The sequence below is a fragment of the Enoplosus armatus genome, chromosome 22 (assembly GCF_043641665.1).
Source record: "Enoplosus armatus isolate fEnoArm2 chromosome 22, fEnoArm2.hap1, whole genome shotgun sequence".
Classification (NCBI taxonomy): Eukaryota; Metazoa; Chordata; class Actinopteri; order Centrarchiformes; family Enoplosidae; genus Enoplosus; species Enoplosus armatus.
Genome location: NC_092201.1, coordinates 9,159,161 through 9,221,086, shown reverse-complemented (window position 1 = coordinate 9,221,086; position 61,926 = coordinate 9,159,161). Strand labels below are relative to the sequence as shown.

Genomic DNA, 61,926 nt, shown 5'->3' with positions numbered 1-61,926 from the left:
GGAGGCCAGCAAAAAGATTTCCCAAAACAAGTTTTTTACTGGCAGTGCATAACACACACAGTGTCTCCCTTAATCTGATCATGGATCTGATCAGAGCTGGAAACATAGCTTATCAGCTGCAGTAATGCAAGTACAGAACCTCATAACCACTAACCATACACTATACAATAACCATATTTGTGAATCTACACCACTCAGCTGCTAAACATTAGCTTCATAAAGATAGCATCCATTGCATATCATTTTACATTTTAAAGTTGAATCTTATGCAAATGTATTATGCAGTACAGACAGGGAGGACGTAAATGGACTCAGACTGCATTACAGAGTATATTACTTTTTGTGTAGACAGTAATGTGCCCACAAAGATTGTACACAAACTGTTTCACCAACAATAAATCTTAGGTGATCACAAACGTCAAAGCTCTACTGATCCACAGAAACAGAGCCTTCAAGAGGAAGACAACAAGAACAACCACAGCGCTGAACAACTCGAGGGAGGTGTGGAATGGCATGAGTGCCATCACAGGCTATAAAGTTAATAACAGCATTGAAAGGGGCCTGAAAAAAGCCAACAAGCTAAACTGGTTATTCAGTAGGTTTAACAAGGAGGCTGCTGTCTGCTTTCACAACTCCTTTCTCAAGTTCATCCACCAGTGTCTCCTTCCTACAGCAACTCCACAGCCCTCAACCTCAGACCAACTGACCATCACAGCTGATGGCATCAGCCAGACGGGTCCAGGGGTGTGCTGCTCAGCTGTGACTGGTCTTCACATCCCACTACACCCCACGACTACAGACCGGTGGCGCTGACCACCTGTGTCATTAAATCCCTGGAGGAGGTCATCATCTTCATGCTCCACTGAGCCTACCTGGACATAGAAATACTTTATTGATCCCCAGGGGGAAATTATACAATATATTGTATAAATGTATATGATCTTATGATCTAATCTTATTTTGCTCATGTTAGGCCAATGCATCGGCTTTTAAAGGAATAGTTATCTTTACTCTACCGCTTTTTTTCTTTTATGGTGAAACCACATGAAAGACTGACCAAGCTAACACACAGGATGCAATGTAGCCACGTCAGTGTTGCATCTGTGTTACTACTACTGGAACTACTGGCAAACAGCTTACAATATTACACAAGTAATTCATTAGCTCTCAAAACTAAAATGTTTCAAAAAATATTTGTAACTGTTGAAACTCATGTTTCTCATATAAAGTCTTACTCATTTAAAAATGATTTCTAATACAGTTCAAAAGAAATACTTTTCTGTCATCTGTGTGTTTTGTTAAATTCTGTTCAGAAGTTTTCTTAAGAAAGGGTAATGGGATTTCTTGGATAGTTTTTCCTTCACAGAAGCTGCCGAGGTGCCCTTTAGCAAGACAAATCTCAGGTGCTCTCTGAAGCTGCTTAGTGTTGTACTTTTACAGGTACTTGTAAATGAAATTAAAACATTGTACAATATTTTAAAAGACCTAGCATTAAAGCGGTCCAGTATGCTTGTGATTTTAAGTCATTTTTGATCAGGCATTTCAACGCTCATTGGACGCAATCTTGATGCGACACAGGACCCATTTTAACTCACATGTACGCCCACTGTGTACACGCCTGACGTGTGGCAGTTTGGACAGCTAATACACGTTTGTAGATTTTATTGTATTTGATCGATAAACCACACGGTTTCTCCAGAATGAGTTCCCAGATTACTTGTGTCGGATGGGTGGCCAGAGGCGTTTCCAAGGAAAGCCCGGACAAAGTAAGCAACATGTTGGGCTAAGCTAGCTAACGTTAGCTGGCCGAAGGCTAATCTGTCAACATGGCAGACACATTGTGCTGCTATACTAATTTAAATGACCACATTTCTGAGGATTTTGGCTGTAATTTACATATCTGGGTGGCTTTACAGATAATGCTTAACTTCAGACTGTCTGTAATATAATGTAACGCATAATGTGTAGTAACAATAGTTGTAGCTAATTTGGCTAACTAAATGTGTTTTTGCAGACCTTAACTTTCTGATAATTGTACATTTTAATGAAGTAATTGAAAATATCAGGCAAATGGGAAGTCGGCACAAATGACAAGAGAAATGTTTGTGTTGTAGAAGTGGAACAATTTACAAACCTGTAGTAGATAACATAACAAGTTGTGTTTAAAGTACAAATGATGCTAGTATTGCAGCTACGTTTTGAAAAATGCAATTAAACCTGTGCAAGTAACGACATTTTAATTCTAATTTACCATTTAATAAACTTGGGGGTAACGTGTAACTTTCGTGCATCTGCTCAGAGGTTGAGACCCTTATCAACTTGTCTAAGCCACTTTTTAAATTTCATTTCAGGTTGAGTTGAGCCAAGAGGAGCTACAGCGCATCATTGCTGAAGCAAAACAGGAGCTGGGGTATGTTAAAACAGACATTACTGCCTTCTAGAGTCTGTGCCTCTGTTTTAGCTCTTGGTATTGTCAAAATGTTCAAATGTCAGTCAGTGAGTTTGGAATAAAAATAAAATATTACTGTTCTTCTTTGAATAGCCAAACAGCTGAAGTCATGTTTCTTTGTTTTGTTTTGATCTACTCTGCTGAATTAGGGAACTAGCAGCTGAGGATGAAGAAGAGGAGGATGAAGGCATTGCTTGTGAACAGGATCCTAAGAGTAATACAGAGGATGTTGCTGAAGTTCCAAAGGATGAGAATGAAGAAGGAAAGGAGGAAGATGACGAGCTAGCAGAGTACGGCCTGGATAAATATGATGAAGAGGATATAGGTGTGTTTATGTACAGTATGTGTGTTCTTTGGTGTGAACTCATTCCTGTTGTGTCTTTTTAAACATAGCAAAGAGTCTGACCCACTATCTACTCTTTGTCTTCAATTTAGTGACCACTAGTCTCGGCGACAGTCTGGCTGGGCTTACCGTATTCAGCTCTAATGAAGAGGATCCTTACATCACTCTCAAAGACACAGTGAGTGCCCTCATTAATTACATTCCTACAGATTCAATAAAGTCCCACTTTAAGTAGCACCTGAAGCCTGACATCAACCACAAACGTGTCGCTGTGAAATTTCTGACAAACTCGATGCCATTAAACCTGCGAAAAAGTTAACTTTTAGCTTTGTTCCTCCCTCTAGGACCAGTATGAGCGGGAAGACTTCCAAATCAAGCCCAGTGACAATCTCATCGTGACAGGCCGGGCAGAGAAGGACTGCTGCAATCTGGAGATCCATGGTAAACCTCTTCATATGTGACGTGACGAGATAGCGAATAGTCTGAAGATGTGTTGACTACGACTCCCCTCTCCAAAACATTTATCTCCTCTCCTCAAATATATATTATTTAATGACCTATCTCTTGCTTTACAGTCTATAACTCGGAGGAGGACTCTCTGTATGTTCACCATCATATTCTGCTGCCAGCTTACCCGCTGTGTGTGGAGTGGCTAAACTTTGACCCCAGCCCGGGAGAAGGACACGGTACGAATATTCAAATTCATCAAAAATTGTGCCTTGTCTTGACGAAGCTTTAGAAAAAATCCTGTTCCTTTCCAAACCAGGCCTCGAGGCATTTTAACTTCTATGATGCCACATGTCAGTTAAGCCTGACGTTCACTTAACAGTAATGAACTCCTCACAAAAGTAGTTCTAAAAATTATGCAAGTATCTAATTGTATATTTAACATGCCGCTGTACTTACCTCTGTGTTTCCTCACTACAGCTAACTATGCTGCTGTGGGCAACATGACTCCTCAGATCGATGTGTGGGACCTGGATGTGGTGGACTGTTTAGAGCCAGCCTTCTCCCTGGGGAGCAAAAAGGCCTCCAAGAAGAAAAAGAAGAGCAAGAAGGTACAAGCCTGTTGTTATACTGTCTTATACAAGCATCTGTATGGTGAGAGTGGAGTCTGTAAGTCCGTAACTATGCCAAGGTTTTGTAAGAGTTTGTTGACTTGATAATGGAAATTATTGGAAATGGAATCATTTTCATGGTTTTTAGGAGCTTTTTATGTTTTATTTCCTGCTTTGTTAAATATCATTAACACATTGCTCACATTGTTCTTGTGGATGCCAGGGGGCAGCAGCAGAGCCAGTCAAGGGCCACACGGATGCAGTGCTGGATTTATCCTGGAACAAACGGATCAGGTCGGTATTCTGAGGCCTTGGAGCATTCACTGATATATTTCGATATAGGATTAAGAGTAATCAATAGTTATACAGATTTTGTGACCTTAAAACAAATCCACCTTCTCTTGCTTAGAAATGTGTTGGCCAGTGGATCAGCAGATGACACAGTTATCTTGTGGGATCTTACTCAAGGCAAACCAGCCACAACTCTGAGCAGGCACACTGATAAGGTATTCAGTGAGAAAAAGAATTAAGCTGGATGTAATTGTGTATATTTGGTATTACATCCTCAGCGTTTGCAGGCTTCGGCTTCTGGAAAATAAAATCTTTTGTCTTTCAGGTTCAGACGTTATCATTCCACCCATTTGAGGCACAAACACTGATCTCAGGATCATATGACAAGTAAGTGTAATCTGGTATAGAACGAGATAAAAGGAGTTTCACATTCACAGTGAGTTGGAAGCTGACATTTTCTGTCTTCAGGACAGCTGTCCTGTATGACTGCCGCAGTCCAGACAACAGCTATCGGACCTGGAGGTTTAGTGGTCAAGTGGAGCGTCTAGTCTGGGACCACTTTTCACCGTGCAACTTCCTGGTAGGTGCTCAAATTCTTCTGCTCCATTTTAAAGGAAATAATCAATGGACAACATGTTTATGCAGCAGCGATCAGCAGTTTCATTTCCTTTTAGAACTTGTAGCAAATGATAATTACAACTATAGCTGTTGTGTTGTCATTGTGCGATAAACCTTGTTTTTGCCTCTTCTGCTGATTCTTTCACAAGCTCTGCGGTTAACTGGAGGTTGTGGTTATGTTTCAGGCCAGCACAGACGACGGATTTGTCTACTGTCTGGACGCTCGTGCAGATAAACCTGTTTTTACACTCAGGGCTCACGATGAAGAAGTGTCAGGTAGGCAGAAATGTGTGTGTGTGTGTGTGTGTGTGTGTGTGTGTGTGTGCGCGATCAATGGAGGAAAAAATTCCACCATGAAAAAAAAGATTTGCTTTGACTCCAGTCGTTTCCAGTCGTTGTATCGGTGCAGTGTATTCATAGTTTAAACAGCACGAATGATTTAGCACTTGTTCCTCTGCACTATGTGGTGAGACACGAGGAACATAGGGAGGATGACGGCATGGGTTAACATTGTTGGTACATTCCAGAGAAATGAGGGGAAACTTGAGGCTGCTTTATTTTCAGTCCAACTTTGAAAACATTTTGATGAACCCAGTGAGTAACACCCACTCCAGCCATCAGGGGTCTTTCTTCTTATATGTTTTCCACCATGTAATTTGCATGTAAGCATATGAGAGTTCAACTTTAACTAACTAAGTGTTTTAGGTTTATTTCATGATGGGCCTAATGTGTTTTAAAGGAACATTGACAATAAAAAAAACATATCTGAATTTCTTGAACATTCCTACAGGTTTGGATCTTAGCAGCCAGATTAAAGGATGCCTGGTCACCTCGTCAGCTGATAAACACGTTAAGATTTGGGACATTTTGGGGAACAAACCCAACCTGGTGCACTCCCGGGATATGAAAATGGTAAGAACTCGCATATACGTTCGATTTTTTGATTCTTTGGTGAAAGTTTGTTGTAGAGGTATTAAGCCATGTCAAAGACGTTTGTGGTTGTTGAAGGAGTTATAACAACTTCCTTTCCCACCTGTGAACAGGGTGTGCTGTTCTGTGCTTCATGCTGCCCTGATATGCCCTTCGTCTATGCCTTCGGGGGACAGAGGGATGGCTTGCGAGTTTGGGATATAAGTGATGTTGCAGCAGGTATAGTTTACACTGAACATGTTTGGTTGTTTGTTTCTTTCCTTTGTTCTTTACGTCACACAATTTGGGCTGTTCATTGAAATCATTAAAAAGTTGTTAAATTAATAATTCTCACATGGTATTGTGATTGTTTGTTTGCGTTTAGTGGCTGAGGTGTTTGGCAGTCGAGAGCGTCTGGTGGTGAACATGGGATCAGAGGCATCCAGCACTGCAGCCACAGCAGAGATGGAAGTCTCCTAGTGAAGCTGCTTTGGGTGCATCAACAAACTGTACAAACTGAGCATCCCTGGAAACATATCGAGCTGCTCCGCCTGTTGCTGTGTTCCTCCATAGTGCAGCGCTTAGTTCATGGGGAAAGGATTGGAAAAAATGAAGCTGCATTCATGAAGGATTTGAAAGGTTGGCCGGAATACAAACTGGACAGCACCTGAAAAACGTACACAGATAACAACAGTGGCTTTGCATACTCAAAGACAAGAAAGAAAAGACAACAACATGCTTCTTATATTCGTATTGAATATTTCCAGGAATTTATTTTTGATTTGTAAGGGGGAAGCAGTGATTCAAATATTTGAATTACTCTGTTTGACTTGCTTATATTTCTTTGAGATCTTTTTAATTTTGCATTTCACTGTACATTTACAAATGTAATATGCTACTAAGGCTATTTTCACATGAAAATGTGTAATTTACATTGTGATATTGCATACCTGGCATTCCTGGTAATAATGAAAGGTGAAATTAAATATTAAAAGAAGCCTGTGTACTCAACATCTGGTCAAAGTATTGAAAAAGAATAGTCTCTTTTAAAATGCTGTATATTCAATAAATAAATACAGTTTATAAAATGTATAAACCTTCTTCTGTTCTTTGAAATCTGCAGCCTTGCAGATGGCTGATGATAAAAATTAATAATGGACTAGTGTGTAGTTTAACAGTTATTGAAAAATAATGTAAAATGTTAGGATTTTCTTTTTTTATAACTAGTATGTGTTGGTCGTTTGAATAGCGGAACAGAAGTGAGTGGGACTGAGTGCTCAGACGGAACTATTATGGTGACGCACACCTGAAAATAACAGCATGGCGTCGGGTCATTTGTGCAAGCTACACAGTCTCCTAACTCGACTTTCTAACGGCACCACACTACGACGGGCACAAAGTAAGTTCTGTTTATCCATTTAACGAGGTATTTGTTGGGCGTGTTAGATTATCTTTTATAAACTGTCTAACGCAACGACGGTGAGAGTGAAAGCTAACGGCGCTAACCTTGACAATGTGTTTAGTAGGGAAACACTCGGATGTGGTTAAACCGTATTATCTGTAACATAAAACTAAATAGGAATATCCCTATTTACAGTACAGAAGAGTGCGTTATTTGATGAATGTGTTAAGTAAAGTAAATTAGACACAGCAGCTTTCAGTATCCTCTGGTCAACTAACCATGTTGACTTGTTAGCAGGTGTTATGACTTCTTGGAGAGACGTCAAATCCAGACTTGACGGTTTAAGATCATATTAACAACATTCAAGGCGGTCTGCAGTGGATTTATGCTTTCAAATGGGACGCTTGATTTCTAGCTAAGAAGCTTAAACTTGTCAATTTTTCCTGTTGATTGCTTAATGTCTGTGTGTCTGTTGCAGCATGTTTGGTGCCAGTGCGACAGAAGTCTGGTGTCACTGGTGCTAACTGGTATGTTAAGAGTTTTAATTCAAAATAAAGTTAAGTATTTAGTCTAGCTATGCCGCTAAGATGCATTTATCCCCTGATATGAAAATTTTAATGAGTAAATAGTACTTTTTTAGAAAACACTCAATTATTAACCTTATTGATGAATGAAGGAGAGGTAAACTAAGAGAAATAGAGTAGTTATGGAAGGGAAATATTACCCAGGATACTTCGTAAGTAAATGTTACATGTGCATAATTGTGATCTGAGCAATAACCCTGCAATTTCTTGAATTTAGTGATGTAGAAATCGGCGTGACTTCAGATGGGAAAACCATAGTGTGCTACCATCCCACTGTCGACATTCCCTATGAGTTTACCCAGGTAAGAGAGTGCTTTCTAGTCTCATAAATATCAGTTTGTCAATTGACTGCTCAGATGATCTCCTTGATTAGGACTTTTTCCACCAGAGAGAGAAATCAGAGACATATGACTAATTTTTTCAAGATCTTTGTCCTTTAAACTTCAACTTTGAAGAACGCTTATGAGGCTTTTGGCACAGCGTGAAGCAACACACTATAGTACTGAACACATGACTGCATACTGCTGTCACAGATGTATATCAGTATCAGTACAAAAAGACTGGAAATAAACATGTATTTTTAAAATATGTAAGAGGGAACATTACTCATGACAGTAAACCTTTGCAGCCTATAGAACGGCCAGACCCCCTGACTAACCCGGTTGAGACCCACGACCAGGTTTTAAAGGCCCACCTCAGCAAGGAGGTGCTGAAGGACAAAGAGGGGCCCACTATAGAGGAGCTGAGCAAGATGTTTTTCACCACCAAACACCGCTGGTATCCAGTAGGACAGTAAGTACACAAATAACACGCAGCATTGACAAAGGCTGGCTTTATAATACATTTTCACCCATGGTGTCATGTTTTTGCATTTACAGTAGTAATCTCTCATTGCAAATGAATTGCTGCTACGTCTTTTGAGGTTAGCAAGGTGCCCAGTTGATTCAATGTATCTGCAGTAGAAGATGAGTGCCAAAAAAGACTCGAGAAAAAAGTGGAGCCTGTCTTGCTATATCAGTTGTCAGTCTAGCTGACACCTGATCTTGTCACTGACAAGCTGGAGTTTGGAAACGAGAGGTCTGCGAGCTCCTCTCCTCGGATCAAAAGGTAGCAATAAGAAGAAATGGGTTACTTTTTCTCCTGTCTAAGCATTTATTTGTCTACCTTGGTAACCCACTGGATCTTTGAGTAGTTATTCTCTTTGCAAAATAATAATATATAATATGGTTGTCTGGCCTACATCCGGACTAGATCCAGCACTTTGATAAGGACTCTTTGTGTCTTCTTGTAGTCCTTTTTTTTCTTTTTTCATTCCTCCACTGCACCATGAAGTTGTGTCCCTGAAGTATATAATTGTGAAGCAGAATGTGAGAGCTGAACGACAATATGCCAACCCTTCAAAAATCCTTCTGTTGGTGTTGAAAAAATGAATTCCCTTCTGTTTCACTGTTCACAGGTACCACATGAGACGCAGGAAGAAGGATCCCCCAAAGGACAGATAGTTGAAGGCCAAAGTTACGAAACTGAAAATGATGTCTGTGTTATTGTCCCAATGATGTATAATAAACTGTTGAATATTAAGTCAGTTGTCATGAGTTTTTGAGTCAGTGCTGCTACAATGGAACAATTATATGTCTTTGAAATCATACCTGTATTTTGTTTGGTCTACATCCTTAGGATTTTTGTATTTTTGTGTAGAGTTTGCTGAGCTTTAAGATGCGTTCATATTTTTTAATGATGTTTTGTGACATTTAGTTTACAGACAGTCAGTGGTTTATATAGGATTCAATTGATTAAGATATTTGCTACTAGATTGTTCTTTTAATTCTTAATGTTCATGTTGCAGAAGTGAAACATGTATCCATGAGAGAGTCAGCCATCAGTGCAAGTTAAAAGCCATATTAATAATTGATTAGTCTAATTAAAATAAATGCATCATGAACAACAATTAAGAGGTCTTACTGTGCCAACAAGAAAAATATACTAACCTGAATTTCTCTTTTGATAGTAAACACTTTGGTGCTTCTGCCTACAGCTGCTTCACAGTAAAAACTTTTCAGTAAAGGAGCGTCAATGGTATACAAATACATTGTGCAAAATACACATGTTTGCTTATTCACACTAAATTAAACTATACAACAGATGGACCCCCACACGGAGTGACAATATTAAATATTTCCAAGCTTTTTCCATTTTATGGGCAGCACAGACAGACCTGATCATACTGTACCCATACTTGCATCTTTATATTAAAAAAGATTGTTCTCACTGATAGACCATGGTCTCACCACTGAGTGTGTATATAATATATTTATTTTTATGTCTAACATATTTTAAAGCTTGAGAGAAAACATTTGGAAAAAATCCCTATCATAACAATGGCTTTCATAATATAGAAAGACATATATAGGAAGCCTTAAATTGTGTTTCTAATGTTGGTAATTGCACCTAAAATCTGACCAAAATTTAGAAGTGGCATTACAGTTATTGTTTATATTTTTACATAGATAATCTTGTACACCAGCATATTTTGTACGTCATCTGAAGCCACCGGAAGAGTGAGTTATCTGTCCCCGCCCCGGCCGCTCAGTCAATCCAACCTGAAGAGAAGGCGAGTCCACGGCTAAAAATATAATAGCTAACACAAGATGGCCGGTTTGCCTCGTAGGATTATAAAGGTACACTTTACACTGAACGGTATATATATATGTTAATGAGCTCGTGTGTGAGTATTGTAAAGATTATTTAGGGAGAATATGGACGTACATTTACTGCCATCCAACGTGTAGCCTGACGTTAGCGCGGCTAGCACAATTAGCTCTTATCTAGCTAGTTATCAAGCTAGCTCGCTGGTCCGTGTCTGCAAGTGTTTTGTTTGCCACTTCCGTTTACTCCCGTCTGCTCTGATATGTGGTTGAATTTTTGTACGAGTAGATTTGTTGTCGTACATAAATTGTAGTTTTCCCAGCATTGTGTTGCTAATTTGTAGTGTGAATCAACGAATTATGACAATTTGTCCTAGTCGCCATATGAATGGATTCGCTCCGTAAGCTAAGCTAGCAGCTGTAGCTTTCGGTGATTGGTAACTACACATGTCTGTCGCTGATGTGAAACGCTGCCCTTGTGGTCTCAAAACATTTAAATACTCGCAGTAAAGCAAATATGCTAGTATTTATTCTCTTGCTTAAAACGAAACGAAAACTTATGGAGAAATTTAAGGCCTGTTGCGTTGCGGTCTCCTCCCTCAACCTCACCGCAACTTCACTGGGCCAGGCCCGGCAGTGGGCGCAATCAGGCTTTTCCGCCACATCTAGCAGCTATCTCTCAGGTTTAGCAGGTTTTCACAGCCAGTAACAAAACGTTGACAAAGTGAAAGCACGACCCAGCTTCCATTATGGAAACCTGTTGTTTGTTTTCCAGTCCTGACGAAGGAATGAACAGTATTTACAAGATAAGCCAGTTTCCTTTCTGTTGACTGCAGACGTTTCGATGCACCTGCTTGATCAAATGCAGAAATGTGAAAAATGTTCCACTTCCTCATTTTGATTGTATTCTTGGTGCAGCACAATACTTAGTTGACTAGCAGGAAAACTCTGAAATCTTCAAGTCCACTTTTGAGAATATATTTTTTTCTACACAGCAGATTAACTGTCATCATCTGTTTATTGAATTTTTGTAATGAAATGGATCATAAAATAATTCAGTCGATTGGCAGAAAATTAATCTGCAACTATTTTGATAATTTATTCATAATTTTAGTCAGTTTTATGTAAAAATGACAGCGATTCACTGGTTACAGTCGCTAAATGTGAATATTTGCTGGTTGAGTTATCCTTATGTGATTGTAAACAGAATATCTTTGGATCGGGATGTTAAGGTGGACAAAACAAGAAATTTAAAGACTTACTTTAGGCTGTGACAAATTATGGTGGAACATTTTTCTTTATTTTCTGACATTTTATATACTAAAAGATTAGTTGATTAAATTGAGAAAATAATAAACAGGTTAATCTTTAATAAAAATGTTAGTTGCAGCCCTGAATTCATTATTTTATTTAACAAATTAGCAGTTTACTGCGGTGGGAAGTTCAGTGTGTGTTTTAATCAGAATAAGTCATTGTACAGTGCGTGAGAAGTGCTCCAGCCTTCAGCCACCTTTTTAGTTTCTGTGGTGAACAATAGCTTGTGGAATGTTGTTTTATGTGTATGTGGGGGAGTTTGAAGGTGTGTGTGTGACTAAGCAGGGTGAAGTTGTATGTCCTCATCCATTATATACTTGAAAGTCTGTTGTCTGCTGACTCCTCCACAGTTCTTCCTACAGCTGTTTTTTGTAATACTCAGAAATGTCAACAACAGTGTTATCTGTTCTGACCACACTCAGGAGACACAGCGGTTGATGGCAGAGCCTGTTCCAGGGATCACGGCTACGCCTGATGAAGGGAATGCACGTTACTTCCATGTGGTCATTGCAGGGCCTCAAGACTCTCCTTTTGAAGGAGGCACATTTAAACTTGAACTATTTCTTCCAGAAGAGTATCCCATGGCAGCTCCCAAAGTGCGATTCATGACCAAAATCTACCACCCCAATGTTGACAAACTGGGAAGAATATGTTTAGACATTTTGAAAGGTAAGAAAACATGATGGTGTCAATTAAATTCCTTTTTTTAAATGAGTAAAAGCATCACAAACAGTTAAAGCTGTGATGGCTCTTATACCTGTCTGACAGACATGAGTGATGGAGTTATTATTCCCAATGTGTTAGCAAGCAGCTGCCTACTTGATATCCCAACGACACAGACCATCGTGGGAATGCCATTAGAGCCCTTTTTACAGTAAAATATTTGGCTTTTTAGCTGCTAGATGCACATCTTTTTTCACCAACCACATATTTAGAGATTCACATTAGTACTAATTTCTTACGATGTGACACAATCTAATATAGATTACGCCTTTTGTTCACTGTTGGGTTGGCTGCAGTGGTTTACATTCTCTAAATGTCACATCTCAGGAACTTAGCTGGCACCGTAATACTCAACTATCAAATCGAACAAGTGGAGCAGTACACTTACATCTGACTGACAGGCTTACACATCCGACACCCAGGAAGTGCCAAATTAGCAACTATCCCACATTATTACACACCAGCAGTGTCACAAGCAGAATGTAGTAAAAGATCAAAAATTACCTTTTTATAATATGAGATGGCAGCTGCTTATATTTACAAAAAGCAATCTTGTGGGACGAAGCCTCAGGAAGCAGATGTGATTACAACCATTAATTCTAGTTTTGTGGTAAACAAACTCAAGCTAGTGTTTATTTGGCAAGAGCAGAACAGACAACAGCAGAGGGGTTGCCAGACTTGTTCTAAGGTAATGAAGAAAATAAAGACTGATTTGTAGACACACCGACAGCACTTAATGTTTGTCACTTGATCATATTTTATTGTTTTGAGTCATTAGATTCACTGGAGCCAGACTTGTTTTCCAATATCAAGTAGCCTTAGGAAATAGTGGATCTCAGAACAGTTCCTGACTGTCTTCAAATCTCATACATGATGGTTTGTGCTCGGCTTCTCTGTCACTGGCATGTTGTGGCTGTTCGGCCATCTCTACCCACTAATATCAATGTATCACCGTGAAATTTCCCTCGTTTTGCAAATTTGACATTTAAGCTGTAATTGTTGTCTCTTTTTGCATCTTTTTTCTGAACATCCCTGCTTCCAGATAAATGGTCTCCAGCCCTGCAGATCCGTACAGTGTTGCTATCTATCCAGGCGTTATTAAGTGCTCCCAATCCAGATGATCCCCTGGCAAACGACGTTGCAGAGCAGTGGAAGAAAAACGAAAGCAATGCCATCGAGACAGGTGAGGATAAGATTCATAGTTTTGTTCAACACTCATTTTTAGCACTCAGGATCAGCTTTACTGAACTATATGGCAGCTACCCCAGGTGGTCACAGATTCCCAGTATGAAAAATGTTTTTGTAGATGGCAACATTCATTAGCCTAATTCCAGACCTCTGAATTGCCACCAACATTTCAAATTTGGTCTTGTGATGTGTGGTGAACTGCTATTGGACCATAACAAGCAACTTGGGCTTTGGAAAACTGTTTTCTGAGAATTTAAAGACCAAGTCAGCAGTCCATTAATCTAGCAATCATCAAAATTGTTGATGATTAATTTTCTGTTCACCAACTAATTGATTAACTACTTTTGGTTTCATATTTGGACATTTCAGTGACTTTAGGCCGCCTATTGTTCTGGGAGTTTGTTAGATCAAACATATCTGTGTAAACTTTCCTTATCCACAGTCCTGCACCATATCACCCCTCACACCCTCCACCACCATTTTGTCTCTCTGTCTCTCCCACAGCCCGAGCATGGACCAGGCAATACGCGGGCATCATTACGTGTAGTATTCCATCATAATATTTTTATTTGTTTTTATTTGATATTGTACAGTTGGTGTATACTGACCTGTCCTGACCTTTTTCTTGGGTTTTCTGTTTATGAAGCTTGACTTTGTGCTGCCATTTAACTGTCCAGTGCTACGTCTGTTTCTTAAAGACCATCTGAGATTGGCTTTCTCTCTGTTATATCTCATGCACATGCTCTGTTGTAGTCGGGACTTTGTTGAGTCAATGAACCAAAACATAATCTAAATGTGTTTCCTTGTGGCTGTAATGTTCATCAGCAAAGAAACTGAAACAACGCTGCACTGTTGCTGTGCGTTCGGGAGCAAGCCTAACTGTTTTGAATTTGGTGCTGCATTATGCTTTAACTACTCAAAGCGACTTTCATAAAGACAATGCAGCGCGATCATCTGTTGAGTGTGCATCGCTCTGTGTCTGCGCTGCCACCTGCTGTGAGGAAAAAGCTGAAACTAAGTCAGATAGCTAGATAACAAACTGATATATGATAGACCTGTCAAAAGAGTAGCTAGATACAAAATCTCTCTCTCCTTGCAGCAGACGATAAATACACGCTATGTATACAATATGTAATTCATGCGTTAGCTAGCTCTTATAAAAAACTGAAGAAAACGGGACAAAACTGAGTTGTAAAGGAATTTTGTTTGCGGCTAGTTTTTACATTAACTAGCCTGTGCTCCATTCAGCATGTAGGATACAATAACAATTAAACAATTAAAAAGGCAGCTGGCTATTTTGTTAGCTTACAATCACTAACTAATGTTAGTGTTAGGGTTTGTTTTTAATAATTATTTGAGTGTTCTCCTATGCTGGTCAATATTACATTTGGGGTAATGACACTGATCCTAGATCAGCAAATGAATGCAGCTTTTGCCTCAAGTTTATTGTAAGGCATTCTTGTTAGTTATACTGCAGGGGAGAACAGGGTAAGGTGAACACTAATAATCTAATAATAATGTGTTAATTTATCTGGTCTGTCATTTGCTATCATCCTTAAAACTCAGTTTTGTCCCGTTTTCTTCTGCTTTCTCCTAAAAGTCATCAGAAATTAGCATTTAGTAGCTTATTTTTCAAAATAAATCTCCGGTGGAGCATAAGCCCAGACCCCCTAGCAGGTCTGTGTTTTTCTCTGTTCGTGCATCCTTCTCACCTGTTTCACCCCTAACCAGTTTGCATGTCTAAATTCATTGATCATCAGAATTGTTGATGATTAATTTTCTTTTGACTGACTAATGGATTAACTAATTGTTTTGGTTTTGTATTTGGAAATACTGGGACATTTCAGTGACTTTAGGCCGCCTATTGTTCTGGGAGTTGTTTTGATCAAACATATCTGTGTACACTTTCCTTATCCACAGTCTCCCCCTCACACCCTCCACCACCATTTTGTCTCTGTCTCTCCCACAGCCCGAGCATGGATCAGGCAATACGCGGGCATCACTACATGTAGTATCCCATCATAACATTTATATATTGTACAGTTGGTGTATACTGACCTGTCCTGGCCTTTTTCTTGGGTTTTCTGTTCATGAAGCTTGACTTTGTGCTGCCATTTAACTGTCCAGTGCTACGTCTGTTTCTTAAAGACCATCTGAGATTGGCTTTCTCTCTGTTATATCTCATGCACATGCTCTGTTGTAGTCGGGACTTTGGTGAGAAACTGAAAGAACGCTGCAGTGTTGGTGTGCGTTCAGGAGCGAGCCCAACTGTTTTGCATTTAGGGCTACATTATGCTTTAACCAGTCAATGATTTTTTTCAATGAATCTTTTATTTATTTAGCCTATTAACAGCCCCAACGTCGTGGAAACGTCCATCACAATCTCTGAGCCCACTGTGATAACTTCAGATTGCTTGTTTTGTTTGAATAAACAAAACCCAAAGATATTTAAGTTAGGATGATAAGTTAACCCACAGCAGCTAATTCGATAATTAAGTCATTGTTTTAAGTACTTTTGTGAAAGGAAAAATACTAAACATGTCTTTGTTCTAGCCTCTTATGTGTAAATATTTTCCGGTTTTCTAAGTCTGCTATGATGATTGAAACTGAAACCTTTGGGTTCTGAACTGCTGGTGGAACAGAGCAAGCAATTTGAATATGTCAATTTGGGCTTCAGAAAAATTATTTTCTGGGAATTTAAAGACCAAGTCATTAGTCCATTAATCAAGGAAATAATTGGAAGATTAATCGATAATGAGAGCAATCCTTAGATGCTATCCTAGCTGGAACCAACAAAATGTTGGCATGTTTGCTTGATAAACTTTCTAAACAATTCATTGATCATCAAAATTGTTGATGATTAATGTTTTGTTTTGCTTTTGTATTTGGAACATTATGGGGACATAATGCCGCCTGTTGTTCTGGGAGTTTGTTTCATCAAGTGCATCTGTGTCGACTCTGCAACACTTTCCTTATCCACAGTCCTGCTCACACCCTCAACCACTGTTTTATCTCTCTGTCTCTCCCGCAGCCCGAGCATGGACCAGGCTCTACGCAGGAAACACTGAAGTATAGAAGACGAGAGACGAGGCGTCTGAATGTGATCCACAAAATGTACTCCTATTCTGTCAACATTTGAATTTAACGGACACAAAAAAGAGAAAAAAATAATAAGATTATAAGTCCAAATCTATTTGAAAGAAATGACAAGATGTACTGCTGCAGACCTCTGGGTGACTTACTTTCCTCTCTAAGACGCGTTAAGTGTGTGTTAGCCTTTTTTTTTTCCTCCCCGTGTTGCTATTTAAATGCATGGACCGAGAATGACACCCTCCCCTCTACAGTCTTAAAAATAACATGCAATATGTTGTCCTGACCTAGGCACATACTGGTACGTTTGCAAAATATACGTGCATTAAAGCTGTTCTTCTTTTAACACATGCATTATTTGTCCACACATCTGTATGTCTTTTGTGAGAGATGACATATTGTGTTATTTCAGTGCACAGAGAGCGTACAGCTGTCCCCCCCCCACCCCCCTACTAGTAGTAGGAATGATGAAGTTTCTCTTTACTCTTTTTAGGGGATGCGATGACTTTTTGCCCTCAAAATTTGCCCTCACGTTCAACAAGGAGGTTAGTTGGATTTCCACTCCTGTGTGTCTGCGTACCAACACGTCACAACACTGAATATTAAGTTGGTGTTGCAGCTACTGTAGTTCAGTGTCATCTCAAGAGCACATGGGGCATGTAATACTAAGCACAGAGGGGAAACTTTACAGTATTTTCACAGCAAAGACGATCTTATTGGTAAAAATTGACAATTTAAAGGGTTCCACACAAAGTACTTCATCAAATCCGCTCTTGAATCCCAGACAAACCTTTCTGTAACACTTTCTGTAACTGCAGCGCAAATCATAATTTTTTTTAAGAATTAGACACTGAAAAAGAGAGGAGGAGGTCTCACCATTATCATCCACAGAACTGAGGGAGGTTAATTCCTACATTACTGTAAAACAAACTTGGAAGATGCCCCAGAGCCACAGCTAACATTTAAAAGCATTTAGTCCATGTCATTTTGTCTCTTTTCATTATTTACATCTTAACATTGGTGATAGGTTGACAGAAAAGACTATTGTGTGATTTAGATGCCTGAATCCAATTAGGCAAGGATTGCGCTTTTAATAATCCAAAATCTGCTGATTTAATGTCATGTTTTGTTCTTTCAAAGGTCTGTTTCGGCAGCAGTATGACATTTTTGCCATATCTTAAAAGTTTTCCACACTTGAGTCTCAGAAACTGTCGGTGAAATGTTTGTTTCATCCATGGTTTTCTCACATCTGTACATGTTTCAGGAAAAGGTCGTCAAACTCTGTTGGACCGTTTGGGGAGGGTGAGCAGGTTACTTCCACATGCTTAAAACAAAAAAAGTAATTCCCAACACATTCAGAAAGGTAGAATGATGCACGTTTTTTGTGTTGCAAAGGAGCTGCATGTTACAGCAGACTACTAAAATGTGTTGAAAATGTCCTTTTCTTTTTAAGGGTGTGGACGTGTAGCTGTTTATGTTTTTATTTTTCCTTGTTTTTTTTAACTGTCTGTCCATGCTATCTATGTTGCCTGTTCTCTATTTTATTTTCAGTGTTACTTCATTAAAAGGCATGTACCATAATCAAACTGATATCAGGACAGTTCAAACTAGTTTTCATCAGGATGTTTTGAGAGTTGAGGTGTCGAGTTGTCTTTAAAGGGAAAGTTGAGGCTTTTTTTGTTTGTTTGTTTGTTTGTCGTCAATTACAAGGTTGTTTTTCACCGTGACTTTCCTGAGTTGGTCTTACCTGCTTTTGCTCTTTCTATGATACTGATCTGTGATGATTATGCAAGTGAATTTATCTGATTGGGTCATTGTGGTAGCAGAAAAGTGACAAATAAAACGTGTTCAAGATTAAAGGTCCTTATCATGGTATTATAGATTTTCTATTGGCTCAGAAGTTGCACACATTGAAACCTTGTGTCAAATTCTAGATCAAGATTTGTAAAAGTCTTTAAGCTTTCCTTTTAAAAGATGCTGTGTTGATGGGTTAGAGGGATCAGTGTGACGACATCAGATCGTGGCTTGAAAGGCTCATCGGCCCGAAACGTAGATCCTCCGTGATCATATTGCCTATCTGAGGGAGGACTGTAACATGTTGTAGTAAAACTATTTTTGTCAAGCGTTCCTTTTTTTTGGTTGATCACTTCTGGATTACCGCAGGCTTGGTGTCGCGTAGATTTGTTTGTGTCCTGTCCTTGCCCAAAATTTTTAACTGTTTCGAAAATCCTACATTTACTCAAGTCTGGAAGATGGAGCACGGCTTAAAACCCGGTTAATTTATTGTTTTCCCCGAGGGACTTCACAGTAATCTAAACCAAGAAACAGTCACTCACTGTTTTTGAAAGCATCTAGATCAAACTATCTAGAGATTAAACTCTGATTAATCAGCTCCCCATGTGTAAAAAGAAAAAAAAAAAAAGTTCTGTCGGTAATTTCAGTACATTTGCATACATGGCTCTTCAAATACTCTGTAAATAAACTGAGTTGAGTAAGTAAGTAGAGGCTCTTCTGGTTTATGTCGTGTGGAGTTTGTGTTCCCCCAAAGGAAAGAGAGGCTACAGCTCAGATTAACGTTATGGAGGTTGACTGTAATTTCATACATTTATATTCTCTCGTAGAAGATTTTGCCTGGATGTTATCAAGTTGTGAAGCGTCCCTGAGACAGGCGGGAGCACTTGGCTTACATACATTACATCTGTACTTGCAGGACGAAGGACCGTTCATGTCATTGACACTTTTAACAGTAGTGAGTCACACAAAATGCAGTGCAGGATGTTTATTTTATTTCTATATTTATAGGGACACTATGGCATGGACCAATGCCACATACAATAGGGTTCATTTTGTTTTGATGGGCCTTTTAAAATACACAAAGTCAAAGTGAAAATACATTTTTAAAAGAAATAACAAAAGTCAACAAGAAATATGTACAAAACAACAAAACAAACTAATTCAGGTAGAAATTTCAACTGTCCAGTATGCAAACAACTGTATTCAAGTTGCTCAAATTCATTATTTTCACATCTGAAAAGGTTGCCCATTTTAGATTAATTAAATTCAGACACCAAAATTCAACATTCAGGCAACCAAGGATAAGCAATCGAGGCTCAGTGGAATCAGTCAGACCTCAGTCCAATCAGGTTACGTTGTGTTGGTCATATCAAAGAGAGAAAAGTTAAGGGGAGTTTTTCTTACCTACTGGAAAATTAAAAGAACCACCTAGATAGATTGTTTTTAAAGTAAAATATTTCACTGCTCTCTGTTCATAGGTATCTAAACTTCACAAGTTATTCAGTCATGGTTCAATTTCACAATTAGATATTCAGTTGCTCATAAAAGTCCAATTCAAAGGTTTGAACTGGCTCACCCAACTGAATGTAATCCTTACTAATGTTAGTGATGACACCTGTGCTTTTCCTGATGTAACGTGCTGTGAAAGAGGTCTACTGGAAGCCTCCACGCCTTTTTCTCCTGCAGTTCCATAGAATTTCACAAGATGGCGCTACAAGCAAATTTCACCTGGACCAGACAACTTCACACTTTTTGGTTGCTAGGACTGAGGTACCTCATAAGAATAATTATATGTTTTTCCGTCAGCTTGCAGGCATTGGGATGTAAAATGTACGTCTTCTCAGTAGTGTCTCATGAAGTCACAGGTGTTTGGATACCTGAGCAAAAACAATCTATATGCTCAGTGTGGCAATAGTTTTTGTCCCTCTTCATTATTCACCTGTCCTGGAGACCCATGTTTTTCATGTCTCCTCACCATAAACAAAGGTTTCACAACGTTTTATGATCATGGCTCGGTTTATATGGCAACAGTGAGTCATTCAGGTTGGTATGCAGCCATTCTTGAGGGGAATTGCAGGAAATGATTCCCCCTCACTATCTGAAATATCTGACAAAACATTAACTAGTCTTAGCGGCTGTTGTCTCTGGGGAGCGTTTGTTACGGCACCGTCCATCTGAAGAAAATCTCTGGCTAAAGTTATATTTTGTCTTAGTCAGTCAGTATAATTTGACACATTTAATATGAGTATGAGTATGAGCTCATATGTGAGCCACTACTGGTACAAAACAGTGATTTTGCGGTCTTATCTCTTAACTAACATAGTTAGCCATAGTTAAGTCATCTATTCAGACTACATGTTGGCTCTGCTTTTATCTAGAGTTTTAATGGCTTTTTAACACACACGGTCACTTCAAAGTAACATTTTGAAACCGTCACCAAACAGAGGAATCCCAAATGCTGGGCTGTAGCCCGGATTTTAGAAACTGAGGTAGTTCCCCAAACACAACAACCTCGCTACAATTATGTATTTTCTGAAAATGTTATTTCCCAACATGTGAAAACAAATCTCTCTGTGGCAATGAAATCTATCTAAAGGTCATTGTGAATGCTTCTCCTTCTTCACACTGACAGAAAGAAGACTTTTTATGAATATAAATATCTGCTTGTGAAGAACCACCAGGTGTTTGTTTCTAAATTACACCTTGAGAAATTCCCAGAAGAAATACTGAGGACAGGACCTCTGGGTCCTCAATGGTAGCTACGGCCCTGAACTGGATAATCATCTTTGACTGAGACACGACAACAACAGAACCAGGCTTGTTGTTTCCCCATTTCCTGTCTTTATGCTAAGCTAAGCTAACAAGCTGCTAGCTGTAGCCTTATATTTAATGGACAGATATGAAAGTGGTATTGATCTTCACATCTAACTCTCCGCCAGACAGCGAATAAGCGCTAACACTGTTAACTCTTGACCATAAAGGTCATTGCAAGCAGTCAACATGGAGTTGAAATGGACAAAAGTGCACATTTTAAGGATTTGCTTCATGTATAATTTGCTCCTCTTGTGAGAATAAATTGCACACATCTTAGAGATTTCATGACACTTGTCTAGTATTACAAGAATTGATGTGTCATCCATCATGTAAGCATATGACAATGCAGAGCTACAACTACAGTGGTTATTGCCACAGATGACGTGGAGGCCTAAACATAGCCCTGCTCCTCGTCTGACAGGGCAGATCATCTCTCGCTGTGATTGCTGACTACAGGTGAAAACATTCTTGTCACATGCCGGTGATGTTGAAGCAACAGTTGATGGCAAACTTCCTGTTCCTGGCGCGTGTCGTCGGCATCAGCGCTTATTTAAAAGCTGGCACCTGTTCTGGTCTGTAGTTGTGGAATGTTTTTTTTTGTTCTATTCTTTCTTCTTTTCCCTTTCCCATCTCTCATTCCCTCTCTTTATTGTTTTCAATCTTTACTTTCCCTCTCCCTCTCCCTCCCTTTCTTCTCTCTCCATCTACTCTTTTTCCACCTTCCTCTCCTCTCACTTTCCTCATTCTTCCTTCACCTCTCCTCTCTCCCTTTACCTCCTTTCTCCTCCTCTCCTCTTATTACCATCTTTCCCTCCTCTCCTCTCCTCCTCCTCTCCCCCTTTCTTTTCTTCACCCTCCCTACCCACTTTCACTCTCTCTTCTCCCTCTAACTCCCCAATTTCCCTCCTTCCTTCTCTCTTTCCTTCTTCCTTCACCCCTCCTCTCTCCCTTTCTCTTCTCTCATCTCACTCTTTCTCCTCTCCTGTCTCTTTCTCTCCTCTTCCTTTCATCTGCTGTCCATCTTTCTTCCCTCTTTCTTCCCCCTACCTTTCCCTCCTCCTCTCCTACCAATTTCCCTCCTTCTCCTCTCCTTCATTCTTTCTTCTCTCTCTTCTCTCCCTTTCCCATCTCTCATCTCACTCTTCCTCCTCCTCTCCTTTCCTTTTCTCTGCCCTTCTCTCTTCTCCTTTCCCTGTTCCTTCCGTCTCCTCTCCCTCTTCCTTCCCCCTACGTTTCCCTCCTCGTCTCCTCTCCTCTCCTCCCCCTCCTCCTCTCTGTCCCACTGCAGATGAAGTGGAGGGGGACTGCAGTCAGAACCCTCTCACCTGTTGCCTCCTGATGTTATATAACCATCCTTTCTACTCTCCCATGCGTGAAAACAAAAGTCAGCCAGCCAAAAGGGAATCCCTCCTTTGGCCACAGCAGGTATCTGTAGAGACTTCAGCCTCATTTTGTGACTTCTTCAAGAGATTAGGTGAAGGACACTCTCTATCTCAGATGTTATACAAGACAGCTGCAGTGGAATACTAATGCAGGCCGTGCTGAGTTTGCTGTAAATTAGGAATGAGCCTTTTCAGCCATTTTTAGAGGTGAGGTATTTAGAAGCATGTTATCATGATATATAGGAGGTTAATTCAGTTAAATATCTTGGCATCTACTTGATGGATTGCAACAATTTTTGTACAGGCATTCATGGTTTCCAGGTGATGAATCCTGTTGACTTTGGTGGTCCCCTGATTTTTCCTCTAGCGCCACCATGTGGTTGATATTTCTTTTAGTTTTAATGAAATATCTCAACATCCATTGGATGAAATGTCATGCGTTTGGTGCATACATTCATGGTCCTCTCAGGATGAATTGTCAAGGTCAAAATTGTAGTTTGTTTTTTTGGTTCCTAAGGAAATACCTGCAAAATTAATGACATTCTTGTCAGCCTCATCTATGCTTTAGTGCTAACTGATAGATGTTAGCATGCTAACATGCTAAATTAGTATAGTGAACACTGTAAACATTATACCTGCTAAGCATCAGCATGCTAGCATTGTCACTCTGAGCATGTTAGCATGCTGATATTATCATTTAGCTCAAGTACAGCCTCACAGAGCTGCTAGTGTGGCTATAGATGCTTGACAACACTAGCCACTTGTATAGAAGATTTTTTAATACAATACACGTCCCATACGTTTTACATATATAATTTACATGATTTCCTGTACAATACAGTACATTTGTGATTTATTTGTTCAGTGGATGCAGTAATCGACTGTGTGTGTGTGTGTGTGTGTGTGTGTGATGGCAGGGATTCCTCTTCTGCTCCTGTGAGTTTTTCATCCATAGTGAGAACAGGCTGTCCTGGGCCATCCTTCCACTTCCCTGCTCTCTCTATATATATATATAACAGCCACTGCAGAGAAGCACAGAAGGGTGTGTTTTTATACATATATGTGTGTGTGTGTGTGTGTGTGTGTGTGTGTGTGTGTGTGTGTATGTGTGTGTGTGTGTGTGTCTTTATGAGCTTGCAGAGGCCCCTGAATGTAAGGGAAGGGTGCTTTAAGTGGCCACCCAGTCACTTATATTATGAACACCTGTGCGCTAAAACCACTCTGCCCTTAAGCTCGGGAGTACTAGCAGATTTAACTTGTACAATTTTACAGTTAAATGACAGCGTGTACTGTAAAAGTTATTGTACTAAGGTAAAAACACAGGAAAGGCAAAAAGCAAAAAAAAAAATGACACACGTTTTATAAGGAGCATAACTGAATCATTGTGTGGTTTTGGATAGGAATCTACAAGGAGGACATGAGGGTATATTTTTAAAGTATTTTGAGTGAACATCCTCAAAGATCTTAACCAAAGATATGTGTTTAATTAAAGTTGCCCTCCACTCAGAAATATGTTTTTTTTTCTTGTCCCTACCGTTGAATGTTTGAGCTTCACTGTGCAGACTTTGAGACTAGAAGGCTGTTTTCACATTCATCTGCTGAAAGTGGAAAGTTTCTACTAGCTCGTTGATAATCCCATTTTCAGGAGCGGGCCCACAATCATGATTTGTGACATCACAAATGGTTTGGAAGCCAGTCCTGGTCCAATATTCAACTTTACAGTGAAATACGAGACACCTGTTTCCAGCAGGAAAAGTTATATTTATAGATTCTGGATTTTTTAATGAAGGAGAAGGATGATGATTAGATGTTATTTCAAAGATTTTAACAAAATAATTGAACTTTCTTTGAGTGCTGATCTCGTCCGATGTTGAGAAGTCACGCCTACACATACTGTACACAGTCATTTGGGGAACAGTGGTAGTCTTACCCAGTAGTGTTAAATGTAAATAATTAACAGTCTCCATTCATTGAATTTCCTCATGGGGCCTGAGCAGGGAAACCACCACCCAGACATGAAAATAAACCGACGACTGAGCACTAATAGATCACATGTTACTGTGTGAGAGGGAGTCACAGCAGCGTAGGTCATGCCGGTGCTGACAGTGCTGATCAATATCCTGTCAAACAGTGTGCTGATAGTGAGGTTTTAACACTCAGGGTTTAATACGTCTTGTCGGATTGGCTTGAGTGGGTTTCCATGGAGAGATTAGATTAATAGAGACTGGCCGATTATTGGTACACCAGTTTGCGATAACCGACAGTTATAACACATTTCAACTCCCCAGGATCGGTAACAAGTGTGAAATTCCCTATTGCTAATCTGTGAATCAAATAAGAAGATTCAAAGTTTCAAAACTGTCAATAGAGATGGCATGCTGATGTGTTGCTGAGGTGCTGACCCCGTGACCTTTGATCTCCTTGGAGGGAATAATGAAGGGTGATGTTATTCATAGAAAACTAGGAAAACCAGAAAATCCTTACATTTGAGAAGCTGGAACCAGAGAATTTGGGGCATTTTAAGCCCTGCCAGACTTTGTTCCAGACTAAAATATCTCAATTGGATGGATCGGGCTGCCATAAAGTGTTTATTTGTCCAACACTTTGGTTTATGACCAAATACCTGCAAAACCAGTGACATCTCCATCAGCCTCAGATGTACTAGTTTATTGCTAATTAGCAGATGTTAGTATGCTAACACACTAAACTAAGATGGTTAATACAGTAAACAACTGATACAAATCAGCATCTTGTTTAACTGTTTAAATGGTGAATTATTTATCGAAATAGTTGATAAATCAATCAACTGATCGTTTAATTGTTTAAGCTCCAATACTTATGTTTATTGACCAATATAACTATCATAAAACAAATCTGACTGATTGATCAGTAGCACTGACTGCTTGAGATTTCATGTAGCAAACGTCACATAGAGAGGACACCCAGCCCTGAATTCACATAAACATCAGAGATAAGGCAGGTGGCATGCCTTGTAGATAAGACAGCAGGCATAAAAAGGACTAAACTGAATGTAGGTAGTTCTTAGCTTTTAAATCATTTGCAAAGCCAACACACACTTGTCCTCTCTCAGTCTGATCAGTCTCAGTCTAATCAGAAAAACTTGCCGTTGGCAGAGGTGTAAGCTTAAGTAGATTTACTTTGCAAAGTTCAAGCATTGCTCTGTTAGGCGGTGAGTGATAGATTTTCACCTCCACCTAAACCCGTTTTCCTTGGCACGCTGTCACACTGTCTGGCAGAGACATTGTGATAACCACAGAATCCGTGCTGGTTATTATCAGGTCATTATGATGATTATACCTTGAACATCTTGATAAACACCAGTAAATCTCCAGCTTTAGCGTGATTACACTGGCAAAACGTATTTATAATAGCAACTGATGTGACCTGATCCCCAGCAAACAACCACAACAAAAATGAATCATATGATTTGGGACTTTTTCTTTTACAACACAGTGACGTCACTTGAATTGCAGCCATACAGCACTTTCAATCCTCCCTGTCTCTCCCTCTCTCCCCCCCTGTCTATCTGTATTCAGGTCACCTTTTCTTGCATAACAGCTCATTCATAAAACAGCACCACACCTCAGGAGGGGATGAGGGAAAGACTTGAGACGGCTGCTGAGACATATAGAAAATGTCTGCACAGGATTTTGCTGCAGTGTTAAATAGCTGTGTGAGGTCATGTCATGCCATGGTGCAATGTACTTACTGTAACTGTCAGAGGAGAAACCCTGTATCTCTAGTCAAGTTAGCAGAAGTTTAGCCAGTTATTAAAAGAGCAGACCTGCTATTTCAAATAGAAAATACCATATGTTTAATGAGTGGGGCTCTTGCATGGGTCATCATTTACTCATTACATTGATCACCAGAGAAGATGATTCAGGATCTGGGTAGATTACCACCTCTGCTAAACAATCTCCTGGAGAAAACCATGAAATTAATTTCACAAATTGGAAAAATGAATTTTCCAACATACAAATAATGTGCCTTGTATGCCCAGGGCCTCTGAGGAAACTGGGTGTGACATGAACGAGGAAGAAATTGAACTTATAATGAAAAGAACTCCAAAAAAGAGGCTAACTCATACAATAACACACTTGGGTAGGACAAAAAAGCTAAAAAGAAGTTCACAAACATAAAAACAACTCCAGGAAATGTAGAAACTAAGATAACAAGAGCAAATGAGTCACAGTGGGCTAATCAAACAGTCATCCAGATTGATGAATTTGTTGAAGGACAACAGAAAAGTCAGTCAGTAGTGGTGACCAGCTTCTTACGAATGGCAGGGCAGACTCGCCTTCTGGTGGCAGGTGTTCAATGACGCATGTTCTTACAGGTCTGGTTGTTTTGCCGACATTCTTTAAGGGCGGGAAATAAAATACATGTTTGAACTCCATTAATTCAATGAATGATTTTCGTGTAGTTCATTCAGTGTCACCTACTCTATTTCCTGCCCTTGCAAACGTCAGTGTGAGGACAAAACAAAACAAGGCCTGTCAGGACACACATTATTGAACACCATAATGGCTGACTGTTTGTTGGCCCATGCTCTGTGACTTATAGGTTTTTCCTGCTTTTGCATTTGTGTCAGCAGAACTGATGATGGTCAAAACTTTTTCTTTTTTCTTTTTTCAGAAGTGTGTAAGTAAACTATGTACTGCTTTGTGAAGTTCTTTAGTAGGGAAGTTTTTCTCCTGTTATGAGTTTTTGAGCTTTGTTTGTGGACATTAAAAAAGGCCTCCTCAGCTACACAGATGAAAGTTCAATATCGGATCATGACATTACAAGGTGTATAAGTTCTCCTAATCCTTCAAGCTTTAAAACGTCTCCCTTTATCTCTGTTTTAAACACCTTTTACATATGACAATAGACCTTTCATTTTTGTTTCCCACAGCAGCACTTAAGTCAGCGAACTGTTGTTCCCTCTATTAAAAACCCCAAGCTTAACCTCATCTCTCAAAGTATCTGACTGGAGCAGTGCCGTCTAAATGAGTGTGTGATGAGAAGGACTTGAGAAAGATGTTTTTATTCCATCAAGGCACTTACTCCTCAGGTGTGTCAGGTGACAGTGTTGTACAGGGCAGCTCTCAGGTACGCTTGGAAGTTTGGTTTCCTCTTCCTTGCCTTCAGTCACTCCTACAGGGCTTCACCGCAGTCACGTTTTCGAGTCTTAACCCACTTGTTTAGGTGAATGACATCTTTCTCAGCCTGCGTGTGTCATCATTGCTGTGGAGTTTTGTCTCAGACGACTTTCCCACATTCTGGCAATCACACTGTCACTGTCTGGCTTTGTTTATGCCCCTTAAAACCTAATCTTCACATGATTATAGAGTGTCTGTGTTTTTGTTCTACCTCAAGGAGACAGAGGCAATCATTGTGAGAGGAACATTTGCCCGCAGGTAGCCCCAACAATCAGCAGTGGTTAATGTTGGCATCACATAGTAAAGTCTTTATTCTGTATTTAGAGCATCAAAAAATAAGTTTGCACATATTATTTTATTTATTTACATTGTCTTTTTTTTTTATTAATCTGATGATAAAACATAAGCTATGACCCCACCCTATTTGTCCCTGATTGCGCTGGGTAATTCATCCCTAAGTGATGTTTACCCATGTTGAGTCTATCAGCTATCATAATGACAGGCTTTAATATGCACCAACAAGCACCCATTGTGTCCTTCAGCTCTCACAACCAACTTATTGTTGTTCTTGCATCTGCAGCCTTGAGACCTGTATTTATTCTGTTGTATAAACGGCAAAAAGAGAGATGTTGATGTGAGTTGTTTTCCACAGCGATCTCACAGGGCACAGACTGGAAAAAGGCTAGTGTCGTTCGTTCGAGTGTGACAGAACACGAAAAATGTCTTTGTAAGCGCTGAAAACAAGTATAATATTATAATTGTTATTTTAATTGTGGTGAAAACAGGAACAATTTGGTAGTGAATACTGAAAACAGGGACATGTGTTTTACAGATATTTGACTCAGGACACCCAGCTTGAAACCGAAATGCCTGGCTACTTTACCGTTAGCTAGCAGCGGTTTGCTGACTTGATCCAGGACTGTCATACTGGCGTTCCAACCCTGGATTAGGGCTACCAGTTAGCTAGTAAACTAACATCAACTGCTATCTCTCAGATTATTGGTTAGCAACAATGAAGTTGAAGATATTGACATTTCTTAGAGTACTTGAAGTTCTGACTTGGCTCAGGATAAAGCAGAAAGGCTCAGGAGATCCATTTGCAGAGGCGTCACAGGCTCTATATTCAAGTGTGACAGCAGCTCACTTCCATCTTAGCAGCCTTGGCCGGCTGTCAGGAGCTCACTTCATCATTGGACGAGCTCCATCCCATGAGAACATCCACCTCACCCTGAGTACCTGCAAACAACTGTCCCAAACTTTGTTTGTCATAGTGAATATGTGAGGGAGGGCTGAGTTTAATAAAGTTTAATTTTAAGCTGGTCTCTAATAATGGAGACGTTATGGGAAAACAGATGGCCCAATCTAAAATTAGCCTACTACGTGATTATCCATGCACTAAATTTAGGAGGGACAGTGATGCCTCATTGTCGTTATCTTGATCAGAACATTTACATATTTTGTGTTAGGAGACATTTCAGCGTTGTGGCTCTAATTTTCCCTGTCTGGAAAGAAGCCATTCCCTCACATGTCTCATGTCTGGAGGCTCGGCGCTGAGGTTAAAGAAGAGACTTACGGGTGAGCTAATCAGCTCAGGAGTTTATACGCATGGATCACAGGGAAATGAAGAGGCAGATTAGACTCCATGTGTGTGAGAGTGTCTCTGTATGTGTGTGTATACCTGTATAAATGTAACTACACGTGTACACTGGATCTCTGTGTACATACTGCATTGACTGTGTGTGGCATATGTATTTGTGTGTTTACTAGTTTACTGTACCGTCAGGAAGAAGTTGTCCTCTGACTCTCCTGATAAAGTGAGGATGGCGATAGGCAGACGTACGGCTCTGGCTCCTTTCGTTCCTCCATCTGTCTCGACGAGAGCCAGGAGAAACTGGATCCTTCTATTCCCCTCACACATCGGCTAAAAGAGGACCTCATTATTGCCCTTCTTTGCTATGCAAGAAGATGATGATAAACCACTTCAAGTAGCACGATGACACAGAGATTTATTTGCCTCAAAGGTGACTGATGCCCGTAAAATGATAACATGACTGAGCATCTGTTGTTATATTCGGGCGCAAGATTCTAATTTTAGTCCATAATAAATGACTTAACATATATCATATATCATGTGCAAAGGCCTTACAATTCTATAAATACATTAATTTTCTAACATGTCTGCCCAGCCCCTGATACCATTGGTACAAACTACAATCCTGTAAAATTGTACTAATCCTGTAGTAATCCTCCAAAACGCTCAGACTCACTTATATAATCAGATTTTTTCAATCACTTTTGGACTGAGATTGCCTCTTAATCTATCAAATATACAGTTACCTGAGCTATACATAGCAATGCACATGTTCATTTAAACATTTGCTATCATCTACAGCTATCCACAGCCATTATTTCAGGAAGTGCATGTAAAGAAACTGTTATCTTTTATATTATTTACTCCCTTTATTCATTTTTGACATCATGTGGATGTCTGCTTTTGTTTGTGTATATATCTTAATAAAAAGCAATCTGTTATTTTATGTATTTTTAACTTGATTACCATAGTTTTCATTTGGTCTGCAATCATCATGCAAGTAATCACATCAAAATCAAATAAGTGTAATGCTAAAACAAGACGATGATGCAGTATGATTTCCAGTAACACGAAGGCCTGCAGGCTTATTGCGTTACATTCAGGTGATAACCGCTGCTGTTAAAATGATAACATGACTTGTGCATGTAGTGATTTTTTCATCACTGCTGGAGAATATATGAGCTGTCTGGAGAGAAATTATCTCCACCATTCACTCAACCAGGAGGAGATATAGTGAAAAGGGTTGTTGGGGTCAACATGAGGACCTTTTCTGTTCACAGTTTGGTTTAGTCCTGTGACACCACAAGTGAGCTCATCAGTCAATTCTGTAATCTCAACCACTCCTGCTGATTTTCAGTAAATTAATGATAATATCAGTTACTGCACATAAAGAGAGTCACCAACAACAGTGGAGCAACACTAAGAGTCTACAGCTTTGTGAGGCTATACAGAGGTACTTTGCTATACTAAGATGCTGATGTTTAGCAATAATATTCACCATGTTCATCATTTTAGTTATCATATACACTTGTTATATAATGCTTAATGATCAGTGTTTTCCTTCTTGAGTGTGTTGTCCAGTCTCCTCAGCTGTGTAGATTAATTGTTGACCCCTCCTCTGTGTGAGAGACTATATTACTATATACCTATAGCCTGAAAGTAGGCAGTCAGATAAGATAAAGAATCATTGGCAACAGCACTTGATTATGTTCACAAACAAGTGGACTGTCTCCACTCTTTGACCCACTTTGATCAATCTCATTCTTTGATCGATCTTTGTCTCCTGGAAGTCGTTTGGCTTTTGATGTTATCTGGGGAGTTACAACATGTGGGTCCTCCTCAGCCAGCAGGTCAAAGGTGAACTGAAGGCGGAGGAAGATGTTAAAGCACCTGGACTGGGTGTCACCTCAGACAAACTATGTCACCATTAAACTATCATTGGATTTTCTCCTGTATCCCACGCCATTTATGAATTACATCATTGAAATAGTGAATACATTTACTCAGTTAATAAGTTACAGCTACTTACAATGCAATCACAGTTTCTAAAACCCCACCTGTGGAGTAGTTAAAGAGGGAAGGGATGGCATTATTCATTCACCTTAAATTATATGAGTTTAACATGAACCCAGTGACAACATGGGAGCGCCATCAGATATGATTTGAGACAGATTTGACTCTAATGTGTTTAGTCAGGAGGAGCAGTAAGGAGTGGTGCGTATTCAAAGTGACACCTCCCCCTAAACCAGACTACATTGCAACACTGACACTTCTGACCCAAAGTTAAAACACCACATTTGTACAAATATTTCTTTAGTCAAAATCCTAATAAGAACATATGCTTAAATTATGTAAATACCTGCTCCCCTATTTTCTTCACATTTTCTTCACACACCCAGTTATGGTGTCATTTCAATGAAAGGTGGGAGTTGCTGTCTGATTTCCCAGCATGCTGGATTAGATGCAACTATCTCATGAACTACTGAACATGCAGAACGTGATATTGTGCGCAATTTTGCCGAAAACACCTCAAAAGACACAATAACTAAAATCTAGGAACAAGTGGACTTCATTTTCAAGCCATGAAAAACTTTATGCAACATGTACATCATAGCTTTCCTTCAGCAAATAAAAAGGTGGAACTTGAAATGTGGAACTCCCAACCCCCCCCCCCCCATAAAAGTGCAATAAAAGTGTCATGGCTGACTGTATCGTGACAAATACTTGAGTTTATAACAGGGCTGGTTTTCATTTGTGCATGGCATTAATACTGAGCTGAGCCTGAGGCTTAATAATTTGAAGAGAGGTGAGCCCCCAAGCCTGGTGGGTTATGATTGATGAGTGGGGAGTTTACACATTTGATTTCAGAATTTATTGATAGTTTAATCTTGCACTATCTGTGCATGTGGCAAATAAAGAACCTTTAAATTTTTGTGTTTGTATAGGCTGGTTACAGTATTTTTAGATTTCCCCGGCAGTGTGGATAATGCTTTGAAACAGCACATTCATAATGGGAAAAACGTGTACAGAAAATATATTTTAATAAAGTGAACTGAATAAATAAAACCTTTTTAGGTAACATTTTTAGGTATTATATTTTTGGTGGAGTTCTTGGACTCATTATTTCTAAAATCCTGGCTACAGCCCTGACCAACATGAACAGTTATTATGGACATTGCACCTAGCACAGAACAGTCCTGAATGAAAGATCATTGATTAGTTTTCTCTGTGAACATGCTCATCAGTGTCTGCACACTCTGACACAGTACCAGTCTACTTACTTGTCAAAAATGGTCTCGTGTCCTGCAGCACCAGTCTGGTGGAGATCAGCACAAATTACGCATTTGTTTATTATCACTGTTTTGACCAGAAGTGTGGCTCCACCCACTGAGACCAACCCAACCAATGAGCTCATCCCTGCCTCAGAGGAGTGATCTGTATATCTAAAACTCCACTTTGCCTGTTCATTGTACTGAGTCAGCGGCCATGCGCAAATGGATCCAGAGGAGGGCTGTGCTGTGTAGGCTGGAGTCTACATAAGATCTCTGCCTGCGAGACTGCACTCACACTGACGACTGGAAATCACAAACAGCAGCCGGAGCCTTGACAATTATTACCAGTGCAGGAAAACACAAATCCAGGATAGTGTGACGGGTACCTTGGGATCTCTCCAACAACCCCTCCTCCTCTGATTACTGACCATCTCGGACCACGGATGCAGAGAGCAGCAGCGATGCGGCGGCTCTGCTGTTAACTCGTTGGACCCCCCCCCCTCCCTCCCTCCTCCTCCGTTTTCGCCGGTTCTGTCTAAAGGAGGCATAATAAATCCATAATGAAGCTGAAACCGAATCAGACCAGGACATATGATGGCGAGGGCTTCAAGAAACGAGCAGCATGTCTGTGCTTCAAGAATGAACGTGAAGAAGAGGTAAGAGACTCCGCAGTGTAACATCATGTATTTACTGGACCATATGAACAATATACAGGGGCTGTGCATGACTTTGTGGCCTAGTCATCCCCTGTCTGCACCCAGTCATTCAAACAACACAGGGGTGGTTATGAATAAAATGAACAATAGTCTTTAATAATACATATGGGTTTTGTTTTATGCCGCCTCCTTCTATGTGTAGCTTTAATTGCACTGTTTTTCTGTTTCTCTCAGTGCCACTGTTGTGGTTTGTGTTTCCGTGCTGTTGTTGCTGCTGCTGATGCGCCTTGGGCCATCCAGTTTAGGCTAGTTTGAGGAGCACGTCGAGAAAGGAGGAAAAAAGGCTGTTGTCAAGGTAGCTTCAATTAAGAACAACCAACTAATGGTCATGACGTACAAAATAAAACAGCTGACTGAAGAACCCCATTCGAAACTGCGTCGAGTGAAAGCAAAGCTCTTATTTTGAAGTCAAATTCCCTCTACTTCCTGTTAGCTTCTTGGTATTTTGAGGTAGCTAACACAGAGGGGGCGAGGCGCTCGGTTGCACGTTTCCTTTTAGTAGCGGTGTTAAACATCGGCTTGTGTTGAGGGAAGAGATAAGAATATCGGCCACGAGTGTATTATTAAATACATCTATCAAATGTCGCGTCACTTGACCACATTTAATACCACGACGGGGTAAGCATCCATGACCAGGCAGTGGCCATTCATGAGTGTGCTGCATCCCGCCGGCCTTGTGCGGGCAGCTGCGTAGCAATTATGTGGATGAGGATTTAAAGGGGCCTTCACCATGTAAATAATGAATATGGGGTGACAGACGTATATTGTTGTTGTGTCTTAAAGACTTTTCTCGGTGATATGCAATACAGTAGATCCACTGTATATGCCACCCCAAACCTAATTAAACATACATTAGCTGTGACATTCCCGAGATATTAAGAGCTGGCATAACATATTGTTGGACTTGTGAAGAGAATATTTTACATGCAACATACAGTGAACCATATCAAATACAGATGATAAATCAAATAGTACAAAAATGAAATACTCTTTCTAGTTATGCAGTTTTCTGGCAAAATCCATATCTTAGTATGTTGTTGAGTATGCAGTCTAGATATAACCCTGTTATTTTAAGCACTTTAGGTGGTGTTTTGGGTTACTCACAAGTTATTTGTACATATATTTTTCTCTGGTAAGTTACTGGTTCCCTTGTGGGACTAATAATAGCCATGTAGCCATATCACTAGTAAGTCATGTTTATGTCCAAACATCAGGTCCAAATCTCTTATTATTGTGGCATATTCCTGCGTGTCTAAATTTAGCCCCGTCTTTGGCATAAACAAACTGTTACACAATATACTGTAAAAGCAGCCCAGTCTGGTGTCACTAGACTGGCACAGAGAGGTCTGCCTGATCCCTCCAGTGTTTGGCTGTGCAACACACAGATCTGAAGATGTACACACGCACACACAAGTATACTCACCCATGGGCAGATGTTATGTCATCATTATGTCTGAGTTTAAAGTGTGGGGCTATGAAAGAGATTTTCTAAAATTGGTGCCATGAAATTAGAGATTTTGTCTGCATTTTATATTTGTTGCTATAAAACTTTATACCTCCACTACTGCGCTCTTGTGTAATTTTTCTCAGAACTTGTTTGTACACTGTGATTGTTTTCTTTATAACTTGTAATCACAGGAAAGGACAATCGGAGATTATTGTGACAATAGAAGTGTGTAGGTGTTACCATCACCCTCAGGAATTTCAGGCTTTGACAGGCATGTCTGCTCATGCAATCACTGAGATGACACTGTAAGAGAATCAATCTGGTGCTCTGATTCAGGATTTTGGGTGCTACCAATGTTACTTTTCTGTCTAAAGCAGCTTGAGATATAGGGCTTTGTGTTATCAATACTTTCCTTAAACACAGGCCTACAGACACACAATCAGTTCCTAGACACGGGAGACCCAACTGTGGTGACATAAGAGCCATACATGCTGCTGGACTGTTTTGTTTTGGCGAGGAAAGGGAGAAAGCTGAGCCCTCAGGGTGAGGTGCTCTATGACAGCAATTAAACTCCCAACAGGGGAAAAGGGGAACCTGACAGCGCCGAGGGATGGCAGTGATAGCTGAGTAGGGCACCTGAGTTTAAAAGCCTGTGTGCTAAGAGAGCTCCTTTTTTAATTATTTTACATCATAATAATGCAGTTATAGGTTGTAAAAACCCATTCAGCAGTCCTAGAGATTAAAATTAAAAAATATTCCCAGCACTTTACAAACATTTAAAGTTATTCTAATTGGATATTGTGATATAAATAGGGTCTGTGAAATTGTTTCATCACAGCTTTCTCGTCTGGTTGCTGTGCAGAAATCATCACAATTCAGTCAGAAGTATGGCTCTAAAGCTGCTATATTAATATTAAAATATATTTTTGTATTTATAATGGATGAAATGACAATGATGTGAAAGGAGATGTTCTTAGTGACTAACCTACAGAGATTTATCACCTGACTCTGCAGTTCCCCTCAGCTCTGCGGAGCTTTAATGCGACTTTCAGCTCATTGCTTTGGTTTTCTTGCCTGCAACTTCACTGTTCTGGTTCAACCTCAGTGCTCTCATCAGTGGCGTTTCCACCAACAGCAGACGGCTGTTTTTCTAGCACCAAACAACATACAGACACAGTCAGCAGCTAACTTGTGAACATATTGGAGCATTTAGGAGCTAAAGAGCCGGATATTTCCCTTTGGGAGTTGGTGGAGACCAAAACAGAGCTAAAAGGAGAGTGAATATTGGACTCTCATTCACCAGGAGGCCAGAAACATGACTCCAAATTAATGCTAATGTTGCTTCATATCTGCTGGATGTGCACCATATCAAATTAAAAGGTGATAATATGTCAGTGTTGTGTTCACAGCTTCCACTTCTCCCTAGTGTCCTTTAAGTTAACTGTTGTCTTCATCTTAATTTCTGAAACTTAAAATTGTACCCTTTTGTACCATATTTCGTGATGTAGAAGCTACCTGATGTGTTAGATACTGTATCGGTCAGTATTTGGCAGTGTTGAGCCTTATTGAAATAAACTTTATGTAACGCCATGAGTTCATGCATTATTCAGAGTGAGAGAAATTCTCTGATCGGGAAAACTGTTCTAGCAGCAACCTCCATGTTTATCAGATTGTAACCCAGAGGCTACATATTGAAGGCACTGCAGCAGATTGTAAATAATGTCATGCTGGAAATGGAAGGAGGGGGTTATCAGTGTGAGTGGATGCTTCATCATAAAGTCAGAAATGTAGGCGTTCAGCCTCTCTGTCTTTGCCTCTCCTGCTGTTTGTCTCTGGCAGTCCCTGTTTACAACTCCTCTTATTTGTTGATACCTGTATAATGCAGCGACTATATTACTGTCTTAGCAGTATTGATTCAACCCTTGCACTTATGTACTTGAGTGTCTTAGACTTTCCATCATTCTCTCCTCCCGGCACCCGGCCTGGCCTGGCATTTGGAGCCGTCTTTATTTGACAGCTACAGGCGTTCCTCCTTGGGGAGGAGGAGGAGGAGGTGTTTATGTCCTCCAGAATATCCCTGCCTGCTGTCCCTGTTTGAGGCCATGCCAGAGGATTGACTGTCATAGCCTGTGTTTTTTACTTGTTCTGATATCTCAAATTGAGAAACTGAGTTAAGAATGGCTGATCTTCTTTTTCCTAAATCAGTTACAAGACGGACCTTTGCAATGTCGTGTTGGTTATCCAGGAGTTGAAGCATGTGTAACTTTGTTAGATTGATTTTTGGATAAGAGAACGGTTAGATAAAGCCGCACGAGTCTGACATTTGTCCATAGTGGGTTTCTTTACCCAGAGGAGATTTACTGTAAGTTACCTCAGAATTTGCCCACACCCCTTTTCACACTGTGGGCCCCTGTGAAGTGGTGTGAGTTGCAAAACAGTAAAATGTCACTGGGAAACACTACAGGGGTTTCTCCTTCACCCTGCCCCTCTTTCCAAATATAAGTGGGTTTTCTATGCTCAGAGTTCAGCTGTCAGCTGACTGTTGACCTATCTATCATGACGGTGTGAGTTATTTTGTTTTGTTTTTTCATCACGCTTTTAATTGTAGCTTATGGACTTTAATGCAATGCTGCTTTTCTGTTTGTTGTTATAATTAAAGTTATAGGAAAGTTCAGAATGAGTGAAGTTCTGGGTATAGATCATGTGGTCATCTGAGTCAGTGATACCCAGCTACTTCTACAGTTGCCAAGGGGTACTTGGAAAGATTTGTAGAGTAGCTCAACGGATTTGACAAATGGGGAACTGTGAAAATATATACAGAAATGAAGTCAGCTGTAACACCTGAATGCTAGGTGTTGCGATCGAGAGTGCTTGAAAAGTAGTTGGCAGTTAGCTAAAAGTATAAATGGTTGAAGTAACTAAGAGAAATGAATAAACAGTTCGAATAGTTATCTAAAAGTAGAGGATAAACGGTTGGTCGTTAGCTAAAAGTAATATATAACAGGTAGTTAGCTATCCACTTTTATATGTTTGATAGCGTTAAATAACATCCAGCTTAAAATCAGTTCAACAGAACACATTTGGAACATGATGGGGGCTGTCGAAGGGCTACTTTAGTTCTTCTGACTGGACTGTGGGGGGCCGTCAGTCAAAAAGGTGGAGAAGCACCGTTCTAATTCATCATGACGTTCACATCACTGACAACTAACTGAACCGCAAATACTTGCATTTCAGTGAGTTGACCGAGTTTGTAGAACTTGTCCATGTGACTTGGTGCTTGGAGAGATGAACAGAAGCACGCAGGCTTGATTTTGTTGTGATGACAAATGCCTCTTCTAGCTGAAGTGTCCTTAAAGGCAGCACCAAACCCCTGCTGCTCCCTCTTATGAACGTGTATTCATCTCAGAAGCACGTGTGAAGAAACAAATTCTTAATTACATGCAGTTTGTAATATGTCGATTCAGTGCTCTACATTCCTAAATTCATTAAAACAAAACTAAATGTAGCCTGCACTGTATTCTGAGGGTGGACAAATAAGAGTTCCTCTGGGGCAGCAACCAAAAGATAAAAATGGAACAACCAAAGCAGAAATGCTTTGTCCTCACTGCCCCGGAAGCTCTGTGGCTTTTGTTTTGTATACATCTCACACTGTCGGCTTTGGACACGTTGACACCAGTGATCTCCCCTTAAGCCTTGCTGGCTGCAGCTCATCACACAGATACACACAATCAGCCAGCGGGGGCAGAGAGTTGAAGGGCCCTGAAACCTCTAACACATCCAAAACATAAAGAATGAATTCATTAATTTTGTGAAATGACCCATCCCGCATGGAAGTACATGACACAATAATAGCATGTATGAAAACAGATTTCTCGCAGGTGCCATTCATGAACAAACCCTTGCTGCATATGACACACGTATTTCTAGACAAAACAAACCACAAAAAGGTCCTCTGAATCTTCCACAAAAAAGCCATTTCCATCTTTTTTCTTATTTTTATTAAATACCCCTTTCAGACAAAAGTTCACATCCAGTTTGTTTTAGCTCACCTCATTGGCAAAGGCCAGCCTGTTCATCAAAGAGCTCACTCAAGCAGGTTATGAGGCTCGACCTTTTTACAGTTTGCATTCTACTGAGAAGACGTCATGTTCTGCACCAGCACTGTTTTTGCTGTTAAGTGTAAATGGCCCTTCGTATAACGCGTGTCACTTACTGCACATGATGTAAGACATGCACCTGTTCTATAGGATAAACCCCTCCTTGAACCTTTTCATCTCCAGAAAATGTTTACTGAGCGTGCATTCACTTAAGTCACATCATCATGCTTGACATTCGCACCGTATAGCTACACCCTCCCACCCTTCATCCTAACCTATATCGTCTGGGAATAAGCAGGGGGCTGAGTTGGTCGAACGCTGCACGTGAGGAAGACGGCAGCCGACAGAGCGCTTGTTGTCAAGGCCCCAAGCATGTGCTGTCCAATTGGTTTGGCCCTTTAGAAGATCCTCAGAAAACCTCTGGTGCAGTAGAGGCAGCCACAATCCCATTAGGGAACGTAAGGGAAGCTATACAAAAGCTGAGTTAGGATTAAGTGACAGACTGACTCTTCTGGCAGATTACTGGATATGGTGATCAGATGGGTGGCAGAGGTGGATGTCACCATATGCTGCACAAGCTGCTTAACACAGATTTCTCTCTTTAGTGCATGAATATTTACATTCACTGACTGTTCTGTATTATAAAATAATTAATACAATCACAAGATGTAAGATTCTGAATGCACCTGAATCACAAATACATGAACCACTGACTGACTTTCATTGGCTTTTCTTCTATTGGCTGTTGATATTATTACGACCTGCGTCCTGTCACAGACTGTTTTACTGATTATTGAATTGATCTATGCAAATGTGATAATGTTTACAGCAGGTGTGCTTGTGTCTGTTGTGGTTGCCATACGGATACTGACAGAAACTGCAGACCAAGGCACATCTGATCTGTGCATATCGGTGTACACTGCAACTGTAGTGTAATTCAAGCCGCCGCAGGCAGCTCGGAGGACCTCTGACAAAATTTGAGTGGCTCATGCTTGGTTTACATGCATTGTTTGCTGGGGTCATGTTGTGGTGGAACTGCTTCAACAACGACTTTGATTGAGCTTCATCACCGCGCTGGAAAAATCCCCAAAAATGGTATTTGCAAAGTAGACAGATACTTGAGGCCTCTGAGAAAGAAGAAATCTAAATAGTTGAAAACAGGAGAATGTTTACACCAAAAAATATATAGCAAATGTTTGAGTTTGAGTCAGCTAACTTTTTTCACTCAAACTACTGTTATCCAGGTTTGTGTGTGATATTTTACAATAATTGGAATTACCAATTGAAATTTAAATAGATTAAAGTAGCATTTTTGAGTATGGATCATATATATTCCATTAATTCTGTGTATTTGTTTCACTCGGAAGACCATTTATACCAAATATCATGTCAGGATTAGATATTTAAAGCTATAAGGACTGTGGTGTATTTAAGATCCTATAAGCAACAACAGAGAATAAATAGCGGAGTCATCACTCATCTGCCTGAGTCAAAATGGTCAAGGGTCACGTGAAGTCCTCAGTTTCAGTGGAACAGACTAAGTCAGACCACTGAATAGAGGAAAGAAACCACTGAGGCAAATATGAAGGTAATTTTAATGTACCTCCAAAACTACAGGGTCTTTTTGGTGAGACGTCTTGCTTCCCGTTGATGTGACATGTTTATCTGTGTCTAAAGGGGCACATGAAGACACACAATTCTTAAACTTGTGCTCTCTTTTACAGGTTCTGCTGGTCAGCAGCAGTCGGCACCCGGACCAGTGGATCGTTCCCGGAGGCGGGATGGAGCCAGAAGAAGAGCCATGTGGTGCCGCAGTGCGAGAGGTGTTTGAGGAGGTGAATAAACCTAAGAATTCATTTTAACAAAAAAATGAGTTCTGATAAGAATAAGTTCTGAGATATATATATATATATTTTTTTTTTTTTTTACTGTGATCATAACCTACATCCAAAGACCACCTGTCCATTATATAACAGGTATTCAAAGCAGCATGTAAAGGTGTTCTTCTTGGAATTATCTTTGTTATAAAAGCCAAGGCTGTTCCCAAAACAGGCTGCTGAGGATGTTACACCTGCAATGTTTTGGATAGGGAAAAGGTCTTTCCATTCATTATTATTAGAAATCCTGCAAAATGTCTTGAATACACATCTGTGCATCCGTGACTCGACTCTATCACATCATTACAGTCCATTTCCAGTAAAATAAAACTGGACATGCGTGGTTCAAACAGTTGGCTGCAGCATGTATGCTAAGGGCGAGATTTTTGAAGGGCCACAGTGTCAGTAGCTGGGTGACTGAGGTGTCCAATGGTATTCCAGAGGTCCCTCTGGTTGAGAACCTTGTGTTCCCGGCCACGTCAGCGGTCTAAACTTGGCCCCTCGCTGGATTCCTGTGCATTCACAGACCCTGGACACATCAGTGGGACAGAGTGACACTTGTGAAGTATGCGGAGCGGGAGACTGGAGAAGGGGAAAGGACACGTGTCGTATGTCTTGACAGTAATTTGATTCCTGTGAAGTACATCTGAATTAAAAAAGCAACTGTTAAGTGTTATGAAAGGGACATAATTATATTTCCGTAATAATACTCTACTCAGGATTAGTGCCAGTTTTTTTTTTTCTCCAGGCGAAGGGACATTACTAATGATCGATCGTCATCCAGTCAGTCTTGAACACTACATGGTTCCATATAGATCAATTGACAAAGAGGACGAAAATGAACTCCAAAAATATCCCTGGGCACAGGGATTTATTCTGTAGTTAAGTTCTAAGCGTTTCTGCGTTTGGGTAATTGTTCGTCAAGCATTTCTATATCAAAACAAAGCCTGGGAGCTAACAGTAGAGTTCAGCACATGGAGGCGGACCTGAAGTTCTTTAAAACATTGAAATGTAATACACAATACTCATTGTTTTGACACAGAATATAGTTGATTTGCAATCTGCTTTCCTAATGTTTTTACCCTCCATTCAAAAGGCCACAGCTACTCAAAACTCACAAAGAAGCTGCTGTTTGTTCTTTACGCTGTACTGAAAAACACCAGCTTTTTCTAACGTTTTTACTTCATTTATTCCTCAGGCCGGTGTGAAGGGCAAGCTAGGACGTCTGCTCGGTGTGTTTGAGGTAAGCGTCCAGGTCTTCATCTTACTCAGGCAGTTTATTATATATAATAAAGTGTACTTACAACATTGTGTAATCCTTACCTTTGTATGCCATTAGCACGTAATATGTCACTTTTGTGTAATATTAAATTATGATTAGAATAGTGTTGACAAAAAAATGTAACTCAATGCATATTGAGGCTCCAGCAACTAAAAATCAGAGCACACATCACAACAAAGATGTAAATTGGACAGAAAAAAACCCAGAAAACGGCTAAAGATGCAACTTTCAGTGAATTTATGCAGGTGTGATGACTATCCTGCTACACTTCATATTGTGTTTACGTGTAGTTAGGGTTTTGTATTATCATCAGATATTCAGTTTCCTTTCCTTCTGATCTCTAAAGCAAAACCAGGACCGGAAGCACCGGACGTATGTGTATGTGTTGACGGTCACAGAAACACTGGAGGCCTGGGAAGACTCCGTCAACATAGGTACAGTTTCCCTTCACCTTCTCAAGAATGTCTGCAGGTGCTGTGGTGCATCTTTCTCTGGCTCTGCTGACGACTAGCTCACCTTCTACAATGCACTGTACCTGTTTTATTTATGTGAAGGCCAGTATACTGCATGGAGATTGCATGGGCATGGGCATTGGGGTATGCAGTGACAACAGGTGCCTATAAATCTAGGCCACTGATCTTAGCTGCAGTGGGTCTTAGCTGCAGTATATCACAGCTGTCAGTAGCCTGGACGCCAGTGTCCAGCCTTGCTTTATGTGCTCAGTGAAGAGCATCCTCTACCTGTTACTACGCCTGCTACATTCACTATTTTCTTGTTTGGAAATCTGAAAGAGGTCGCAGCACATGCTCCGTCTATTGTATGCATGCACATTTGTAGGTATATATGTACCTACCTTCAGCTTGCTTTAATTAATCTTGCTGGCCAGACAAACCAATTAGCTGAGGATAGAATTTAAATACATGCTGCCTGTTGTGGTACACAATGTTTCAGTACTGCATCACATTATACTTCTCAGTTTCAGTTATTACAGTGAACCATTTCTTCCTGATATAGAGTAGAAAGAGTAACAAGCTGCAGCTATTAAAGCTTATGACTTCCTTGATCTTTATTGCATTTATACCAGAAGAAATAACTTTGATGCAATGTAAGATCAACCTGTGGAAAAGGCTGTATTAACTAAGAATCTTCTGTATAAAAACACCAAATTGATAGAATCTGTATATTATGGCTCTCTAATTGCTCTATATTTGGGGTTACAAGGAAGACCCAATATAAAAGCTTCCTTTGAACTCATACATTGTGCTCTGTCCCCCTCTGCAGGCCGTAAGCGGGAGTGGTTCACCGTGGACGAGGCCATCAAAGTGCTGCAGAGCCACAAACCCGTCCACGCCGAGTACCTGCGGAGGCTCCAGCTCAGCTGCTCCCCAACCAACGGAAACTCCATCCTCCCGGGCCCACCACCCAACGACAACTACCCCCATTACAGCGCGACCGCCACCACTCCCTCGACGGGCAGCGTGTTGGGCACCTCCTGCAGATAGGACTGCACCTAAACCCTGTGTCCTGCCCAGCGTGGACAGTTCACTGAAAGTCTGTACAGTCTTGCATGAATCTAATGACTTTTTAGAGTTACGGCTCTCTTGTATGTATCATTTCTAGTCTTAGCTGCAGGACACACCAAAGCCATCGCCGGAACTGTGTTAAAGACTCACGGAAGAAGTCTCTGACAGAAAAAACTGTGGATATAGCTATCTCAAGAACACTTTTCTTTTGCTGACGAGCTGGAGCTTGGGAGGAGGAAGCTGCAGCAGACTCTGCTGTCGTGAACGACCTGGTGAAGGAATGCCTTACAGAAACTTTGTATGAATGTCGTATGTGGGTCATTTTTTTTTTATTTTCTTTTAGCAGAATGGATATGCTTTCTAGTCAATAAAAGAGTAATTGACCCCAAAGCACGTCCACATGGGGAATGTTTCCAGACTTAATAATGTTAGTCATCAACCCATGACGATATCAGCATATATCATATTCTGCTACATGAATCTCATTTTTACAAAGACACCTGGGCATTGATATGTTTCAGAGATGTCCTCTATTGCATTTTACACCATGTAATCATTAGTTATTAACATTTTTCTACAGATTAAGTTAATTGGCCTAAAATGGAAAAAGCCGATCATCTCCGTTTAAAAAAGATGGCTGGTGGCATCAGAATAAAAGTAACTAAAGTGAAACCGTTTTAAACTACAACAAAAACAAATGGAAAATGCCACGACAGAAATGGCTTTTGGCCCTGAATGGCAGGGTCAAAGGTCAAAGACACACTCTCTCACAGGACTGTACCAGCTGTCAGTGAGCTGATACCTCAGTAAACTGAAAACTGGATCTGAGTCATGAGGCTGTGCTCGATATCCTTTGACACGACACTACCGGGTTTATAGTTAAACTTCAGCCGATACCTCCGGAGTTTCGAGTCCACTAACCTTGACTGATCCAACAACATATATATATATATATATATCTTTCATCAGCGCTTACTGTTTCCCATGCTGTCCAAGTGAAAGTATTTCATGGTGTAAAGTACATCTTTGCCTTAGGTATTACATGCTGCTAGGGTCAGTTGAGTTCATTTCAACTCTGGTAATTAAAAAAAAAAAAAGAGTGGATTATTTTCAAATCATTTGTATATTTTACTTTAATGAAAACAACTGTGGTTGACTGCTCTACCTTTAAGTTAATGTTTAGCAGTTTTATCACATCTCATGGTGCTGCAAGGCAGTTTGGTAAAACCGACCACCAAATGACATCATTTCCATGTACGATATGATTGTTTTGTCCACCATCTGCAAGTAACTAAGATTACTTGCGCCTAGGGCTGCAACTAACCATTATTTTCATTACGGATTCATCTGTTAATGGTTTGGTCTATAAAATGTAGAAAAATCGATTAATAAACAAATCGTTTCAGCTGTACTTGCTTTCCACAGAGTCTGAAGAGTTTGCTGAGCTCGATCAGGAAAACAGCTTTTACTGGTTCAAAAAATATAAAGTAAATAATTTAATATTTCTGGGTTTTTTTGGTTACTGCCTATACGAGCTCAGTTTTGGGGGCGTCGTGGGGTTCATACCATATAACGTCTGCAACATCTCCCTTCGTTGCATGTCATCCCCTCTTTCTCTCTCTGTGTTTCCTGTCTGCCTCTCAACTATATATTGTCAACTACAACAACTACAACTACATTTTGAACATGAAGACAGAAATCCAAAGAAAAAATGGCTCTAATCAGCAGTTAAAATGTCACATTTCAGATCATTATTTTTTTGCTTATGTAACCGTTCTCACTGAAGAGAGACACCCACTCACTCCTGTGTTGACAGCTGAATGACGACTAGTAACCATACAGAGATTTGTAGATAGCTTTGAAGAAAAACATTGAAAATGTGTTTTTAATCTGAATGAACCTGTAAAATTTCTCTTAATATTTTATATATTTTTTAACAATGTATAAATGGCAGGAAAAGAAAAGAAAACCCACTGAGAACAGTATGTACAGTATATTTGTATCGATGACAATGTGCCACAGGTTTCAGGATGTGAAGGTTGGTCGGGTTGTGTCTTCATATGGCTGGTTGGGTTAATGCATTTTAAATCATGATTTGGTGAAATCAATGTGTTTGTCCATTATGAATGAAGAATTACAATTCAGAGTGAGACGTTCAATGAGACAAAATACAGACAGGATAGAAGCTGAATTCAACTTTAGATTGGCTAAAAAAAATGTAAAGACTGGATCTTCAAAATTTTAGAAAACTAAACTTTTTTCTTTTTTTTTTTTTACAAAATATATGTAGAGCATCTTGCTAATCGACTTCGAGACTGAGTATTAATGAATATAGACATAAATGATGAAATTGGATTTTTATAACATTTTGGGGGAGAAATATACAGTTTTAGAAAATAAAGGCAACAATAAAGATTAGAGGAATGTTTTGGAGGCTTTGGTAAGACAATGAAAATTAGTTTGAATTTTTCATCCACTTATTCCAGCTGTGTTGTAGGAGTAAAAACATATCTCCTCTCGTCGCTTACGCTTCAAAACGCTGGTCTCCTTTCACCTTCTCCATTACAAAGTCTTATCTGCAATATCATAGACTCTGATGCAGTTCAGCCATCATAAACTTTCAGCCTTGTTTGGCAGATAAAATAAGGACTCCAACCACCTCCAACCTCTGTGTGTGTGTGTGTGTGTGTGTGTGTGTGTGTGTGCTCGCGCGCATGCGTGCGTTTGTAAGTGTGTATTGCTGGTTGATGAATGTGAAATATGTGTGATGTGCCAAATTAAAAAAATGTGTTGGTGTTCAGGTGGGAAAACTTTTTGATTAACATACAGATTTTTAGGCTAATGGCTTTGTGAAAAAAAAAATCTTAAACATTGTTTGATTAATTTAATTAATGTAATTTCAGAATATAATCATGTTATAATGTGAAAAGGTGCGTTTTTAGAGATCTGCATCCTTCATTGTTAAAATTATGACTAATGAACCACAGACACTTATTCTTTTCACCCCATACTGTTTTTAAAAAAACACTTAATATAAGACTGCAATCCCAATAACAGAAATTTAACTTAAACCCATTAATCTTAATATTTTGCAGCTCAGTGTCCCCCTAAAACACCTTCTTCTTCCACTTGTTGGAACCTTTGTTTGATGCTGGGTCTATGTTGATCTGTGAATGCTCCTTTTAGAGTTAAAGCATGACCGTAAAAGATAAGAATCCCACACATGAAATGTACGTGATCATGTACAAACATGTAAGGCAGCCTGGACACAAGTGTCGACTCAATAACTTTTGTGGATTTTGGACAGCTTGATTTGCTGTACACATTGTAATGTCACATGGATGTATCCTGAGGATTTTTTTTTATCAAAGCAAACGAAAGATTTGCCACCATTTTGTCATGAATATTATGCACAGAAAAGTTTAATGTGAACGTGATTTGAAGACCTGGACTGGAAAGATTGTTTTTAAGAAAATATTGCATTAAAGGGGGATAATCTTATTGTAACTGTTGTTGAATTTTCATTCTTTCAAAGGCAATATTTACTGTCTATGAGGCAAAATATCATAATTATTACTGTTTGGGAAATGATTCAGTGACTTTGTTTCATGAAGTAGCAAAAGACAAAGAAGGCCCAGCAGTTAATTAGCCATTATGTCAAAACATTTCAAAACATTTGAAGGTTTAGTGACTTAATAGCTTTGGAGTCATGACTAGACCTGACTAGACTGTAACCTGCGATAGCGCCCCAGGGTAAAAATGTGGGCCGCTTCCCACCTCCACCCCCCATTCTTAGTTGGGATTAGCATCTGTAATGTTACATGTTTATTGGCTGACATTTTTGGGTTAGACAATTCACACAGTCTCAAATGACAGGGGCCGTAATACTGCATTCTGACCCTGGGACCAGATTTGCAGGGGCCCCTCTGAAGACTATAATTTCACTCCTTATTCTTAAATGGTGGATGTTCCCAAGCCAAATCTGCTTTTTTATCAAAGTACCACAAACACACTGACCGTGAGCCTTCAGGACAGCTGCACCCAGTAATCCAGCTTTGTTTGGAAGTTAACGTAATTGAACATATTATAATATCTTAACAATAGAACAGAATAGAATAGAAGCTGGTCTTTGTTCTCAACTGGGAAAAAACAGGCCATGCAGTTGCCTGCAGCATGGTGTCGACAACACAAAGAGCCAAATGCAGAGGCCTAAATGAAAACAGACTCTTAAATAACTGTTTTGAATCTATGTGAAATAATCTTTAAAGTTAACTTAAACTACAGCTGTTAGAAAGTGTTTCCCTCTGAAATGCAGTAAAGTAGCAGAAAATGAAAATACTCAAGTACAGTACAATTAAGTCAAAACTGAGTATAGTACTTGGTTACATTCAGCGTAATGTTGAACTGTAACATTAACCGATACCTCCCAGCAGCGACACCTGACACCTCAGGTGCGTCGCCTCTGGCCCCGCCCTCCTCAGTGTCAGGACCCACCTGAATGGGACGACAAAGCAGGACCAGGAACAGTACCTATCCAGTTAAATGAAGCAGCCGATTTAGACTCTTAGCGGATTTGTGTTTGTTCACAATGGAAGAGGTGTTTTTTAAATCAGCGTTACCTGCGCAGGACTCGTTCGTGCTGGACACCAGTCTGGCTCTGCCGGCCGAGCCGACTGCGAGATCCTCGGCGAAAGTGAATTCAAGCGACCGGAGTCTGCGCGTTCAGCAGCAGGTTCAGCTCACACTGGCACGGAGGGCAAGAAAGACTGTGTCAAATGGTAATGTCCAGTTTCTGCTATGATCAGGATTATTTTGTATGGCTGAATTACAGAATACCACACAGGAGGCTCAGGCTCAGATATTATTACACATATGTATCCGCAACAAGGTGAACATCCACCTGAAAGGATCATTTTTCAGCATTTGACTGAATGGTAATGACTGAAGGTGGTAAATGCCAAACACTCACACTTCTCCCTCCCACTATTCCTCTTTAACTTTAGTTCGAGAAGCACTGTATTAGACAATTAAACCGTACTATCAAATAGTTTGTGTCGGTGGCCTCTTTGACTGAAGCAATGTATGCTTGTGACCCAGTGTTTCGTTGACAAAGTGTGATTTTCTCCCATAAACCTCTCAGACTGCTTCATTTGTTTTATTTGAACTGTTAGACACTGATGAGGTGAAACTATCCAGTATTTTACAGTGAACAAAAAGCAACAATCATAAAAAGTGATTTAAATTGGAACAGCAGAACAATGTTGTTGTTTTTTTTTTGACTAAATACAGACATTTTTGTTGTGGCTGGAATGCATGTCGCACAGTATTTTGCTCGTCCAACAGGTATCTGCAGTTTCATTCATGCGCCTAAAGGGAGATGGAAGTGACAGCTGACAGAGCTTGAATTTAATATCTCACCCACTGGCCTGCTTTCCAGTGGGTTATGCCCTTATTTATTATGCACTGGCAGCCTAAATAAAGACGAGGGTGGGTCAGCTATGAACTCCAGTCAGTCATCAACCAAAAATAATAATAATATTTTTAGGACAGCGATGATTTCGTTCCATAAAAGATCAGTTTGTCAGTACTTATTAATGTGCTTGTTATATGTTTTTAAACAAGAGTTTTTTAAGTAGTAAAAGTAAGGGAAGTAAAAATGAAGCTTTTTCGGCTGGCTTTCCTCATAACAAGACTATTTTCAAAGAGGAGGCTTCCTCCTGTGAGAGATTAAATTCTTGAACTAAACTAGGTGTGAAGACATTTCAGACCTCATGCTTTCAGCCACCTAAGACTGACTGATCAGAGACATGAAAAGTAGAATAAGCTTAGTATAATGAATAGTGAGTCAGAAATGATTCTGTCTAGAGCAAAATCTGTCACTTGCATACTAATAGGGCTGAAACTAACATTTGTTTTCATTATTGACTGATCTGCTGCTTATTTTCTCTATTAAGCAAGTAATTGTGTGGTATAAAACGTTTCCCTTCTCTCAAATGTCTTGTTTTGTTCAACCAAAAGTCAACACTTAAAAAAACTCAAGTTAACTGTTGTATTTGACAGAGAACAGTAGCAAAGCCTCACATTTGAGCAGCTGGAACCAGCAAATGATTGAAACGATTCATTGATTGTAGTGGGTGTTTAAATGACTTGCTGTGGTTCTTTTGTTATGTGGCATCCTGTAACACGACACACTGAGAGGATAATGTCTAGAAATAATGGGTTTTGTTGGACCTATGGGCAGATATAATTGGCATTTATGTCAATTATTGATGATAAACATAAATAATACACAGACAGGAGTCAGAGTGTCTGTTTGATCTGTTTCATCTCACTTCTCTGCTCTCCTGCTTCTCCCTCTGCCTTCCTCTTGTTAATCCCTCTTAAGGCCGATGAACACCACATTTGGTTTGCTCTAGTTTACAAAGACGCTTGCGGCACTGTGAGTGTTTACTGTGCTTTTTTAGCTCGGGCAGCCAGGGTGGGAGTCATGCTCCTGACCCAAGGAAGTGTTAGTGTTGCCATGCGTTTAGGTAATTACAGTGTGAAATTGTACACTCTAACAAAACCTCCTCAACTTGTTTCAGGTAGTGTCCATTTACAGAAAAACACAGCAAAGAGCTTTGATGCTACAGATGGACTTTTACCAAACATGAAGGTAAGGGAGTTTAGTGACATTTATCATCTTCTTCACGTGTCTCTAAAAGGTTTATATGGGCTCTAATGAATCTAAATCAGTTCTATACTTTGCATGTTTCAGTTGCCGTCTCTTTGTATTTTGTACGTGTCCATCATAAAAGAACAACGTGGACTCGTAGATACATATCAAGCGGCGCTTTAAATATTGTACGCCACAATTTGAATGTATTCAAATGGTCTGCTGCTGCTTCATAATCAGAGCCTCCGAGCCCATCAGTTTGTCTGTTTCAGGGCTCGTGTATACGTGTGTTGAGTTATGACCACAACCATAGAGTTTAATGCATTATATAGCTCAAAATAACTTATTAACTGTGCAAGGCACCATAATGACTTTTTGTACAGTCAATTAGTGTGTAATACTGTGCATTTTGGACTATTTTGCCAAATAAATTTAAAATCTTCCCACAGGAATTTAAAGTGAAAGTACCAGCAGAATAAACAGGTCACAATATATTAAAGTGTGGATTGTGTTTGTTTTTTTTTGTTTGTTACAGGTAAATGGATTGGGCTTCGCCAGCTCTGCAAGCAACCATGTGCGGAGACCATCCAGGAGGGTGGAAGTGTCTCCACCACCGAGCCCAGAGTTTCCTCGCAGTTGCTTCAATTATATCTACCGTTATGGGACGTACACCCATCCAGGACCCAGTCAGTCACACAGGGTGGGCACTCTGCTGGACCACTCATTTGGTTGTGATTCATTTCGTCGCTATGCCTTCTCAGAGGCACCCCGTGTCACACGGCCGCATGCGTCCACATCTGCACTCGGGAGCTTCCGCCATCGGTCACTCAGGCAGACAGCAGCACCACAGCCTGTGTTTGCAAATGCAGCGTTTCAGCAAAGTGGAGAATATGGCTCTCGCTGGAATTATAACCAAAGTGTTGTCAAACAGGACCAACACACTGTGCAGGCACAAAGTGGTGATATGATGCTTGGAGCTATCCAGCCCGATGAAGGCCTGTCCTGGTTGGCTCAAATCAGGAGGGAGGGTCAGGGGCTCCGTAGAGTGAACTCATTCCCGCCCTCGGTCACCAGTCTGGAGGTGGACATGGGGAGGCAGATGGAAGTAGAAGAACTCCCCATTCAACAGATAGAGGCGCACAATGTCATGACACTGTAAGACCTTGTGTTTGTTTGTGTTCATTTCTCTGTGTGTTCACTTTGTACATTTAATATATTCTTGCATTTCCCTGAATGTGTGATTCAGGCCATGGGCTGTATTTTTGAGACATTTGGGGATGGTACATTTTTTTCATTCATGGCTGTCTTCTCACACAGGAAGTCAGAGCACAAGCCTCCAGAGATGACGTTAGAGAGGGCCGTGAACCTGTTGACCCAGGATAATGAGGAAACACTGATCTGTGCAGCCAGCCACATACAAAATCAATGTTTCAAGAGTGCAAATGCTAAAAAGATGGTATGTTTAATCACATGCATTGTATGGGGTCATTTTACAGTGATTCAAAATAGGATTTGTTGGCAGTTAAACATGTAAAACTCAGCGTTGCTTATCATGAATGGGATCGTAGATTCAGTAATGGAGGGTTTAGCAGGAATAATTAAATAGTTATGTAATTTTCCTGTGGCTTTGGAAGTGATATCAGTCCTTCCATGTTGTTGATGAATTTCTTAGATCATGGTCATATCATATAACATTTTCTGAATGTCATGCCTTACGTAGATTCTACATCTGTCTGCAGATTAACCTGGCAACCCGCTCTTGTTCCCAGGTATATTATCTCCGTGGGATTGGAAAGCTGCTGCAGCTCCTCAGCAGTGACAATGAGGAGGTGCAGCGTGTCGCCGCTGGCGCTCTGCGTAATGTCGTTTACCAGAGCAGCGAAAACAAGATGGAGGTGAAGGAAAATGATGGCCTGGTCACCATTTTGCGTGCACTGAAGAGCAGCCGTGATGTGGAGACCAGACGAGAACTCACTGGTCAGCCTTTTACTTAGCTTCATAAACAGGACTTCATTTTCTATTTTTGCAGTATGATTGCTGCACTATTTGGGCACACTGTCACCTCTACTGGCTTTATTTGCTTTATATAGACACATATTGGCTTTAAGCCTTTAGATGTCATTGTGGGGGTTATAAATACAGAGCCAGTTTAGCTAAAATTTTGAGATAAATGCCTTTGCAAATGATAAAAGTATATTTCTATCTCACTGCTAGGTCTTTTGTGGAACCTCTCCTCTCATGACCTTTTGAAGGAGCGTCTTACCAGAGAGGCACTATCTGTCCTCACCCAGTGCGTCCTGGTGCCCAGTTCTGGCATTTCTGAAGGCGAGAACCCAAAAGACGAGCTCCTAGCTGATGCTGATGTTTTCCACAGTGCTACTGGCTGCCTGCGGTAGGCTTCTTTGCTAGCTTTGGAACTAGATACTCAGTGAGCTTGTGCAGCGTAGATTATGGATTAAAGCGAACAGACACCTGGTGTCGGATAATCAGCTCATATCAGACTAGATAGAGAATTTGAGAATGTCTACAATAATAATCACATACTTTGCTAGACATCAAATAAATGACTTTGTATCCTGAAGATATTGATTTTATCACCAACAACCGCAAAGTCCGGATTGACACATTTGGAGAAACTTAAATTAAAAAAGTGAGTCAGTAGAGTCAATGTATGATCACTGTGCAGCAGAAGGAAATCATTTTATGATATGACAAAGGGACAGAGTTAACTGAAAAAACAAAAACAAACCATAGTATTCAACAAATTGAAATTTCCAATAGTTGTCAATATATTTGCTGGTGGCGCAAGAGGAAAAGTCAGCGTCTAGCTAGCATGGCTAAAAACAACAACAAGCTAGGTCTTCTGATATATTAACGGCAGTCAGAAATGCAGAAGAATTCTGTGGCTCTGCAGATATAACCTTTGTACTCATCATACCTGTTGGCTGCTTGTCATAACGGCAATCTCTTCTTCATGAGCCACATATAATCACTTCAGTGGCTACTATCTACACACCATGAAAATAAAGCCTAAATGAAAGCTGATACCGCTTTCTCATTAAGCCTGGTCACCAAAATATCCTGTTTTTATCCAATTTCTCTACTATCATGGCATTGTGTTAAACCACAATTGATGTGTTGTGGTCTAAGAGTAGGTATCATATTGCTGGCTTAATTGTTTAAAACATACAGTAGATCATCGCTCAGTTTCTAAAGCAGGACATGTCAGACGCGCTGCTCCCTTGGCAACTATGGCCAGATCAAATGAGTGAAAGACTGAATTATTCATCGAGCTCTCTTCTCTCCGCTCTGCCGAACTGAAATCACTCAGTCCTCGCCGGCCCAGTGTTATCAGGTTCTCCTAATCATGTTCTCAAACATTTTGAGCTCCCTGTGGATGAGAGAAAATGACGAGTTCCTCTCCGATTTATATTTCATCACTGCACAAAGAACCTGTTGTGTGGAGTTGGAATGTTAACTGTTGTATTTATTTTCCTAGGGAAGTTGGATTACATAAAAATGATTTGTCATGGTTGCTGCGGGCTTTGGAAAGGCCTGAGGTCCAAAACAGTGCATCCGTTAACTTTTTACAGTTAATGTGGGAATTCCTTGTTATTAACATTGCTGAATTTTCTGACATGGTTCAGTGGGACTGAAAAATGCTTATCTGGTTGAAACACACGCAAATGTCACATTACCTTGACTTTGTTTTTGTTTCCAGAAATCTGAGCTCTGCTGGTCCAGATGGCAGGAAAGCAATGAGGGAGTGTGAGAACCTTATTGACTGTCTGGTCTACTACATCCGGGGAGCCATAGCCGACTATAAAACAGACGACAAGGTGAAATGAAAATGTTGATCTAGTGCAACTTGTTATGGGTCCTCATATAGGAATTTCCACATCTGCAGCATTCTCAAATCATTCTCCACCTCATGTATTGATGCATGCATGTACATATATTTTGTGACTATACTTTGACCCATGTCAAGTCACTCGTATAAATCCTGTTTCTCACTGAATTAAAAAAAGTCTCTATCCAAGTCCAAACATAAATAGTTCAGGCACACATTACTAGCATTCAAGCTTGTATGTTGTATCGATGTATGTAACAGCTTGCCATACTGCATTTGATTTGATATTTATCTATATGTCTGCTTTGAAGTCCACAGAGAACTGCGTCTGCATCCTGCACAACCTGTCTTATCAGATAGAGGCAGAGCTTCCTAAAAAGTACACCAGAGATCTCCGAGAATCTCGACAAAACTTGGCTCCCAAACCAAAGGCTGTCGGCTGCTTTGCTTATCGCGGTGCCAAGATCACAGAGGTAATCCCTGGGGACAATAATCCACACTGACAGTACAAAAGATGTCCTCACAATGTAATATTTGAGAGCGATATTCTGGGAAAATGGCTGGATTGCTGCAGGTTTAATCACCCATAAAACAGCTTCATAGAGGGCGATCATATTTGTCTTTGTCTTATATATATATAGACATCAAAACAAATGATACATTTTACATTTTTTGTCAGGTGCATCTGTGCCAACAGTGGAATAACCTGCTATTTAGCGTTGTTTCCAGACAATGCAACTGTACGCTACCCGCCCAGCACCTGAGTCAGTTGAGTCAAAATTGATGCAGCAGAGGCTGAGATATCCTGACTTATAGTATGTGTCAAGCACCAAAAACACTGGATCTTCCACTTCCCATAATGCCCCTTGATAGTGTCCCTGATTTGACCCCCCTCCCTATCTGGTAATTTTAAGTTTGTAGTCTGTAAACCCAAACTGAGATAAACCTGATGTCATAATCAAGGTCATTTTCTCAGACTTTGGAGCGCTTCCTCCAGAGCCACAGAAGACATTATACAGATATGTCCAGAGTTGTCCACCTTGTGATGAGTAAACTGAACTTGATGTGTCGTATCAGGGGAGTGCTCCTTTAAAGGCTTCAAAGTCACAGTGAAACAGAAGTTAGAGCTTCAGTGATGTGAAATATAAACAAGGTTTTTGCAGACTCAAATCCAAACACACACCTGCTATTTTGGTATTACTCTGCTAGCTACTACAGCCCACAAGCTAATGCTCAAGTGTGGCTTTATATAATGGATCATATATATCCCAGACGAGTCATCAAAAATATTTTAATGTTTTACAGAAAGTAGAGGGATTTTGATATAATGATACTCTTTTTGACATATTTAGCATGTAACAATACATGCATGAAAAATAAACCAGGAGAGAGGATTACAGTTTGGAAAATGCATTTTTCATTTCACTGTGTCTTTAATGAAAAGGTTTTTGCATGCCCATTAGACCCCTTGAATAATGATCTGCATTGCAGCTCCTCAGTGACTGCATTGGGCAGTCTGAATTCTCTATAATATAAATTTAAAGTGTAATGATGCTGCAAAATGGCATGGATGTTCAGCCAGTCTTCCCTGGTTAAGTCAACTTTAAATGCCTAAACAGGCACACACAATAAAAGCAAGACAAAAAAAGATGGACTTCATTCAATGGTAATCTGCTGCATTACAGCGGCCTCTTGCTGTCGATGTGAACCCAGTTAACCCACTGATCTAGAATCAACTGCAGCTCATCAACTGTTTCTCTCCAGCATCTGGAGCGACAGTGCCCCCTGCTGGAGGAGAAGGCCAACCCCCGTGGCATAGAGTGGTTGTGGAGCGCCATCACTATCCGGATGTACCTGTCGCTGATTGCCCGCAGTGTGCGTCACCACACACAGGAGGCTGCCATCGGAGCCCTGCAGAACATCACGGCTGGGAACGGAGCGGTAAGATGGGAGTCGATGTAAACTTCAGCCCTGTTTCTGTTTAGAGTTTCATTCTGTAAAGAGGAAACGAACAACATAGAGCTTTAATATACTGCCCACACAGCCTTATTTAGAATTTATAGATCCATATTTGTCTTAATGTCTTAATTTTACTTGCACTATACTTTCCTAAACAACAATCAAAACACTAAAGTTATAAATTGTGATTTTTAATCAACATTTTGTCGCACCTGTTCTCCCAGTTAAGTAAGCCATATAATGTATTGTTATGTATGTTTATTAACCTGCTCTGTGGATTACATTTCCGTCTGACTGATGAAAGAAACTAAGTTGAAGTCATATTACAAAAGTGGGGGCATTTGGAAGGTTGTGGATATTCACTTTTAAATTCATAATCATATGAAATGGAGAAAAGCAAGCACATTTAGGGTATTCTTAATTAATATATAACTCAAAAGATCAATCAATTGTGATCAGGTATTTTTTGTTGATTGATTCGTCAATAACTTAACAAGTCATTTCAGTGCTAGATTATGGAGAAATTCATGAATTGTGACTGATTCCAAAACCTGTGCACAATTTGTCACACTGTATATGAAAACTATTGATGTAAACAAACATTTAACAGCATTAGAAAACATAGTTCTCATTGTTTATTAAGAAGTGTAAATCAATTCAAAGTAATATAGCAATATATTCCACCTATTTGATATATTCTCTGGCAGGTGACTGAAGCCATCACCTTCACTATTGCCCAACGGGAAAATGGCCTTCAGCATATCAGGAAGATGTTAGAGGAGGGAGAGAGTGATGTGAAGAGGATGGCCATATCTCTAATAAAAAACCTGTCGCGCTACCAGGAGCTGCACCCCGACATCGGTAACTGTTTCCATTCACACCTGAGATACTTTGAGGTTTTAAATATTAACCTTTCATTTCTCTTCACAAAGAATTTGTTTCCATTTGGACCACAAACTGTACCTTTTTTAATTTTGCACACTTTAAATATATCTTTTATTTGTTGTCCTGAAGTGAAGCAGGTGTTGCCAGAGGTTGTGGGGATGCTCCCCAACGACGACACCGGCACCGACCTTCCCACTGAGGTGACGTCCTCTCTGTGTCACATCCTGATTAACCTGAGTCAGAGCGACATGCAGCATGTCAGAGCCATCGTCAACCAGGGAGCCCTCCCGAAGATCATCAACATCAGCAGCAAGGACAACAGGTTAGTCTGCACTCACCTTAGCATAATGTCCTGTTTGAGTATCACTTTATGAAGATGTATGTTGTGACAGCAAAGAACCTTTAACCTGGGATGTGTAGTGTTTTTCTATACTTATATACCACATTTAGAGAAAGAATAATTTCAACTTTCAATTTCCTAGTTTTGGACCAAGCAGAGCGGGTCAGGCAGCATGTGTCCTGCTGCACACCATGTGGAAACACAGTGATCTCCATGGGGCCTACAAGAAGGTGGGTTCCTATCCATGCGATACATTATAACACATGCTTTCCTAAAGGATGACCGCCATGCATGGTGGTTTGTGAGGCCCGCATTACAAGCTTTAATAACATTTTGTGTCACAGCACAGATAGTGCAAGTAAAATGATTTGTTTTAGCTTCTTCTCGTCTTTAAGTTGCTGCATTTAGACGAAGCTATTAGCTGTCAGTCAGTTTTGTGCATGACTCTTATTTGTTCACAGAGTGCAGTCACTGACCTACAGATCAGTTGGCTACGACATGATGATATACAGCAGTGGTTTTAAGGGGTCACACACTAAAGAGTTTGGGAACCACTGATATACGCTATATTGTGAGAGGATAGAAATTCAACGGTCTGATGTAGCTAACCCTTTTATGTCTCATTGTTTGGCCATTGTGGGCGATTACAGTCTGCCTCAGTGTCTTTTTTGTTACTACCACTTGGGGGCACCAAAGTGAAAAAGTTCAAATATCAAATACATCTTATACTTAGAAATATATATAAGAAATTCGGCATCACAACACAAATAAGTGTCCATATTCAACACTTTCTCTCTCAACAGTGTGGCTACAGGAAATCTGATTTCATCAATGCGAGGACAACAAAGGCTGTGAACTTCGGATGAGACTGAGCCGAGGGTCTGTAAATACCAAACTCAAGCTCTACTTGTGAACAAAAATCACTCAATGCACTGTCCCTCCTGTGACGGACCGTCTGTGTTTCCTCAATGCTGCAGACAAAACATTGTGAACCATGCCTACATTTCCCTTAAAGGTCCCATGAAATGGCTTAAACATTGAACATTTATTTTGTTTTTGGATATGTTGTGCAAACTATCAGTGTTGCTGTTAGCGTTAGCTTAAGGATAAACTTGTCATTTTCATTATGTGACACAGGGAAAGAGCTGGATGTTATACTGAAATAGAGATAATGGAAAACAGAACTATAAACCCACTGACACAAGAAGACCATTACAAAACATTTCATTTTTTCTTTCATGGGACCTTTAAAGCACTTTCAATGACATTCCTCTTTAAATACTTCTGTCTTTGTGCCTCGTGGTCAGAAAAAACTGACAGATGAATGTAGAAACTTTTCCTGAAAACATAACGTCTCTCTTGCAAAGATAATGAATGAAACTTAAAGTATTTCTTTATGTTGGTGTAGTTTTTTACTGTGGCGGCAGCTTAACAGTTGAGAATACCGTTGATGTTGATATGTGGAGTTCTATAAAACAGAAACACTAAAGAAATTGTGAAGGATGAAAACGGCATTATTTTTGACAAACCAATGAACTGTTAGATAAGTGTATATGAAATGTATTTTTAAATAGATGATTTTCCTCTGTAAAACACAACAACAAGCTGATCTCTTGCTCTCTGACTTGAGTTGTTTCCACAAATTAATAAACTGTTTTGAGAAAAAGAAGACTTGTTTGGTTATTATGTGTAGTTAATTGTTTTCCCCTAATAAATCACTTTTACCTTTATAGTGAGCAGCTACTACAAAAAATGTTATTGGAAAAGGTCAGTCAGTGTGAAGGCGTTATATAATGACAAATTACTGTAGTGCAAAATCTAATATTGTAAATATCCTCTTATACTACAGGTGAATTAATCTCTCTGTTACCTGAGAAAAGGTTGACTCATTTATCAAAAAGTACCCCAGAACTGCAAAAGATCAATATATATATATATAAGCTCAGAGAACATTTCTGACCTTTCACTTTGGAAAACCTGACTTACTGTACCGTGCAGGGCCAAGATTAAAACCAAATTAAACAGTTCTCTATCACTTGCAAATCAAAGCGTGGGAGAGATGAGATCTGTGCCAGTGGGGGAAAAAAATGTTTGGCTTCACCCGTCAGGCCTCTCAGTGACTTTGAGGCCCTGAAGCAGTGTTAACCTTGCAGGGGTCTGGCAGGGCGAGCTGCACTGCGGTACAGCTGAAGTGGGGGAGGAGTCGGGAGGCTGGGTGACAATCAACATCAGACAAGGCCAGGGCAGGGGGGGAATGAGCTAAGCAACAGTAAAATGAATATTGTTTGTGACTTTAGAAACAATGATACAGTGGACTAAGATTGTAAATTGAGTGTGTAATATGAAATCCAGGTAAGCAGGTCTAGAAGTCACGGCTCATAGGAACTAATGGGAATCTCATCCTCAGAGCCCTGGTGGTCTTGCTCACACACTTTTTATTTAAAGACAGGCAAATTCCCTCAGAGATCAACTTTGTCTAATGAAGCTGATCCCAGCTGGGAAATCTACTGAGGCCTCACTTGATTTCAGGAGGTGGTTGAACTTTCTAAATCAAAATTAACAGTACCCCACCAAGCAATTACTGCTTTGTATCAGTGACTCTGCTTCTACTGTATCTCCCTGTATCCCAGCCTGCACAGAGCGGGGACATGAAGGCACTGAGCCTCCATCTGCAAGTACATAGGACATAATGTAGCATGACGTGACCCAAAATTGCCTTTGAGCACTGATATGATTTTCTTTTTCCTGTCTTCTGGGCTGCGGTAGAAACATTTTATATATATGAAAGCACAGAACACCAGATTTGAAGTACATTTCATGTGTGCATGACAGGGAATTCAAAGTAATTCACAAAGGGCATGGAATAATTAAATTAATCCACTTTTCAGATGTAATTATGTTTCCTTTTTTTCAGGTCAATAAAATAAGGAAAACCCAGGTTTGTTGTTAATATATCCTGCAGAGGGCAGTGGTGTAGCACTGCTCATCATGAAGGGCAAGACAAGATTCAGTTTTGATTAAAAATTGTCCCCAAGTGGTACTTTGTCCCCAAATAGTATCTATTTTTCATATTCATAAACTCTCGATCCCACATGTTTTAAAGTGGTTAAGCCCTCAGATTAAACCCTAAGCCTTTCTATTTGAGGAACTAAACTGTGCACTTTCCGCTTTTTTCCGCTACTAATCTCTAATTCACCCACTTTGTGAACTATTTTGGTGACAAAAGTTCACGATTTTCAAGCCTCGGTTTTGGCGCGAGGAGAGAAAAAAAGCTCTGAAGAAGCCAAATCCTTTTAACAATAGCCTACTTGTCCCTCCACAGCTTATGTTGCTCTGAGAATTGGGCAGATTTCTAATTTCACAAGGAGAGCCTCGTTCTCTTAGGTGACCAGACTTAAAGACAAAGCATCATGGGGATTCACTGATGAAAATAATTCAATACAGACATGATAAGTTTCCCTCAGTATGACTCAGTGTGTGAGGGATTAACTACTCTGAAGCCTGAAGAATATTTATAGACAGACATAGAAATAATATATGTCCAAAATACCAAAATAGCCGATGGTAACAGGTGTAAAGACACATGAGAATGGGTTTGTTTGCTACTGGAGTAGGGTGCAGTGAAGCGGGCCATGCTGGGGGTTGTCACATAAAGACTGAACATGTTTAATACACAGAGTTCATAGAGAGAAAGAAAGGATTCTTTCACAGGACCATGCAGCAACAGTGGAAAACAGGCTAAAGCGAAGCCAGTTTCACTTTTTTTCTGTACACTGAGGCCATTGTCAAGGGTGTCAGCATTGCTTTCCACTGACATAATCACTCAAGAACATTTGGGATCTAAAATGAAGTCATTTTTTTCTTGTTTTTTGCAGAAGTCACACAAAGCACAGCATTTTCATGGTTTCCTTGGACTACATGTGTTTTTACCCCCTCTGATCTTTTGGGAATGTCTGGAATGAAGTACCACCCTGTAATGTCACAGACACAGTTTGCTCGGTGCTTTAAGTCATGACCAGACGGTTGTAAGTACAGAGCTCATTGCACTTCACAAGCACCAAGACGCAGCCGTGCAATGAACTGTGAGAAAAAGAGTATGAAGTTAAAATCTATTGGAATTTGAATTGACTTTAGTCTGTCGTATATGAATGTGGATGAGTAGCATTTTCTTTAGTGATTCCTGCCTGCTGTGTAAAGCAATAACCAAAATGCATCAAAGCATCCTGTTCCAGCCACCACTCAGGTTTCAAAAAACACTTTTAGAGGATTAACAACTTGATTCATTTCAGTTTGTTAGAACTCCACATAGTTAACGAGCTGAGCTGTAGGCAGTGTCTGCTTGCTAGGAGGCCTTCCCTTCAGCTGAGCTTAGTTTTTAAAAAGCCTCAGTCTGCTGGAGCACATGGTGGGATGGTGTTATGTGGCCATCTCTTTTGGATTTCTGGCTTTAAAATTTGTTTTTGCGTAAGTTTTTGGCAGCTTTGGAGTCAACCCAAAGCAAGTGCCTCAATCCCTTTTGGCAAAACACCTTGGCTTTCTTTTTAGAGAACTCGTGTCCCCCTAGAGCTCAGTCATTTTCTTGCCTTTCTTGGGGTTTTTTGTCAGTGTTTTGAGTTAATCCCTTTCTTGGGGAGCAGTAGAGGACTTGGCCAAAGCACAGTTAATT

General features: G+C 40.1%; 5 protein-coding genes across 9 annotated transcripts; all 5 read left to right on the top strand.

Annotated features, from left to right (window-relative positions):
• The first annotated feature begins 1,613 nt into the window (after positions 1–1,613).
• On the top strand, positions 1,614–6,987 carry pwp1 (PWP1 homolog, endonuclein). 4 transcript variants are annotated; one of them, XR_011599196.1, is made up of 16 exons: positions 1,614–1,766; positions 2,352–2,410; positions 2,599–2,774; positions 2,885–2,970; positions 3,137–3,233; positions 3,368–3,478; positions 3,720–3,850; positions 4,074–4,144; positions 4,260–4,356; positions 4,467–4,528; positions 4,610–4,721; positions 4,945–5,035; positions 5,550–5,671; positions 5,803–5,908; positions 6,054–6,307; positions 6,918–6,987. XR_011599196.1 is itself a non-coding variant. In XM_070928865.1 (15 exons), the coding sequence occupies exons 1-15, from the start codon at positions 1,701–1,703 to the stop codon at positions 6,146–6,148; spliced, it is 1,482 nt and encodes a 493-aa protein (XP_070784966.1). In that variant the 5' UTR covers positions 1,614–1,700; the 3' UTR covers positions 6,149–6,679. The 4 variants fall into 4 exon arrangements, 3 of the variants coding, with proteins under 3 accessions (XP_070784966.1, XP_070784967.1, XP_070784968.1); XM_070928865.1 differs by lacking the exon at positions 6,918–6,987 and having other exon boundaries at positions 6,054–6,679; XM_070928866.1 differs by lacking the exon at positions 6,918–6,987 and having other exon boundaries at positions 2,599–2,789; positions 6,054–6,679.
• Positions 6,976–9,235, top strand: mrpl42 (mitochondrial ribosomal protein L42). The gene is made up of 5 exons (XM_070928868.1): positions 6,976–7,067; positions 7,549–7,597; positions 7,872–7,956; positions 8,283–8,446; positions 9,111–9,235. The coding sequence occupies exons 1-5, from the start codon at positions 6,989–6,991 to the stop codon at positions 9,154–9,156; spliced, it is 423 nt and encodes a 140-aa protein (XP_070784969.1). The 5' UTR covers positions 6,976–6,988; the 3' UTR covers positions 9,157–9,235.
• Positions 9,236–10,226: 991 nt separating this feature from the next.
• ube2nb (ubiquitin-conjugating enzyme E2Nb) lies at positions 10,227–18,473 on the top strand. 2 transcript variants are annotated; one of them, XM_070928678.1, is made up of 6 exons: positions 10,227–10,332; positions 12,036–12,282; positions 13,379–13,519; positions 14,029–14,065; positions 15,494–15,532; positions 16,556–18,473. In XM_070928678.1, exons 1-6 carry the CDS (start codon positions 10,303–10,305, stop codon positions 16,590–16,592), a joined length of 531 nt encoding a protein of 176 aa, XP_070784779.1. In that variant the 5' UTR covers positions 10,227–10,302; the 3' UTR covers positions 16,593–18,473. The 2 variants fall into 2 exon arrangements, with proteins under 2 accessions (XP_070784779.1, XP_070784780.1); XM_070928679.1 differs by lacking the exons at positions 14,029–14,065; positions 15,494–15,532.
• A 14,658-nt stretch (positions 18,474–33,131) lies between these two features.
• Positions 33,132–43,882, top strand: nudt4b (nudix (nucleoside diphosphate linked moiety X)-type motif 4b). Its single transcript, XM_070928923.1, has 5 exons — positions 33,132–33,285; positions 40,614–40,724; positions 41,965–42,009; positions 42,395–42,482; positions 43,330–43,882. Exons 1-5 carry the CDS (start codon positions 33,190–33,192, stop codon positions 43,548–43,550), a joined length of 561 nt encoding a protein of 186 aa, XP_070785024.1. The 5' UTR covers positions 33,132–33,189; the 3' UTR covers positions 43,551–43,882.
• Positions 43,883–48,159: 4,277 nt separating this feature from the next.
• Positions 48,160–58,865, top strand: pkp2 (plakophilin 2). The gene is made up of 13 exons (XM_070929123.1): positions 48,160–48,349; positions 50,156–50,226; positions 50,762–51,381; positions 51,544–51,682; positions 51,996–52,203; positions 52,441–52,618; positions 53,948–54,065; positions 54,388–54,549; positions 55,841–56,017; positions 56,743–56,896; positions 57,050–57,242; positions 57,403–57,490; positions 58,064–58,865. The coding sequence occupies exons 1-13, from the start codon at positions 48,160–48,162 to the stop codon at positions 58,124–58,126; spliced, it is 2,361 nt and encodes a 786-aa protein (XP_070785224.1). The 3' UTR covers positions 58,127–58,865.
• The last annotated feature ends 3,061 nt before the right edge of the window (positions 58,866–61,926 follow it).

Bases quoted from the DNA above. Each gene is read 5' to 3' on its own strand.
- pwp1 (XM_070928866.1), top strand. From the start codon at position 1,701: ATGAGTTCCCAGATTACTTGTGTCGGATGGGTGGCCAGAGGCGTTTCC. The intron at 3,234-3,367 runs GTAAACCTCTTC...CTTGCTTTACAG, and splicing joins CTGCAATCTGGAGATCCATG to TCTATAACTCGGAGGAGGAC. The intron at 5,036-5,549 runs GTAGGCAGAAAT...ACATTCCTACAG, and splicing joins TCACGATGAAGAAGTGTCAG to GTTTGGATCTTAGCAGCCAG.
- mrpl42 (XM_070928868.1), top strand. From the start codon at position 6,989: ATGGCGTCGGGTCATTTGTGCAAGCTACACAGTCTCCTAACTCGACTT. The intron at 7,068-7,548 runs GTAAGTTCTGTT...TGTCTGTTGCAG, and splicing joins CACACTACGACGGGCACAAA to CATGTTTGGTGCCAGTGCGA. The intron at 7,598-7,871 runs GTATGTTAAGAG...TCTTGAATTTAG, and splicing joins GGTGTCACTGGTGCTAACTG to TGATGTAGAAATCGGCGTGA.
- ube2nb (XM_070928678.1), top strand. From the start codon at position 10,303: ATGGCCGGTTTGCCTCGTAGGATTATAAAG. The intron at 12,283-13,378 runs GTAAGAAAACAT...CCCTGCTTCCAG, and splicing joins ATGTTTAGACATTTTGAAAG to ATAAATGGTCTCCAGCCCTG. The intron at 15,533-16,555 runs GTAGTATCCCAT...TCTCTCCCGCAG, and splicing joins ATACGCGGGCATCACTACAT to CCCGAGCATGGACCAGGCTC.
- nudt4b (XM_070928923.1), top strand. From the start codon at position 33,190: ATGAAGCTGAAACCGAATCAGACCAGGACATATGATGGCGAGGGCTTC. The intron at 33,286-40,613 runs GTAAGAGACTCC...TCTCTTTTACAG, and splicing joins AGAATGAACGTGAAGAAGAG to GTTCTGCTGGTCAGCAGCAG. The intron at 42,483-43,329 runs GTACAGTTTCCC...CCCCCTCTGCAG, and splicing joins GGAAGACTCCGTCAACATAG to GCCGTAAGCGGGAGTGGTTC.
- pkp2 (XM_070929123.1), top strand. From the start codon at position 48,160: ATGGAAGAGGTGTTTTTTAAATCAGCGTTACCTGCGCAGGACTCGTTC. The intron at 51,382-51,543 runs GTAAGACCTTGT...CTTCTCACACAG, and splicing joins GCGCACAATGTCATGACACT to GAAGTCAGAGCACAAGCCTC. The intron at 57,491-58,063 runs GTGGGTTCCTAT...CTCTCTCAACAG, and splicing joins TCCATGGGGCCTACAAGAAG to TGTGGCTACAGGAAATCTGA.